Source organism: Nicotiana sylvestris, chromosome 7 (assembly GCF_000393655.2).
Source record: "Nicotiana sylvestris chromosome 7, ASM39365v2, whole genome shotgun sequence".
Lineage (NCBI taxonomy): Eukaryota > Viridiplantae > Streptophyta > Magnoliopsida > Solanales > Solanaceae > Nicotiana > Nicotiana sylvestris.
The window spans coordinates 123,619,747-123,691,835 of NC_091063.1; the positions used below are offsets into that span (position 1 = coordinate 123,619,747).

The 72,089-nt window shown below is 37.9% G+C and overlaps 4 protein-coding genes across 4 annotated transcripts; 1 reads left to right on the top strand and 3 right to left on the bottom strand.

Moving 5' to 3' along the window:
* Positions 1–10,349: 10,349 nt before the first annotated feature.
* Positions 10,350–12,453, top strand: LOC138873720 (uncharacterized). Its single transcript, XM_070152197.1, has 3 exons — positions 10,350–11,302; positions 11,551–12,295; positions 12,379–12,453. The coding sequence occupies exons 1-3, from the start codon at positions 10,350–10,352 to the stop codon at positions 12,451–12,453; spliced, it is 1,773 nt and encodes a 590-aa protein (XP_070008298.1).
* A 1,982-nt stretch (positions 12,454–14,435) lies between these two features.
* Positions 14,436–17,661, bottom strand: LOC138873721 (uncharacterized). Its single transcript, XM_070152198.1, has 10 exons — positions 17,581–17,661; positions 17,390–17,488; positions 16,813–17,089; positions 16,547–16,729; positions 16,362–16,481; positions 16,131–16,277; positions 15,602–16,028; positions 15,214–15,343; positions 14,592–15,103; positions 14,436–14,509 (listed from the first exon to the last, which is right to left on the bottom strand). The coding sequence occupies exons 3-10, from the start codon at positions 17,048–17,050 to the stop codon at positions 14,446–14,448; spliced, it is 1,821 nt and encodes a 606-aa protein (XP_070008299.1). The 5' UTR covers positions 17,051–17,089; positions 17,390–17,488; positions 17,581–17,661; the 3' UTR covers positions 14,436–14,445.
* On the bottom strand, positions 17,432–47,436 carry LOC138873722 (uncharacterized). The gene is made up of 5 exons (XM_070152199.1): positions 47,286–47,436; positions 44,071–44,131; positions 17,814–18,696; positions 17,581–17,730; positions 17,432–17,488 (listed from the first exon to the last, which is right to left on the bottom strand). Exons 1-5 carry the CDS (start codon positions 47,434–47,436, stop codon positions 17,432–17,434), a joined length of 1,302 nt encoding a protein of 433 aa, XP_070008300.1.
* Positions 47,437–69,955: 22,519 nt separating this feature from the next.
* LOC104246707 (non-specific lipid-transfer protein 1-like) lies at positions 69,956–71,835 on the bottom strand. Its single transcript, XM_009802585.2, has 2 exons — positions 70,725–71,835; positions 69,956–70,176 (listed from the first exon to the last, which is right to left on the bottom strand). The coding sequence occupies exons 1-2, from the start codon at positions 71,066–71,068 to the stop codon at positions 70,167–70,169; spliced, it is 354 nt and encodes a 117-aa protein (XP_009800887.1). The 5' UTR covers positions 71,069–71,835; the 3' UTR covers positions 69,956–70,166.
* Between the last annotated feature and the right edge of the window lie 254 nt (positions 71,836–72,089).

Genomic DNA, 72,089 nt, shown 5'->3' on the forward strand with positions numbered 1-72,089 from the left:
CACATGTGATAGATACCGGGAGAATTTCACACAGAGTTGTAATTTACACTATGTTTGAATTTTATGATCCATAAAGTGTGCAAAGTTTAGTCTATTTTTTTCTCTATAAACACAATATTTCCAACAATTTCGAAGTTTTGGGAAAAATCAACAAATTCGCCGGTCGTATTATTACATAGAAGGAGTCCAATATGATAACGTTCAAACTGAAAACCGAACTGAAATAACCGAACCGAAATTAGAATAACCGAACTGAACCGAACTTATTTCAGTTCGGTTTCAGTTACTACTTTTACAAAACCGAAAACCGAATAACCGAACCGAATTTCTTCAAACCGAACCGAACCGACCGAATGCCCACCCCTATGCTCCCCAACTGAAAATGTGATAAAACGAGCTCAAGGTCCGAAATAGAGTACTTAAATGCACTGCCCAATAGTACCCTACGCGATCACGGTAGTACCCTCGCGATTGCGATGCACCAAAATCACACTGCCACAAATTTCTCTACGCGTTCGCGGAACTTCCCTAGCGAACACGATGAATAACTTTGCCAGACCTTCGCGAACGCGAAGGAAACTCATCAAGACTATCCAGCCTATCTCAACACTATACATACACGATGTCACTGGTGCGAACGTGATGCTCAAACCTCCGCAACCTACGCAAACGCGTTCGTCCTGTTGCGAACACGAAGAAGAAAATACCCAGCTCCAAGCCAATCCGAAATGATCCGAAATCACCCCGAAACTCATCCGAGCCCCTTGGGACCCTGTCCGAACATGCCAAAAAGTCCCAAAATATAACACGGACCTACTCGAGGCCTCAAATCACACATAACAATATTAAAATCACAAATCGCACCTCAAATCAAACTTAATGAACTTTTAAACTTCAATTTCCAAAACTCATGCCGAAAAATATCAAGTCAACTCGAAATAATCTCAAATTTTGCACACAAGTTTCAAATAACATAACAAACCTATTCCAACTCTTGATGCCACAATCTGATCCCGATAACACCAAAGTCAACTCCCGGTCAAACCTATGAACTTTTCAAACCTTTAAATTGTCGACTTTCGCCAAATAGTGCCAAAACCTTCTAGAAATATTCATATGCAAATCCAGGTCTACCCATAAGTCCAAAATTAACATCCGAATATACCGGAACCATTAAAACTCCGATCCTATGTCAAATACGGCAAAAGTCAAACTTGGTCAACTCTTTTAACTTCAAGCTTCTCAAGTGAGAATCGTCCTTCTAAATCAATCTTGAACCACTCAAAAATAAAATCCGACGATGCACGCAAGTCATACTATACCATCTGAAGCTACTCATGACCTTAAACTGCCAAACTGATTTCAAATGCTTAAAACAATCGGTTGGGTCATTACAGTTTCAAGGGTCCCGTCACTGAATTAAGTACTCTGTTTTGGTCTTGCTCATCTTGAAGCCTTTAGACTCCATGTTCTGTCTCCAAACCTCCAACCTCACATTAATCGCACCTCGTGTCTCGTCTATCAACACTATATCATCTACAAACAACATGCACCATGTCACTACGCCTTGGATGCGCCGCGTCAGCACGTCTATTGCTAAAGGCAAATATGAACGGGTTAAGAGTCGATCCCTAGTCAAACCCATTATAACTGAAAGTGTTCCGAGTCTCCTCACCCGAGTCTTAGCACTATTATAAACATCCTTAATCATCCTACTGTACGCTATCGGGACGCCTCTAACCTCCAAGCATCTCCACAGAACCTTCTTCGGGACTTTATCGCAAGTTTGTTCAAGGTCAATGAATACCATATCCAAACCTCCAATCTCGTGTTAACCCCACCTCATGTCTTTTCTATCAACACTATATCATCTGCAAACAACATACACTATGGAACCCCTCTGGATGTGTCGCGTTAGCACGTCCATCGCCAAAGGCAAATAAGAACGGGCTAAGAGCCGATCCCTGGTACAGCCTATCATAACTAAAAAGTGTTTTGAGTCTCCTCCCACATTCTTCACCCGAGTCTTAGTACCATCATACATATTCTTAATCATCCTAGTGTATGATACCGGTACGCCGCTAACCTCTAAGCACCTCCATCGGGACTTTATCATATGCTTTTTCAAGGTCAATGAACACCATATGCAAGTCTTTCTCACTCTCCCCATACTGCTCTACTAGTCTCCTCACCAAATGGATAGCTTCCGTCGTAGAATGTCCCGGCATGAATCCGAACTTATTTTCAAAAATAGACATGCTCCTCCTCACCCTGGCTTCCACCACCCTCTCTCAAACCTTCATAGTATGGCTCAACAGCTTTGAACCCCTGTACTTGTTGTAATTTTGGATATCGCCCTTGTTTCTGTACAATAGAACCATCATACTCTATCTCCATTCCTCGAGCATCCTCTTTATCTTAAAAATAACATTAAACAACTCAATAAGCCACTCCAAGCCAGCTTGACCCACATTCTTCCAAAATTCTATCGGGATTTTGTCTAGTCCCATCGCTCTGCCCTTGCTCATCTAATGCATCGCCCTCTCCACCTCTTCTGCCTTAATACGCCTACAATACCCAAAATCATGCCGACTCTCGGAGTGCTCCAACTCACCCAACATGATGCTTTTATTCCCCTCCTCGTTCAAGAATTTATGAAAGTATGTTTGTCATCTTCGTCTAATATGTGCCTCGTCCATCAATATTTCGCCGTCCTCGTCTTTGATGCACTTCACTTGGTCCAAGCCTCAGGCCTTTTTCTTTCTCACTTTGGCCAACCGATATAGCTTCTCGTCCTCGCCTTTGTCAATAAGTTCCCCGTACAGACGTCCAAACGCCGAAGTCTTGGCTGCCGTAACAATTAACTTAGCCTCTTTCTTTGCCTTCTTATAATACTCCCGGTATGTCCTTTTATCCTTCTCGTCTGTACTCTCCACAAGTTTCAAATAAGCCGCTTTCTTAGCGTCCACCTTACCTTGAACCTTCCCATTCCACCACCAGTCCCTTTTATGACTCCAGAATAACCCTTCATGACCCCTAAAATTTCTCTAGCAACTTCCCTAATGAAATCTGCTGTCTTGGTCCACATCTTAGTCGCGTTCCCCCTACTCTTCCATGCCTTCATAGCCAAAAACCACTCCCTCAGCTCCTGATCTTTGTCCTTAGTCAAGTTACCCCTCTTGATCCTTGGTTGTCTACACACCGCCCTCTTCCTCTTTCTCCTCTTGATCTCCCGGTTTATAACCAGAAGCCTATGCTGGAGAATATAATTAAATAATTTTTTATAGTAAAGGGTATATTTCCCTTTTCCCGTAGAGTATTTTATTACTCCATTTAATGCCTTCTCAGTAAAAGAATTTAGCCTCCCACTGAAGAAGGCAAAATGCGAAGGCCCTAGGTTGAAAGTTCGTAAAATTTTATTGGTATGATCGGTCTCCATTTTTCTATGGAATTCAGAAGCTATTGTTCAGCTTCATCGTTTCATTTTTTCTTCTTTGGGCTTCACATTTTTTTTCTTCCTTTAAATTTCTCAGTTTGAGATCTATGTTGTGTCTGTTTGTGTTTTTTATTTTTCTCACTTCTGGTGATGTTTCTGCTTTATTTTCAAAATGAGCCCGGTTATTGCTAATAGGAATTTTGCAGGTGTCTTCAATTTTTTTTTCCACTAGTTTTTACATGTGCACGTGGTTGTTCATATGCCTAGGACAACTGAATTTTTTTTCTTACTTTTCTCTTTTGAAGGCGTTCACTACTTCAAGGTGATTATTTCAGTTAAAAAATTATATTACAATTTTAATTAGTTGAGCGGCAATTGAGGTGCAGCTGATTGATGAACGTATGTGAAGAGATTGATCTTTTTTGGCTTAAATAGGACATCAACTCATTGTGTAGCATTTGGTTTGAGTGCAGGCGGAAGAACTCAAATGAATGTCGGATATGTGCTTATATCTCATTTTTCCTGTGATTACTGTTTATTTCCAATTCGATTCATTTGAGAACAATATTTCCCTCATTTGTTCATAAACATGATTGGTTATGATCTTTTATTTTACAATTTAAATTTACTTTCTTTTTTGTGATGAAGAATATTTTTTACCATGCTGACTTGGGATCAAGCTTATTGAACTATTTTCTCCATTATAGGTGGCAGTTAGGTGAGGAATAGAGAGAACTTAAAATTGTTTGTTGTTGTTGCTGTTGAGACAAAAATATTTTAATATCTCAAAAAGAATATTTACAATTATATTTAGGTTCAATATTTTAATGTAATATTAATTGGTCTTGATAGAATTGTAACTGATAGAATATTTTTAATTAACAATTTGATTTTAACGGTTTGGCAATTGATGGCTTTCAATGGTTTTACGTTTTGGGCGAACGGCACAAATAGCCACTAAAAGCTGTGGCTTTTATTTTAAAGCCACTGTTTTCAATGTATTTAGACTTTAGCCACTCCTTTTAAAAACCTTATATCTGACTGGACGAAAATACCCTTCTGGTATAACTTATACCTACGCTATCAACACAAGCAGCAGTTACACAAAGAGAAAAAGCGAGCAACAACAGCAGCGGCGATCAACTGAGGACGAACCACCATTTCTCTTCCTGATTTCAAAAATTCAGCAATCTAATCCAAAAAAACAACATAGATAAACAGTAAGTTGTAATTTCATGTGTTTCTATCAATTTTTATTTCGCTATAGTTATACTTTTTTAGATCTGTATTGATTTGATTATATATTAGATAAGAATTTGATTTTTTTTGAATTTCTGGATTGATAAATTTATAGACACCGCCTCCTATGATAATTCTGTATTCCGGACATAGTGTCTTCATTTTGGAAATTGAATTCAAAAAAATAAGAACACTATGTCCTTAACTTTGATTCTACTGGCCTCATTTTGCAAATTGAATAAAAAAACTTAAGGACAAAATGTCCTTCACTTTGTTGTTGTTCTTCTGTATACAAAGTCCTGTAGCTTGAGTTTCAAATTGTATGTTTTAATTTCTGGTTCAAATGTTAAGGACTGACAGTCCTTAACTTTTAAATACATGTTTAAATGTTAAGGACTAGCAGTCCTTAACTTTTAATTCCATGTTTAAATGTTAAAGGACAGGCAGTCCTTAGCTTTTAATATCTGGTTCAAAAGTTAAGGACTGGTAGTCCTTAACTTTTAATTCCATGTTTAAAACTTAAGGACTGGCAGTCCTTAACTTTTAATTTTAATTCCATGTTTAAATGTTAAAGGACAGACAGTCCTTAGCTTTTAATTTCTGGTTCAAAAGTTAAGGACTAGCAATCCTTAAGTTTTAATTCCATGTTTAAATGTTAAGGACTGACAGTCCTTAACTTTTAATTCCATGTTTAAATGTTAAAGGACAGACAGTCCTTAGCTTTTAATTTCTAGTTCAAAAGTTAAGGACTGCCAGTCCTTAACTTTTAATTCCATCTTTAAAAGTTAAGGACTGGCAGTCCTTAACTATTAATTCCATGTATAAATATTAAGGACTGGCAGTCCTTAGCTTTTAATTTCTTGTTTAAAAGTTAAGGACTGACAATCCTTAACTTTTAATTCCATGTTTAAAACTTAAGGACTGACAGTCCTTAACATTTAATTCCATGTTTAAATGTTAAGGACTGACAGTTCTTAACTTTAATTACATGTGTCACACCTCCTTTTTGCGCGCCCGCCCCGAAGGGTTGAATGCGCGAGAGAGTTTTTCCAATTTAAGTGACAATATTCGAAATGAGATTATTTAATTCAGAGTCGCCACTTGGGAAAGGTTTTTGGTGTCCCAAGTCACCATTTATCTTGAATCCCAAATCGAGGAAAATATTCGACTTTCCAAATGAAGTCTGCGAACCAGAAATTCTAAGTAAGGAATTCTGTTGACCCGAGGGAAGGTGTTAGGCACCCTCGAATCCCGTGGTTCTAGCACGGTCGCTTAAATTGTTATAATGGCTAGATATCTGATTTAATACATGTTATTACTTTATGTGCTTTCATTAAGTTTAAAACCGCTTTTATTATTATTTATGTTTTATGGAATTGCAACGTCGTGAAAATGCGTTTCGAACCACGTCACAATCAATGCGCCCGTGGTTGTTAATACATTCCGACTCCGTTGAGATTTGGATCTGGGTCACATAAATGTGCACCCGAATTTAAGAAGGTAAGATTATTAAAATACGCGCCTGAAGCAAGTATCGTATTATTATTTCTGGGTAAGGCCGTGGAATTTTGCTAAACGGCTCATCCCGAAGTCTAAGTAATTTTAATTAAACATTTATCGAGGGCTCCACAATTTGTGCGTTTTATTGGGCGAGGCTCATCTCATTTATTTTATCAGGATAATTCTAAAGTGCCTACATTTTCTATTAAAATTGTCTCCAAAAATGAAAGAGAAAAGGTCTTAATTTATTTACATGCTTGAGTTGTTGTAGTTGAGTTTCGAATATGATTCGTAAATTCTGAAAAATGATAAAAGCAAGGCAGTCCGTTGCCAATACGGGCACATGCCCAACGTATATGGCATTAAACTAAACCTGGGCTTCACATATTACTACCTAATTACATTATACTAGGCATGTTCTCAGTTTGTCAAATTAAAAAAAAAACTTGGCAATCTAATTTTAATCCTAAAACATTTACATGCTGGAATTAACCAATATTATTTAACTAAACAATTTTCTTACAAGTTCCGAAATGGTCTATTCGTTTGATTTTTAACTTAGACGGAGTTACTACACCACCATTTATTTATTTTTAAGCAATATATAGATAGTTCATCCGTTAAGCTATCGTTGGATGTTCCACTATATATACATTAAATAGCTACATGATTCCGATTTTTGTAAGCTAAATAATTTATATATACAAATAAAATTAAGAATATAATTCAAAATAAATTTAGAACTTCAATTCTTCATTTTTCGTATTCATGCTTCCTGTTTCAGTTTACAATAATCAGCGTGTCAGTTGTGTACCTGATATTGGAAGCAAAAGAAAAGTGAGAGATCAGCAGAAATTCAGTAGCATACAACAACAGCAATCCCAGCAACTAGTAACAACCAGCGACGAGAAACTTAGTGACAGATTTTAAAATCAAGACAAAATCCGGAAACAACAACAACCAGCGGACATAAGCAAAGGGAAACTTTTCAGATTTTTTGAAAGACTAGTTAGTGTTAAACCCTTAATTTCTCAATCCGTATCTCAGAATATTTGGATTGTATACCAGGTGTATATTCTTCTTCTTTTGAATTTCCAGAATGTTTTTCTTTTTGTTTTTCTAAAGTCTTAGTATTTTATTTTTCGGAATTTCCTCTCTTAAATTTTTCTTCCTCTATTCTTTTTTCTCTCTATCTATGTCTGTCTTCTTAAAATCTGATTCAAGACTTCTATATATATCTCATCCCATAAATCTTTTAATCAATTAAAATCAACCCATTTTCTCTACCAAACCCATTATCTTCCCACTCATCCCCATTACATTAAATAAACATATCACACCACCCCATTATATTTTGTCCCCCATGCCTAACATAAATAAATACAAGATTCCCCCCACTAAATTTTGTCTTGTCCCCCCTTTATATTAAACAACTATATCACAACCCACCCCATTTCATTTTGTCCCCCATGCTTCACATAAAAATTACAAAATGTACAATTCCTAAACTACCCCTCCGACCTTACTGAAATTACCAAACTACCCCTGAACGTACTGCAAATTACCAAACTACCCATCAGCTATAACACATCAATTAATCAAACTTAACCAAAATATAGACAATATGATTAATTTCTAACAATGTTCAAACAACAAATTTCATGAACATGATTTCTTCAATATTTCAACAACAAATCACATGAACATGATTTCTTCAACATTTCAACAATAAATCACATGAACATAAATTGAACAACAAAGAACAACTAAAATTTGATTGAACAATATTTTAGCAACAAACCATCCTATTTTCAGATTCAACAAGAACAACAACAACAACAAACAAGTATATTCAAATTTCTAAATTCAATAATATTGAACTTAAAACCAATTCTAACAACATTACAACCAACAATTCCTATATTAAACTTAAACAAGATTATGAGACCAATTCAAGAAATAATCATAAATGATAAACAAGAAATTAAACTATACAAATTTCGGATTCAAGATCAACCAAACAAAGTATGAACATGAATGAAAATATTCAATAACAATAACAAACATGCTTTGTTCAAACTTCGAATTAAACTTAAACAAAACAAATAAACATATTCAAATCACTAATCTTCAAATAATCAACTAATCTTTCTTAAATTAAATCCAACAAAACTTATAACAAAGATGCATGATCCAAAAATTAAAACCAAAACATAACTTCGCATTAAATTACTAAATTAAAAACGAACTTCAAACAAGATGAACACGAACTAAATCTATATTAACAACCAACAACGGATTTGAACGATTTAAACTAATATCTTTCTATATTAAAACTAAATCCTCTTAAAATTAATAAAACAAGCTGAAAAATAATTAAATTGGATCTTCAACTTAAATCTAACAACAATATAATTAAACTAACAATTTTTATCTAAAATAAATAAGAAAACTAAAGCAAACTTATACTAATTCCAAATCTGAAAATATCAAACAAATTATGGACAGAAACAAAACTTAGAACAACTAACCGTAAATGACCAACGACGAACTCGAACGAACTTTAAACGAATCCAACGAAACTTTGACATAAACGGACTTGAAGACGACGAAGCAACAACGAAACAATAGCAGCGAAGAGGACGATGAAGTGAAGCAGGAAATAGCTGGAAGAAAAACGCAGCAGCAGTGGCGACGGGGCAGCAGTAGCAACGCTACTCAACTAGTGGCAGCGATGGAGACGACGATGCTCGTTTGGACGAAGCTTTTGCTTAAGCAGTAGCAGCTGTGGTGACGCAGTGGCAGCAGCAGCGGCAACACAGTGGCAGCAGCAGCGGCGACGCAGTGGCAGCAGCAGCAGCGACGCAGAAACAGTGGGGGAGCAACCATGGCAGACACAGTAGCAGTAGAAGAAACAACGACGCAACAAAGAAGAAGGAGAAGAAGATTCGCAGCCATGGGAGCTTGGCGAGCTCGTCGATGGCGGATATTATTTGACGATGAAGATGAAGCTTGGGACGAAGAAAGCTGAAGATGGGGCAGCCATGGATGGAGATCATTTGGAGCTTGAAGAAGAAGAAGAAAGAAAATGAGGGGGGGGGGTGGCAGATGGTTAGTGTTAGGGTTTTCTTGGTTTTTTTTTTATTTTTTGTTTTATTTTGTTTTATGAAAAATGAAAGAAAAGAGGGTTTGGATCTTTTTGGGTTATGGATTGGGTCGACCCGGTTCGAAATGGACTGGGTCGTAGGGAAGGTTGGGCCATTTTTTTGGGCCTGTGGCTTGAAATTGAAGAAGAGGCCCAATTCCGATTTTTTGTATTTTTGTCTTTTTTTCTTCTTTTATTTATCTAAAACTAAATTATAAAAATAATTAAATTATTATTAAGAGCTAAATTAAGTTATAAAAGCGCAAATTAACTCCCAATAACAATTAACGCACAATTAAGTAATAATTAAGCATAAAATTGTATATTTGGACATTAAATGCTAAAAATACAAACGATGCCTATTTTTGTAATTTTTATTTTTTGTAAAACAAATTTAATTACTAACAATTGTAGAATTGAATCCTACATGCAAAATGCGACATATTTTTGTATTTTTTTATTAATTTAGCAAATAAACAAACACAGACAAATACAAATAATTATCCAAAATATCACAAAATATCACAAAATTGCACACCAAGAAAAAATTATTTTATTTTTGATTTTTTTGGGAGTAATTCTCATATTGGGCAAAAATCACGTGCTTACAACATGTTTAAATGTTAAAGGACTGACAGTTCTTAACTTTAATTACATGTTTAAATGTTAAGGACTGGCAGTCCTTAACTTTAATTACATGTTTAAATTTTTAGGACAGACAGTCCTTATCTTGGTCTTGCACTTACAGTACACCTGTTCTTAATTCTACAAGGATTGCTTTATAACGTATGTCCTTTGTTTCCCATTCTCTTGACTTGTAGGATGGAAACAATATGCATAATAGTTGTTTTTAATGGTAGATGGACTGAAGACTATAAATATCTTGATCATCAAACAAAGCTTTTCCTAGCACCTGAGTCAATTCAGTTTGAAGATTTTGTTAAACAGATTTTTGAGCTTATTGAATTGGATAGTGAAAAGTTTGAAATAGTGATATGATTTGATATCAACCTTGGAACAAACAAAGGAATGCTTGTATCCAAAGATTTAGATCTTCACACATATATAGAGTTGCTAAAAACTCATTCACTCTTCAAGAGCTGTCGTTTCATAGTTGATATTTCGGAAAGAGTTTTTGCATCAACAAGCAATGAACATGCCAACACAAAAACTCAACATGACAATCAAGAGCGATGCCAACAGATAGTTGAAGTAGATATGGTTGAAGCTCAACCATTAAATGAAGAGGTGCATCAAACATTTGATTCTATTCAAGTAGAAGGACAAAGCATTATAGAGATTGACAACGAACAAGCTTTGGGTATTCAAGTCTTAGAGAGTGCACCGGTAATCGAAGTAGTTGCTGACAAAACCTGCACTCAAATAACTAAACGAAGATCAAATTTGAAACAAAAAGAATCCCCAACTACGATATTAAGAGAAAATGCTTCTTTGGATCAAATAAAAGTCGGATCAGTATTTGACAAGAAGAAGAGCATAATTAATTGTTTTTCTAATGTAGCAATCAAAGGACATTTTGAATTCAAAGTTGTTAGATCAAGCTCAACAAGATATTCGTTGACATGCAATGATGATAGGTGTCGTTGGTGTGTGCGTGCTTTCAGAATTAAAGACTCAACATTATTCAAGATAGTAAAGCTTGAGAAAAAGCATGACTGCTCTGTTAACACTAGGAAAGCAGATCAAAGGCATGCTACTTCAAAGTTGATTAGTGGTTACATTATCGATAATCTTCGGGACCCAAGATTTGAAGTTACACCAGCTTTTGTCATGGCAGAGATGCAAAAATTGCATGGACTAGACATTGGATATCACAAGGCGTGGCGTGCTATTCAACATGCTTCCGCTTTAATAAGAGGAAGTCCCGAAGAAAATTATGAATTATTGTGTTCATACTTGTATATGATGACAAGTAAAAACCCGGGAACTTATACTAACATAAAGATAGACGACAACAACAGGTAAACAATTTAGGACATGCTGTCTTTAGCCTTGTTAACTTTTGAGTTATAACCAGAAGTTGAGGACTGCCTATCCTTAAGTTTTGAACTTGTAGTTAAAAGATAAGGACTTCCAGTCCTTAAGTTTTGAACTTTGAAATAAAAGTTAAGGACAACATGTCCTTAACTTTATAACTTGTAAATGTAAGTTAAGGACTGACTGTCCTAAACTTCGGGTATTTTAACCTTGTTTTATATTGTATTTTCAGGTTTCTTTATATGTTTTACGCATATGGATCATCGATAGCTGGTTGGAATCATTGTAGACCAGTGATTGCTATTGATGCGACTTTTTTGAAGTCAAAATATCGTGGTGTTTTAATGATTTCAGTTTCAAAAGATGCAAATAACCAAATTTTCCCATTAGCCTTTGGAATAGCAGAATCTGAAAACAACAATTCCTATGAGTGGTACTTTAGTCAGCTTCGCAATGCAATTGGGAGCCGTGAGAATTTGATTTTTTTATCAGACAGGCATCAAGCTATTGCAAATGGCATTGTAAAGGTATATCCTGAAAGCCATCATGGGATTTGCATCTATCATTTGGAGCAGAACCTAAAGCGAAGAAAGGTGAAAAGTGAGGTCATAAAACTTTTCCAAAGTGCTGCAAGAGTATACAAGCGTAAAGAATTTGACATATACATGTCAGATATTGCAAATGTAGATAAGAAAACTTATGACTACTTGATGGAAGAACCACCGGAAAGATGGGCACGTTCTTGTAGTCCACAACGAAGATATGACATACTCACAACAAACATAGTTGAGTCGATGAATTCAGTGCTATTAGAAGCAAGAGAGCTGCATATACTAAGAATGATGGATTTCATTCAAGTGAAGCTACAACATTGGTTATATGAAAGAAGAAATAAAGCAGAAGGAACATTTTATGATGTTTCTTGTTGGGTAGAGGAGGAATTGAAGAACATAATAGATTTAGCATTTACTTTGAATGTAAGTATTATGTTTTATGTTTATATTATGATTTTGACATTATTTAACATAATGTACTCACTTATAATTTTTCAACATTGAAGGTTTTCCCTGTTGATTCATGGCGTTCTAGAGTTGAAGAAGAAGGAATAACTTTCTTGGTGGACTTAAACAAATGAACATGTGATTGTTTTCAATTTCAACTTGATGAATTACCATGCATACATGCAATTGCAGCTATCGAGAAGAGAAACATCAAGAAGTCTAACTTTTATTCGCACTGGTACTTAAAGGAATATTGGCTGAAAACATATGAAAGACAAATACATCCTGTAGGACATACTGATTCATGGATTGTACCAGAGAGTGTTAAGTCACAAATTGTTAAACCTCCAGATTTCAAAGTGCCACCAGGTAGAAGGCAAAAGAAAAGGCATATTCCTGCTACCGAGCCATCAAAAATAACATTCAAATGTGGTCGTTGCAGAAGAATTGGTCATAATAGAACAACTTGTATATATTCTCCGGCACTCCATCCATTTTCAAGAAAGCATAGAGAAGAGTAGAAATATACACTTATGTTTATCGACTCTTTTAAGTTTTTGCTATAGATTGTATTCATTATTATTCTAATTTGAGCGGATGCCTAGATTTTCAATATTTATATCTTGTTACGTTCTTTTAATTTCTTTTGAGTTCAACAATTAAAAGTTATTAACAGGAGTCAGTAAGTTCAACTTGCAATTTTGAAAACGTAATGATTGTCTGTCCTTAACTTTGAATTTCAAGTTCAAAAGTTAAGGACATGAGGTCCTTAAGTTATAGTCTCATGTTAAAAACTTAAGGACTGTCTGTCCTTAACTTTGAATTTTAAGTTCAAACGTTAAGGACATGAGGTCCTTAAGTTATAGTCCCATATTAAAAACGTAATGACTGTCTGTCCTTAACTTTGAATTTCAAGTTCAAAAGTTAAGGACATGAGGTCCTTAAGTTATAGTCCCATGTTAAAAACTTAAGGACTGTCTATCCTTAACTTTGAATTTCAAGTTCAAAAGTTAAGGATATGAGGTCCTTATGTTATAGTCCCATGTTAAAAACTTGAGGATTGTTTGTCATTAACTACAAGAGTCCTTAAGTTTGAAATACAAGTTAAAAACTTAAGGACTGTCTGTCCTTAACTTTAAATTTTAAGTTCAAACGTTAAGGACATGAGGTCCTTAAGTTATAGTCCCATGTTAAAAACTTGAGGACTGTCTGTCCTTAACTTTGAATTTTAAGTTCAAACGTTAAGGACATAGGTCCTTAAGTTATAGTCCCATGTTAAAAACTTGAGGACTGTTTGTCATTAACTACAGGAGTCCTTAAGTTTGAAATACAAGTTAAAAACTTAAGGACTGTCTGTCCTTAACTTTAAATTTTAAGTTCAAACGTTAAGGACATGAGGTCCTTAAGTTATAGTCCCATGTTAAAAACTTGAGGACTGTCTGTCCTTAACTTTGAATTTTAAGTTCAAACGTTAAGGACATAGGTCCTTAAGTTATAGTCCCATGTTAAAAACTTGAGGACTGTTTGTCATTAACTATAGGAGTCCTTAAGTTTGAAATACAAGTTCAAAAGTTAAAGACATGAGGTCCTTAAGTTATAGTCCCATGTTCAAAACTTAAAGACTGTCGGTCCTTAACTTTGAATTTCAAGTTCAAAAGTTACGGACATTTGGTCCTTAACTTTGAATTTGAAGTTCACTTACATTTAGTCATGAACAAATACTAACAAACTCAATGGACAAATCAACAGTTGAGAGAAACAACGAAATAAATAACAAAATGCCTTGACATAACTTTTGAAATTGTAATTTTGCATAGCTGTTACAAAAAATTACGCTATGCCAACAAAACAAAATATAAGTGCCTTTTCACAAATTTACAGAATATTTCAGAACTATCCTAAACTGGCATAATTCAGATGTCACCTTTACAACAATTTTATACAAAAATAACACCACAATTTCTTTACAACTCCTTTGGACATAATGTTTCATTTTCACTCTCATAATCATCACCAACATTTTCTAGTGGAGTATCATAACCAGAATTTCTTTTCCATTCACCATGTGCCCAAAGTTTTGAAGCAAGTTCTTTTCGAAAGTCTTTTATGTCTTCGGGTTGGAATTGCTACACTTCCTTTCCAATCATCAGCAACTCGGCAAATTTGATCAGGAATGCACCACAATCAGTCCTAAGAGAAATGTAAGATATGCAGTGAATTAAACAATAAATCTTAAGTACATATAAATAATATAACAAATAATAACACGTACGATCCAGTTTGGTGTGGTGATCTTTGCCACTGTATATCAAATTTGTTGAAGACATTCCCAAAAGACTTGTGATTTTTGTCAAACTGTGAGAACTTTAGCAAATGGGGGATCATGCGTGCATACATTTGCATGTAGTTCATTCCTGCTTCATATGGCTCACTGTATATGGAATCATATACATCAATCTTTTTTTGATTCAAGTCCAATACTCCCAACAAAAAGTGTGTCACAACTTCATCATCTTCTGAAGGAAGCCGACATGAAAAAAAGATTTTGTCAACCTCAGTCCATGCAATTCCACATCTACGGCTGTCCCCCCACACATATGGTGTCAGAAATAACTGATTATCACCAGCACACCAAAACTCATCACTAGCATCTTCACTGAAATCTTTATACACAAGTGCCATATAATTATCAAAAAGAACATCAGTAGTTGTGCATCGAAAAGGATGATCGCGAGGGTGGTAGCATTCCTTCTTTCTCAGATAATAGAGAGCAATGTCAATATGCTTCATAAAAAGGCAAAAAATAAAACAAATCAATAACAAATCAGTCATAAAATAATGAAAAAATGATAAATTAATAATAGAAAAAATAAATGCCTTGTGAATTATCTAACCTTATCATCAAGAACAAATTTGCTATCTGAAAGCTCAAGGAAAAACATTTTGCTACTGATTTTTTGATGATACAATTTGTATGGTTTTTTCCTCAAACTATTATCATCAGCATATAAATCAATTTGTCCCCTGAAAATTTTGAAAATGTCAAGTTAGAATTTTGAAAACTTTAATCTATAACTTAAGGACCAAGTGTCCTTAGCTTTTGAATTTGATACTCAAACTTAAGGACTGCATGTCCTTAGCTTATGAATTTTGAATTCAAACTTAAGGACAAGAAGTCCTTAAGTTTTAAACTTGAATCTATAAGTTAAGGACAGTTAGTCCTAAAATTAGTCTTACAATCACAGAAGTTAAGGATGTAGTGAAACACATTAAGAGACTTACTCTTTTTTGCGACCTCTCCTTTTCTCCTTGCCCAACCACACAATGAATTTCTTCACTAATTTTTCATCTTCTTTGGCATAATGAAAAATACACCTACGAGTATAGGTTGATTTTATCCAACCTGAACTCTTCAGAGTATTTTGATTGTCTGCCTTGGAACTTACTGCTTTTCCTTCCTTATCAAAAGGAGATTTCAACTGCCAGCTTAACTTCTTGTTCCTTTTACCTCGACCAAGTTCTTCTTCAACATTTCCTTCACCCTCCATAGTCAAAGTCGCATCAATGTCCATTTGTATACTTGGAGGAGTAGGAGTAAGAAGAGAAAATGACGGACCATCATAACCAATACTGTCTCTCTTTCTTTTCCTTGTATATTGGTTAAGATTGTCATCATTGGTGTCCTCTTTGTTTTCCTCTGCTGGTGACACTATATATATATATATACATATTCATATTAGTTTTCTGCAACAGGTCAAATGAAGAGACAAAATTTCAATTGTACATATAATAATTAGGGCACAATCAGTACCTGTCTTCTCCGCAGTACCTTCTTGTGTTTTTTCAAGAGACAACTCAGCTAAAATATTGCGTGCAACATTTTCTTTTTCTTGCAATTCCACATTTTCTTTATCTTGCAGTTGTTCACCATGATCTTTAGATGCTTGTTGACAAGATTCTGCAAAAATATTTACAACAGCTAACATGTTAATAATCTTTAATTAAAACAAACATATATAAAATTAAAAAAGCACTGCCTAACCATTTGCAATATCCAAGATCATTCCAGCTACATCATCATCATCACATGTTGCATCTAAAGATTTGGAACCAATCTCACTTCTGCCTATGTCTTGAGATTGTAGTCCAGCTTCTTCGCTTGCTGCTTCAAAAGATACAATATATAATGAAATAAAGATACAATATATAATGAAAATTTTATCTAACCTTGACTGGCACAAGTTTGAACTCCAAATTTTTCTTTGTATGACAGCGGTGTAGAGAGATCATACGTTCCTTCTAAGCATTTGCATACAATCTCGCTGACACTTGTCCCCAATGGACTTGTTAAATCCTCCTGTGATTGCAATCCACAAACTCTACAAATTTTCTCCGGCACTCCACAAACTTCTGCATGCACATGCATAGTTTATATGTATTAATCTATTGAATTTACATTTCAACGAAAATAAAAATCAAAATCTATAACTAACCTTTCCCAATATCAGTAACATTTTCAGTTTCATCATCTAGATGTGCATCTCTAAATTCTCTTTCATACTGACCCTCTGCATGCACATCCATATAATCACGTTCAACACCACCTGCATCTTGGTTGAATATGCCAGTACGCTCAGTAGCACGACAATGATCATCAACTCCATATTTTCTAATTGGAACACTAGATTCTCTATCTGTGTTCATCTGATCAGCTTTCCCAAACATGTTCATCAAAGTATCAAGCTTTGATCCTAGAGTTTTCTTTAAATCCTGAGAAAGCAACTAAGTTACAAAGAGAAGGACATGTTTAAAACTTAAGGACAGGCAGTCCTTAAGTTTGAACTTAAAGTTCAAAACTTAAGGAAATGCAATCCTTAAGTTTGAACTCCAAGTTCAAAAGTTAAGGACAAGAAGTCCTTAACTTTGAATTCCAAGTTCAAAACTTAAGGACATGATGTCCTTAAGTTTCATTTCAAAGTTCAAAAGTTAAGGACAAGAAGTCCTTATCTTTCAATTCCAAGTTCAAAATTTAAGGACACAAAATCCTAAAGTTGGACTAACTGAAATTACCTTGATTTCGTTCTCAATCTTTTTTTCTGATATAGCAATTTTCTAATTAACTCTGGTAACTTCTGCTTGCAAATCCTTCTTAAAACTCTCTGATAATCTCTGAATCAAAAAACATAATATAAAAAAAGGTGTTCGTAAGCAAGAAATAATCAAATAAAAAACTAATACTATTCAAAGGCAGAAACACATACTCTAACAATTTCCTTAAGTACGCCTTCGTCAAATTGTGTGGAAGAAGACCTTGAGCCTTGATCTTGTGAAACTGGCCCCTCCACACAAAGAGGCTTTGTATCTTCTTCTTCCACGGGAATAAAAGGTGACACCTCAATCAACTTAAACACCTATTATATAAGAAAAACTAAACATAAGTATACATAACTAAAACAAATAAACAAAAAAAGAGATAGTAATTACATTAACTTACTTTTTTATTATGGAAATATTTTCTACAAAGAGCATCAAATTGTGGAGACTTCATTTCAGAATAACATAACATTCGAGGATAACCAACTTCTTTGAAGTTCACAAATTGTTTCTCTTGGAAAATAGGAAGTACTTCCATAATCCAGACACAAAACGCAAAAGGAAAGCCAACTAAAGTGTAGCTATCAATATCTTTTTCTTTCTCTTTCTCCTTCTGAACATCATTCTCATTTGATTTCAAGCAACTCTTCAATGATTTTAATAGCGTCTTATAAGCAAGAGAGCCCCAGTTGAAGGAAGCGCAAAGTGCATCATCGTCAACAATTTTCATTATTTGCTCCGACACATTCCTATTTTTCCTCTTGCCCATCAAAACCGACTCAACAAAATAGAGTGTTGCCAACTTCAAAGCATCATCATCACTGCCAGCAAATGATGAAGTTGTACCATGTGGGCGACTAGAAATAAAACTATACAAATCAGCCAACTCAATTTTGTCCTTTCCAGGGAAATAGACTCTTAAAAGCCTATTCTCTTTCTCATTTAAACCTTTCATGTCAAGCGACGAATAAGACTTCAAACCAGTAATAATATGGAATGCATCACGAGTAAACTTAATATCGCGGTCAAATACCTTGAAGGTCATCGAATCAGGTTCATTACTAACAATTTCAGAAAGCAATACACAGTGCATAAGTTTACCCGAGAACTTCACACTTTGTAATTTGAAGAAGTTGCCAAAAATACTTTCCCTCAATTTCTTCCATTGGCTATTCGACAGAAAACTTTTAATTGTTTCCTTATATTGAAAATCTCCTTTCCAATATACCAGAAAATTACGCCAATCGTCAAAATCAAAAAAATGATCGCCTTCCATTATAACACTAGAAAAGAAGGAAAAACAAACAAAGATTAGGACTTAACTTAAAATTTCAAGTTTAAAAGTTAAGCAAATACAATCCTTAACTTTAAATTTTAAGTGCAAACGTTAAAGAAATACAGTCCTTAACTTATACTTTCAACTTCCAAAGTTAAGGACACTTAGTCCTTAACTTCAAGTTTCATGTGCAAAAGTTAAGGACAATAAGTCCTGAACTTTAAATTGTAAATGCAAAGGTTAATGAAATACAGTCCTTAACTTATACTTTCAACATCCAAAGTTAAGGACACTTAGTCCTTAACTTCAAGTTTCATGTGCAAAAGTTAAGGACAATTAGTCCTTAACTTTAAATTGTAAGTGCATAGGTTAAGGAAATACAGTCCTTAACATATACTTTCAACATCCAAAGTTAAGGACACTTAGTCCTTAACTTCAAGTTTCATGTGCAAAAGTTAAGGACAATAAGTCCTTAACTTTAAATTGTAAATGCAAAGGTTAAGGAAATACAGTCCTTAACTTATACTTTCAACATCCAAAGTTAAGGACACTTAGTCCTTAACTTCAAGTTTCATGTGCAAAAGTTAAGGACAATCAGTCCTTAACTTTAAATTGTAAGTGCATAGGTTAAGGAAATACAGTCCTTAACATATACTTTCAACATCCAAAGTTAAGGACACTTTGTCCTTAACTTCAAGTTTCATGTGCAAAAGTTAAGGACAATCAGTCCTTAACTTTGAATTCCAACTACAAAATTTAATGTCGTTTCTTCTTTACATTTAATGAACACAGTTAACTGAAAATTCATAATCAGTAAGCTTATGAATTTCTACGACTATTTTTATGAAATATACCTACATAATCAAATATATTGAATCAACCACAAACACATTTCAAATTTCACACACTAAAAATTTATCAAAAACAAAATCACACAAAATATACTACACTGAATCAACATATAATGCTAATTTTTGAAATTTCACACATACTTCACACGGCATTGAACCAACTTACAAATAAAGAAAAACGAAGATGACGAAGAAGATGAAGGACAGAAGATGATGGAGAAGATGAAGATGAAGATGACGGAAGATGACGGAGAAGATGAAGGAGCAGAAGTTTAACTGAGATTGCAGTTTGCATACGAGGAAGATGAAGAAACTCAGAACTCTGAACGAATGAAATAAGGGTTTTCGTCGATTTTGGGATTATACAAGAAATAGAGAAAGGGTAATTGTGTCTTTTCCCCCTTAGTAGTAGCTATTTTTGATAAGCATTTTAAATAGTGAATAAAAATTAAATACACCCATATTTAGTGGCTACTACACGCCATTTTCACTTACGTTTTGGCATTCTTGGTATTGAATTCTTAATGATCCGTTTTGGCATTCTAGGTATTGCATTCTTAATGATTTGTTTTGGCAGTGAATTCTTGACATTAAATCCTTAATGGATTTTACCGGTTTTTCATTTTCAGATGTCCATTTTCATGGACTATATATAAAGCTATTTGTTTGTGTTCAAGAGTAGTGTGAAAAAAGTTAAAACTTTTCTTCCCTTTTTTTTTGTGCTGGGTTTTCTTCTCATAAATCTTTGTTGTTTCTGCTCCTAGTTATATTAGAAGAGCTTGTTGAATTCTGGGGGATACGCCTAATATTATTCATCTCGGTGTGGGCAAAAAATCCTTAAGGATAGTATCTTTGACACGCCTTGAGCTAAACCTTTTATTCTCCATAATCATCCAATTTTTTCCAACAATTGCAAGAGCCAAAAGCAATATGACAAAGTGCCCATTTAAGGAACCGAGTATATCTCAAAGCAAATTCATAATCACGTGGCATGTTTTGCTTAATTAAATTGTAACATGTGAATACTGAATAAAAGTGCACTCAAAGGTAATATTCTCCCCGTCATCTCCGTCAAGACTACTCAACGAAACCTTATTCATTAGTTGGTTAATGAATTTCTATTCGGAATTATGATTTTTTTCTTTTTGCTTTAAAGGCACTGGATTTATTATTAAGCAGTAAAAGCTAGAGATGATGGTTATTACAGTGCCGGACTGATCTAAACGAAATAGTCCCAAGCCACGAGATCAAAATAGCGAAGCCGATGTTGTGGCTAAATTGAGGTCATCGGTTGATGACAATGAATTCAGCTCAGGAATGGTCGTGCAGCTCATGAAATTCGTAGTAGAAGAAGGCCATGCCGAAACAAACTCGACATGTTTGACTTGGTATTGGAAAAATAAGTATATAGGCTATTTGAAGACTGGGAGGTTTCTCTCAGATCCTAAAGAATCGAGAACTCTGCGCACGTAGGCAGCCAGGTTTAACTTGTCTAAAGGTACTCTATACAGAAGAACTTTCAATGGCCCACTCACCATATGCTTGGGGCCAGGGGACACAGAATACGTCTTGAGAGAAGTTCACGAGGGCACCTGCAGAAACCATTCAGGGGCAGAGTCTTTGGTTTCATAATATAATCAAGGCCGACTATACTGGATTGACATGGAAAAATATGCAAGGGACATTGTACGAAGATGCGACGGCTATGAGAGGCATGCTTCGATGATCCATCAGCCTGGAGAACTACTACACTCGGTCTTGTCACCTTGGCCATTCATGAAGTGGGGAATGGACATTGTCGGTCCCCTGCTAGGGGCACCTGGTAAGGCTCAATTTATATTATTTATGATTCACTATTTTTCTATATGGATCGAAGCTCAAGAGTTCGATAAAGTCTGGACCACATAATTTATCGGTTCGGAATACCAGTCGAGATCGTGTGTGATAACGAGAAGCAGTTCATTGGCGGCAAAGTAAGCAAGTTCTTCGAAGAACACAAGATCAAAAAGATTCTCTCTACACCCTATCACCCTAGTGGGAATGGACAGGCGGAATCTACAAACAAGAGCATACTTCAAAACTTGAAGAAAAGGCTGACTGATGCCAAGGGGAAATGGAAGGAATTCTGCCCGAAGTCTTGTGGGCATACCGTACAACCTCGAAATCTAGAGCATTTTGGCCAAGCTTTTGGGAGGCCAAAAGTACTTTTTTCCACCAAAAACGTACTTTTTAAAAAATTTAAGTTGTTTGGCCAATACAGAGAAGTACTTTTGGCCAGTAGCAGAAGCGGTTTTTCTGCTTTTTGGAAGAAGCAGAAAATTCTAGCTTTTTCCAAGAAGCAGAAGCAGAAGTGGAAAATTAATTTATTCAGGACAAAACTATACTCACCATAAATTTATATTTTTCAAATTATCCCTTGCTAATTAAGTTTTTCTTTTCATTTTTGTTTATAGTTTTTACCATTTTCTTAAAATTAAAGATATCATATACATGAATCATATTGTAACTTTCCAAATTCTTTATTGAATTTTCTTGTTTTTGATTTTTTTTTTGTAATGTCTTGTAACTTTCCAAATTATCTTCTTCTTTTTTCACACTAAAGCAAATTATCGACATCCTTCTTAGGATATTATCAAATCTCTTCCTACAAATAATCATTTATAATTTCTTCTGTTATATGCTATTAAATCCCGAATCTTTAAAATAGCTGTCACACCCTTTTTCTACCCCTCCAAATATATGTGTTATGGATTTTGTGGGTTAAAGAGTTTTTTTAATTAAAGTGACAAATTTGAGTATGGATTATTTTATTTACAAAGTCGCCACTTGGAATTGATTTTTAGGTGTTCCAAGTCACCTTTTATTTGAATCCCTAGTCAAAGGAAGGTTCAAAGTTTGGTCTGCGAAAACAAAGTTTGGGTAAGGAATTCTATTGATCGGAGAGAAGGTGTAAGGCATTCCCCGAGTCCCGTGGTTCTAGCACGGTCGCTTTATTGACTACATTTGGATTAAATTAATTTTGGATAAACTGTAATTTATTTGATTTTTATGCTTTTCCTCTGTCCCTTTTATTTATTAAAATAAAAATTAAATAAAAATATTTGAATAATATTAAATTGTCAAAACGTGCCTACTAGTTGCCTAGCGTTAAAAAAAATTATGAAGAAGCTTAAACTTTTTTTTACTATTACTTATTCAACAAATATATATATAAAACTAATGATGGATATTAAATGTCACGACCCTAACCCCGAACCCGATCGTGGTGACGCCTCTCGTGAAGACAAGGCCAGTCAGTTCAACCCAACTCAACTTTTAAAGCAGTTAATTACCATAAAACAGTTTAAAGCATGATTTAATAGCAATAATTCACGAAAATATAGGTAACAATAGAAGAAACCATCCCGACACAGCCCAAACCGGGGTGTCACAAGTCACGAGCATCTATTAGAGTATAAATACAACTATAAGGTCTGAAATATACAAAAACAGGGCTGATGAGTAAAAAGGGAGAGAAAAAGGTGCTGCGAACGCTGGCAGCCACCTTGCTAAACTTCGATAACTCTACCACCGATTAGCCAAAACCCACTACCGGGTGTATAAATACCTGCATCTGCACACAAGGTGCAGGGAGTAAAGTGAGTACTCCAACTCAGTGAGTAATAAAGGTAAATAATAACTGAGCAGTAAGAAATCACGTAAGGCAACCCAACATGTTGTATAGAAGTAGTGTAAAACCTTTAAGAAAAACAATGAATCTGTGAAATATTTAGAAACATCTTAGCTCAGTTTAAAAACTCTTTCGAAAATGACTTTTTCAATAGTTACGCTAATAAATGTAAAGAAGTTAGTGCCGATAAGCACAAAACATCCACCACTCTGGCACAAATACCACAGTATAACAGGTAAAATGCCAAGTAAATATGAAAGATAAACACATAAAGGTTTGTCCCTTGGGCAATCTCTCAGAGCAGTACCAGCCCCTCGGGCTCACCCTCAGAATAATATTAGCCCATCGAGCTCACTCTCAGAACAATATCAGTTCCTCGGGCTCACTCTCAGATCATGATGGGTACCTGCACTCACTGTGGGTGTGTAGACTCCGGAGGGGCCCCTTACGACCCAAGCGCTATATCAAGCCACCTCGTGGCATCATCTCTTGGCAATCGGCCTCACATCATTCGGCACTCGGCCTCACATCACTCAAGCAACCTCGTGGCGTATAAAAGTATCTCTGGCCCTCGGCCTCATATCACTCAGCATATCCTCACATATGGCCCTCGACCTCACTCAGTCCGAAAATCATCACAAGCCACTTGGGCATTAGTAAAACAGTAGTTCTCAGCCCAAAACATCATTTAGAAATATCATTTAAGTTTCAAATATGAGTAATAGTGGCTGAGTTTGTAAAACAGTAAATATCAACAGGACTGAGTTCAAATAATAAGTCAAAGCAGTGAGAAAATAGTGATAAAAATCCCAGAGGGTTCAAATAGTTGGCACGAAACCCAAATATGGAAATCAGCCCAAATCATGATGCTAACAAACAGGTTTCAGTCAAATACGAAGTAAAATCGTCAATCGGGACGGACCAAGTCACAATCCCCAATAGTAAACAACCCCACGCTCATTATCAGCGCGTGTCTCACCTCAATATAGTACTACGATGTACAATCCGGGGTTTCAAACCCTCAGAGTATCATTTACAATCATTACTCACCTCGAACCAGCTAATTCTCTAGCTCGCGATGCCTTTTCCCCTCGAATTGGCCTCCACGCATGTCGAATCTATCCAAAATCAGAACGAATACATCACAATATGCTAAGGTAACAAAGCCCAAGCAAAAACATTCGAAAATATAAAAAATCCCAAAATTAGCAAAACCCGAGCCCCGGGCCCACATCTCGGAATCGGGTAAAATTTACATTTTCAGAATCCCCATACCCTCACGAGTCTAACCATACCAAAATTATCCAATTCCGATACCATTTGTTCCTTCAAATCATCATTTTTTATTTTTGAAAAGTTTAACAATTTTCTTCCCAAATTCCATCCCAAATCAAGAATTAAATGATTAATTCAATGATAGATTCATGTACTCTAGCCAAATCTGAGTTAGAATCACTTACCCCGATGAATTTCTTGAAAAACCTTCGAAATATCGCCAAAATCCGAGCTCTCTAGGTCAAAATATTAAATAAAATCCAAAACCTCGTATTTATAGAGTACCCCTCAGATTTTAGCCTCTGCGGGCCGCACCAAATTGACCGCGGTCCGCACAAGCCAGTGCGGTCCGCGCAAAAACAACCGCGGCCGCACAGGCCTTCATCTGCAGTGACAAGCTTTAGTATTTTGGTCATAACTTTTTCTACAGATGTCCAAATTGCGATATCTTTACCTTTCTGGAAACTAGACACGAAGGGCTACAACTTTCGTTTTTGAATCATCTCGAAAGTCCTTGTTTCGAACTTCCTTGTAGATCAAAAGATATGAGCTTCCGAAGTAGGATCAATGAATCGTTCCGCACAGCGGCCGCACACCATTTTGTGCAGTCCGCATTACACCTATCGTTCAAACTTGTTCAAAACTTCGGAACGCTCACAACAACATCAAATCACCAATTTAACATAGGATTCAAGCCTAAGAACTCTAAGAACTCTTAAATTATGGTTTCGATCAAAAGGTCTATCAAATCTCGTTCGAATGACCTGAAATTTTGCACACACATCCCAAATGACACAACGAAACTACTGTAATTATCAGAATTCCATTCTGACCCCTATATCAAAATCTCACCTATCAACCGGAAAATGCCAAAATCTCAATTTCGCCAATCCAAGCCTATACCTTCCACGGGCTTTCAAAATGCATTCCGATCATGCTCCTAAGTCCCAAATCACCTAACGGAGCTAACCAAATCATAAAATTCCAATCCGAGATCATATACAAACAAGTCAAATATTGGTCAAACCTTTCAAATTTTAAGCTTTCAACTGAGACTGTTCTTCCAAATTAAATTCTGATTAACCTGAAACCCAACACCAATGATTTACATAAATCATATTGCATTACATGGGGCAAGTCATGCCCGAGAACTGGAGAGCGAAATCCAAAAGCTCAAAACGACCGGTCGGTTCGTTACATCCTCCCCTACTTAAGCATACGTTCGTCCTCGAACGTGCCCAGAGTTGTTCCAAAGGCCAACCAATTGCTGAATAACCTCAACATGCACATATCTAGGGGTGATCCCACGTCACCCTATCTCACATAGGTTCGATAACACAATATAACTGAATTTTCACAATTCATCCTCGTCCATAAACCATGGAACCACATTTCCTCTTCTGAAATCATTCACAAGATCAGAATCTTACATCTATTTTCCGAATAAGCCTGAACAAGATGTAATCACCCATATATGCTATCTCCGGTGCAATCACATGATATACCACATAACACAACACGTGTAGTGATAACTTCTAATCACAGCAGCTCCACACTACATCCACATATCGATAGAAAAACTCTTATCAACTAAAGTCTCATTCCAACACTTTCATATACTGCCAATGATCACTAAGACACGCGGTAAGCCATAACCATTTCCCAGATCAACCATTCAAGAAGCCACTCCTCCTTTGGCAAATATCACAGCAAATTTTCGAGTCGAATCTCGATGTTATCCTTCCAATATGATGAAACCAAATCCGTTCGTATTCATTAATGATCCCAACGATCTACTCTACTCCAACGCACTACTCTGGTGGCATGACACATCAATACAGGCCTAAGCCACAACTTGCATAATACACGCACCAATAAGCAACTGTCCGAACATACTCAAATCATGAAAATGACTCAAATGAAAGAATTGTACCTCAAGCTCACCATACCACCATAACACAAGACTGAGAACCCGTCTCGCATCATAGGAACAGAACACATGAATCTAACCCGCAAGGTCATACCTCCACATAACTTTGCTGCGATGCGCGATCCTATCCAATACTGCTCTACATGAACCACCTCAAATCATTATGCTCGAATCGACAACCACGCACAATTTGATGTCTGGAACAAAATTAAGCATTACACCCACGGTGAAACAAATAACATACACCATACACACCCGATAGGACATAACCGATACGCCGTTCACCGAGCAACACCCAATTACTCTTCTCGCTCGACTTCCACTATAAAACCCTAATTGAACCGCACCATATGTGCCTATAACCAACAAATCATAACATCTCGCAACACAGAAAGGTAACTCATGGATCTCCCCAGATTACTAATAAGCTCAATAACAATCAAATCAACACACCCCTCAACAGTACAATTCAGAGCCAACACAGCCGGCTCAAATTAGAACATGCATCCACATTGGCCTGCCAACGAACTCCTTATCACAAAAATCCTGGAGCTGCTCTTCAACTCCTTTAACTCTGCCAGTGCCATACTATACGGTGCCCAGCATCAAATCAATATCGAATCGACAACCTTGCTCGACGACATGCCCGGCCATAAGAAACACATTCGAAAAGTCCCTCACCACCGGGACTGAATCAATGGTAGAAGCCTCTACACTGACATTCATCACGAAAGCCCAAATAAGAAAGACAATCCTTCCCAGCCGTCTGCTGGGCCTTCGTAATATAAAACCACTCCACTAGGGCATAATCCTATGGACCTCGCCACTCAATCTGTGGCATTTTCGGCATAGCCAATAGTGCCGCCTTAGTGCAATAGTCCAGAATGACACAACACGGAGACAACCAGTCTGAACCTAGTATCCCATCCAAAATCTAACATGCCAAGCACAAAAGATCCGCTCGGGTCTCCAAACCCCGATAGTCACTAAACAGTGCCGATACACACGACTTACAACCACAACATAGCTTGAATGTCAGCAGTCGATCTAACAAGAAAGCGCCGCAATTCTACCGAAGCACCATCAACTTAATCACATTGCCTCTTCTAAAACATATACCCTCGTCAAATCACTCCCATTTAGCAATACCATTTCCTTAATCATCTGGAGATCATCCCCCTAATCAGCTGAAGCTCATTTCTCTAATCATCGAAAACTGCCTGTGCTGCCTAAGAATTTTATGACTTTCCGTTCAGGATTGAACTGTAACCTTACACACTCAAATCTCAATCCTCCACAACACACCGCATATACCATACCATCCTAGGATAACATGAGAACTTTATCTCCCTTCTGAGCCACAAACATCTACGTACTCCACTAGTCAAGAACTTTCCATTGATCTCATCTAGAAGGAAATCACTATACATCCCATGCTCCTCACGCCAATAGGAAAAATATACGTCTCTAACTGTGGTGGAAACCATCTAGAACTCCCTGAATTCCTTTTGCACAACACTAACTCATCAGGACTGAATCTTTCTAACTCAACCGAGCTACGCATGTTACTAAAACCCAAAAGAATTGCCGTGAAACACCTGCAAAGACTCGTTGCCTCGAAAACACCCAAGGAACTAATCATATCCTTACCATACCGATCTGTCCTACTACTACGCTATCCCATCTATTCGAGTTTCCTTCTGATCTACCATTAGCTTGACACTTCTTCTTGCTACAATGCCACAATTCCTTAACCCAGACTCACCACGCGAGACCCAAGCATGAAACCACACTGTCTAAGGCTTATAAGCCGTTGAGTACTCTCTTAAATGTTTTCAAAAGTACCACATTCAAAATACCTACCCCAAAGGGGCTTCTTGCGAATCTGGAACCATTACCTTCCTAATACTGATATATAGAATCCCATAGTTAATGTAGAAAGTACCATATGTCTTGACATCTTCCAAATGAAAACTCGGTTCCTAACCACATATACAACTTTAAAATACCCAATTTACATGTAGAATCTTTAAGACATTAGAACCATTCTCGAGAGTCATTCACTCTATTCAAACTGCAATTAGTCTGATCAAATGAACCGACCAACCTGTGTCTCATTGGCACTCTGACACCGCAGAATGTAACCTCATCCCAATACAACCAAGCAACTTCCTGCTCTATGCACCGAGCATTCTTGCCAATAACAACTCAAGACATCCCGTGATTATCACACACCTATGAAGCATAATATAATCTTCGTCAAAATCTTCCTTTACTCGAGCCATCCTCGGTCTCAGTTTCCGCAAGCCATAACTGATTTACCAGCACACCATAAATTGGAGCCAACATAGCACATAACCGTGCAATCACCTAATCAATAGCAGACTCCCTCACTTGGCTCGAAGCCATAGATCAACACACACTCAATAACTCATAACGATTATACTCTATTGATGCCATGATACCATAGTGAGATTAAACTCAAATCTTTTATAAGTTTGTGAAAACATAGATCATCTAGAATTTTAAATCTTCTACAAATCTCGCATTCCACTCTCGCAACAGTTACATCCACTCTCTAATCGACCCAATTTAAATTGCAACACATATCTTTCACTCGCAAATGAGATCTTCTAACAGACACATAAGGATCGTATAACCTCAGAACATTTTGTAGGAGACAACCCACCTGCTTTGCCTCTAACTAACATTTCTATATAACTTCCACCATCATAAACTGTACGCAGTCACTTAGTCTTCCTGAGTCTGAACTCATACCGCAACATGAAATTTACTTCACTCACAATTGGGAAACATGAAAAGATCCTTCACACGCCCATAACTCGGGGCTATACCTCGAATCAAGATGGAATTCAAGCACCTAATAGTGCTTCTATCCTCTAGCAGACTTTCTCGTCGCTTCTAAATCATGTGTATACATCTCGCAATACCAACATACTCATCACATAGTTATCCAGCCATCACTTCCACTAGTAGGGACAATACTGAACATATACGTTCAAAAATACTTGCTCACACAATCAGCACCTCGGTGCTCAAGCTATAAGCAATGATCCGACCTCAAGTCCTCCAAACTGGCCCAACATCAACTCATAGAGATCACATCTCTCCCCTCAATCAGGTAATCACAAGCCATCGAGAAACATCTGATACTGAGCGCTCATGCGCGCATACGAACGTGTGGAAGGAATTTAAGAGTTACTTTTCAAGCTGAATCAAGGACGCATGATTAGAATTCAAAAATGTGAAGTTTTCCTAAAGGTTCTGCAGCCTCTCAAGGATAAATACAGAAGTCTCCGTACCGATCCGCGAGACTCTACTAAACCTGCTCATAACTCATGAGACCTATGTAACCTAGGCTTTGATACCAACTTGTCACGACCCTAACCTCAAACCCGATTGTGATGGCGCCTCTCGTGAAGGCAAGGCTAGCCAGTTCAACCCAACTTAACTTTTAAAGCAGTTAATTACCATAAAACAGTTTAAAGCATGATGTAATAGCAATAATTCGCGAAAATATAGATAACAATAGAAGAAACCATCCCGACACAGCCCAAATCGGGGTGTCACAAGTCACGAGCATATATTAGAGTATAAATACAACTATAAGGTCTGAAATAAACAAAAACAGGACTGATGAGCAAAAAGGGAGAGAAAATGGTGCTGCGAACGCTGGCAGCCACCTTGCTAAACTCTGATAACTCTGCCCCCGATTAGCCAAAACCCGCTACCGGGTGTATAAATACCTGCATCTGCACACAAGGTGCAGGGAGTAAAGTGAGTACTCCAACTCAGTGAGTAATAAAGGCAAATAACAACTGAGCAATAAGAAATCACGTAAGGCAACCCAACATGTTGTATAGAAGTAGTGTAAAACCTTTAAGAAAAACAATGAATCTGTGAAATATTTAGAAACATCTTAGCTCAGTTTAAAAACTCTTTCGAAAATGACTTTTTCAATAGTTACGCTAATAAATGTAAAGAAGTTAGTGTCGATAAGTACAGAACATCCGCCACTCGGGTACAAATACCACAGTATAACAGGTAAAATACCAAGTAAATATGAAAGATGAACACATAAAGGTTAACCCTCGGGCAATCTCTCAGAACAGTACCAGCCCCTTGGGCTCACTCTCAAAATAATATCAGCCCCTCGGGCTCACTCTCAGAACAATATCAGCCCCTTGGGCTCACTCTCAGATCATGATGGGTACCCGCGCTCACTGTGGGTGTGCAGAGTTCGGAGGGGCCCTTTACGGCCCAAGAGCTATATCAAGCCACCTCGTGGCATCATCTCTCAACACTCGACCTCACATCACTCGGCACTCGGCCTTACATCACTCAAGCCACCTCATGGCATATAAAAGTATCTCAGGCCCTCAGCCTTATATCACCAGCATATCCTTACATATGGCCCTCGGCCTCACTCAGTCCGAAAATCATCACAAACCCCTCGGGCATTAGTAAAATAGTAGTTTGCAGCCCAAAACATCATTTAAGTTTCAAATATGAGTAACAGTGGCTGAGTTTGTAAAATAGTAAATATCAACAGGACTTGGTTTAAATAATAAGTCAAAGCAGTGAGGAAATAGTGATAAAATCCCCAGAGGGTTCAAATAGTTGGCACGAAGCCCAAATATGGCAATCAGCCCAAATCATGATGCTAACAAACAAGTTTCAGTCAAATACACAGTAAAATCGTCAATCGGGACGGACCAAGTCACAATCCCCAATAGTAAACAACCCCACGCTCATTATCAGCGCGTGTCTCACCTCAATATAGCACTACGATGTGCAATCCGGGGTTTCAAATTCTCAGAGTATCATTTACAATTATTACTCACCTAAAACCGGCTAATTCTCTAGCTCGCGACGCCTTTGCACCTCGAATTAGCCTCCACGCGTGTCGAATCTATCCAAAATCAGAACAAATACGTCACAATATGCTAAAGGAACAAAGCCCAAGCGAAAACATTCGAAAAATATCAAAAATCCCGAAATTAGCAAAACCCGAGCCCCACCCACATCTCGGAATCGGGTAAAATTTACAATTTCAGAATCCACATACCCTCACGAGTCTAAACATACCTAAATTATCCAATTCCGATATCATTTGGTCCTTCAAATCATCATTTTATATTTTTGAAAGGTTTCACAATTTTCTTCCCAAATTCCATCCCAAATCATGAATTAAATGATGAATTTAATGATAGATTCATGTACTCTAGCCAAATCTGTGTTAGAATCACTTACCCGATGAATTTCTTGAAAAACCTTCGAAAAATTGCCAAAATCCGAGCTCTCTAGGTCAAAATATTAAATAAAACCCAAAACCTCGTATTTATATAGTACCCCTCAGATTTCAGCCTCCGCGGGCCGCACCAAATTGACTGCGGTCCACACAAGCCAGTGCGGTCCGCGCAAAAACAACCACAGCCGCACAGGCCTTCCTCTACAGTGCCAGGCTTTAGTGTTTTGGCCGTAACCTTTTCTACAGATGTCCAAATTACGAGATCCTTATCTTTCTAGAAACTAGACACGAAGGGATACAACTTTTGTTTTTGAATCATCTCAAAATTCCTTGTAGATCAAAAGATACGAGCTTCCGAAGTAGGATCAGCGAATCGTTCCCCACTGCGGCCGAACACCATTTTGTGCGGTCCGCATGACACCTACCGCGGCCACACTTATTTTTGTGCAGTCTGCACAACACATACCGCGGCCGCACTTCATTTTGTGCGGACCGCGCGGGTGAGTTCTGGGGCCTGCAACCCTTCTGGACCTGCTACAGCTATGATTTTTGGCCTAAAACATCCCGGAACCTACCCAGAATTCATGGAACTTCAAACCAGTTGTACCAAGACATCCCATGACATCGTTCAAACTTGTTCAAAACTTCGGAACGCTCACAACAACATCAAATCACCAATTTAACATAGGATTCAAGCCTAAGAACTCCAAGAACTCTTAAATTATGGTTTCGATAAAAAATTCTATCAAATCTCGTCTGAATGACCTGAAATTTTGCACACACATCCCAAATGACACAACGAAACTACTGCAACTCTCAGAATTCCATTCCGATACCTATATGAAAATTTCACCTATCAACCGGAAAGCGCCGAAATCTCAATTTCGCCAATCCAAGCCTAAACCTTCCACGGACTTTCAAAATGCATTCCGATCACGCTCCTAAGTCCCAAATCACCTAACGGAGCTAACCAAATCATAAAATTACAATCCAAGATCATATACAAACAAGTCAAATATTGGTCAAACATTTCAAATTTTAAGCTTTCATTTGAGACTGTTCTTCCAAATTAAATTCTGATTAACCTGAAATCCAACACCAACGATTTACATAAATCATATTGCATTACACGGGGCAAGTCATGCCCGAGAACTAGAGAGCGAAATGCAAAAGCTCAAAATGACCGGTCGGGTCATTACATTAATCTAGGTAAATTATTGCTAAACTTTCATGTTGGGTCATTTATTTTATCTAACAAAAGACAAATTATTGATTTTAAAGAAAAGCCATCTTACTTTCTAGGGAAATTTTCGTTCCTATACCATATAGGAAACTATATTACCAAATATGTTCATAGTTTGCATATTACTCTTCATGCTAATAGTATTTCTACATAATATATATACAATGCATTAAATAAGGAATCATTATAGCTGTTGGATTTTTGTATTTCATATTTCATATCTCTTATATATTATTGTTATTTTTAATACGCATTTTTATGGTACTAATATATCATCTCCTATTGCTTTTTGAGCCGAGGGTCTCCTGGAAACAGCCTCTCTACCCTTCGGGGTAGGGGTAAGGTCTGCGTACATATTACCCTCCCCAGACCCCACTTGTGGGATTATACTGGGTCGTTATTGTTGTTGTTGTTGATTTCTTATTTAGGCGCGCTAAAAAGGGGAATTAAATATTTTCCAGATCTTCCAACGCAAATCACGCACAGTAATCACTATCGTCGACTTCGTTACAAAATTTTCATGCTCTGTTTTTTGCGCTAAACCCTGTTTCAACATTTTCTCTGATTTCACAAATCAAAATCGACAAAATCTTCTACAATTCTTCTGCAATAAAAGTAATTATGGTGAAAATACAAAGCAAAAGAAAATAGAGCAGTAATTCCACCATTGACAGCCAATAAAAAGCTTTGAAGCTTTGAATTCAAATTTGAGTTTTCAAAAATCATTATTTGTTTAGATTGGGTAATGTTAAAAATAATTGGGAATATGGTTTGGCATTTATATCTCAACTTTGAGGGGTTTTGGTGAAGATTAGACTTGGTTTTGACTAAATTTCAGATTGAAACTCGAAGAAGAAGAAGAAGAAGAAGAAGAAGAAGAAGAAGAAGAAGAAGAAGAAGAAGAAGAAGAAGAAGAAGAAGAAGTTGTCATGACATACATTATATTGCAGAAATTGTAGAAAAATTGTAGACAGTTGTTTATTTATTTTTCTTTTATTCATTTACCTATTGTATGAAAGTTAAACAACATTGTATAAAAAATGTATTTAAGTGGATGATTTAATACTGTTTTGGACAAAAATATGTATAAAAAATGTGAAACATACATTTCAGGGGAAGCATGTCGAGTCCAAATATGTACCCAGTTTGTAGATATTTTGTAGATAAATTATAGATTATTTGTATTCTGATTGTAGATGATTTATTTTCTGTTTTCACAAATAAAAAATGACTAAAACTTCTACAAATCTTCTGCAAAAACGTAATTATATCGAAAATCTCGATTATGCTACAATTATGTGATTCTCCTATATGCTCTTGTTACTCCTTATGAAACTGCTATGCTAAATATGGAATCCAAAAAAACATGATGAAGGGATAGATCTTCCTAAGAAATTTTGTAGATAATTTATAGAAACATTGAAATTCTGTATTTTCATATTAATTTTTCAAATGATATGTAGTTTTGTTGTATATTAAATGTAGAAAACAAGTCATTGTGAGTATTATTTGACTCATTCCTCACATTCAACCTATTCTACAAATTCACGCCTCTTTAAATATAATACAACCATACTTTCTTGAATTTAAAGGTATAACAATATGTATAACTTAAAAAACATCTTCTCCTCTGCACAAGTTAGCTCCAAAACAGACGAAGTGGAATAACAAGTTCCCATCAAAACTTTTAGCACAAAACACAAAGCTCAAAAATAAATAAACAACAGTTTATAATTTTTCTACAATTTTTGTACAATTTATCTACAATTTCTGCAATATAATGTATGTCATGTCTTCTTTTTCTTCTTCTTTGAGTTTCAATCTGAAATTCAGCAAAAACTAAGTCTAATCTTCACCAAAACCCCTCAAAATTGAGATATAGACTCCAAACCATATTCCCAATTATTTACAACAACACCCAATCCAAACAAATAATGATTTTTGAAAACCCAAATTAGAATTCAAGGCTTCAAAGCTTTTTAATGGCTATCAATGGTGGAATTGCTGCTCTCTTTTCCTTTCCTCTTATATTACTGAAATTTAGTATTGCGAGATAGATAGAGACGTAGAGAGAATTCTCAATTCTTTTCAACAACATCCAATCCAAACAAACAATGTCTTTTGAAAACCCAAATTCGAATTCAAAGCCTTGGCTATGGAAGAAATAATGGGATTTTGATACAGAAATCGTGGGTGTGGGAGGGAAACGTGGGTGAAAGTGTGGGAATTAGAGAGAAAAACGTGGGTGAAAGTGTGGGAATTAGAGAGAAAAACGTGGGGGAGTGGTATTAGAAGGAATATACGGTACCATTAAATTAGGATTATAATTAATACCTTTAAAAATTACTAATGGTATATAATTGGTAATTAGGTATACTAAATGTAATTATATCAAACTTTAAATATTGAGGGTAATATAATTTTATATATGACATAGGAATGTAAAAATTCCTACTTTCTATTATCAATGGGCCTGAAGATTTTAGTTTATTTGACTCATGTTGCTTTAAAACCTCAAAGACCAAAACAACACCAAAATGACAAAATATAGAGTATTCTTCTAAGCCTAAATTTCTTCTTCACGTTAATGTCCAAACTAAAATTATTTTTCACAAGCAAGACTTACATGCTAATTATTATATTTGCTCTTTATCTCCTTAATCAATTATTTCTTAAGGACTAATATAATATTTCTAACAAATTATACATGAACCTTAAAAGTAATTCACATAAAAGATCTCAAACTAAACAAGCATGGTTAAAAATGAGTATTTATCTTATCCTTAAACTAAGTAAACTTAAAAGAATGCAAGTTCAATCATATACATAAAGGAGAAAAGTTAATTTAACTAATTTTTAAAAGATTCAAATGATAATAAGACTAATATAACATTTTTCTTGAAGCAATAAATAATCGGATCTAACATGTTCCGTCAATTCAGACCGGGATCAAATCTTTCTTATTATCACAAAGAATCTGCAATATAAGAATTTGAAAGTTATCTGGTTTGTAGAACAATAAAATACAACAGCGCAACAACAGAAATTTAGCAGTAACATACAACAACAACAACAACAACAACAACTCAAAATGTTAAGAGCAACCCAAAAACTCAACAGAGATGCTTGAAACTCGTAGCTATCAACTTCATAAAATGCCTAAGGGATCTTTCTTTTTTTTTTTTCAAAAATTTTTGCACTCAAATAATAATCACAAAGCTCTTAAATTTCAGCTGCTAAAGGATCCTATAGCTACTAATTTCTCTCTCTTTTTGTGTTTATATCTCTCTTTAATGTGAGATAGAGTGTCCTCCTTTTTGAAGGGGTTTTTTGCCGATTGATATAAAGAATCAAAATAGAAAGAAGAAAAACGTGGTGAAGCTACGGTCCGAAAATAATCAAATTTAGGTGCTCCATGTTTCTCCTTCTCAGATTGCTTTTCCAATTTTTTAAAATTCTTTCCAATTTTTTCAACGTTTTTTTCTTCCTTTTCAAAAGATGCCCCCTTTTTTCTCATGTTGTCCCCCTCTTTCCTCCTCCCTTTTTGACTTTTGTTATTTTCCATCTTTTCAAAAGCAAATCTCCCATTCTTCCGTGTTGTTTTTCCTCTTCCTTTTTGACTTTGTGTTGTGATTAGTTTATTTAGTAAGGGAGAGTAGGAAAAGTTCAAGCATGGTAAAAAATTTGGCGCTCACAATAGTTTTCAAATCTAATTTGTGAAAATTACCTACATTAGGTAATAAATTTACAATTGCATCACATAATCTATCTTCTATCTATATATTATTAAAAGAAGCAGAAAATGCATCACACATTAAGCCAAGTGACAACCTGACAATAGGCCACTTGGCAATTTAGTACAAAGTTAGAAAGGTTAGGTAATACTAATTAGTTTTTTTTTTAATTTAAATTTTAAAAAACTAAATTATACATTATGTGTTGTTAATAATTAGTTATTCTTTTTGAATTTGAATTTAAACATACTTAACTATTCTTTTACAAAAAAAATTATTTTTACATATTTAAAATTATTTCTATTTTACGCTCAATACCATCTTTCAAGTTTGACACTCATAATCATCTAGTTACAATTACCATGGCTATACATAATTCATCCGACGATATTCTTCTACCGATAAGGAATTCAATTATTATGCTAATGAAGACATTACTGCAGAGATTGAGGAAGGAGATGTGCCTTCTAATATTCCTTTAGAAATGCAAGGCAAGTATTCTACTAATATGGAGGCGTTGTGTGATAGACGTAGAGATGGAATTGTTGAGAAATATTATCATGTGTGAGTGACTTTACTTATTATTTCATGGTATATTATCAATATATAGTACTTTGTGGAATAGACTTCTAGTTCATACTGAATGGTGTATTTTGATGATTCAAATCATTATGTAACAATAAGTAATTCTACTAGATAATCATATATGCTTTGGTATAACTATATATCTAAAATTGATTTAAATCTTTAATATGTTTATTTACTTTATGTTTTATATTTTAATTAGATAAAATAAAAATTAATAAGACCTTGGTACTATCCTTTTTGGTAATTTGACACTCAAAAGTACTTTTTAGAAAGATTAGCCAAATACAATTTGTTTACCAAATGTTGCAAAAGTACTTCTTAAATGAATTGGCCAAACACAAACTGTCTTTTTCCAAAAGTACTTTTGAAAAAAGTACTGAAAATAAGTAATTTTCAAAATAAGAAGATTTGGCAGCTTGGCCAAACGGGCTCCTAGTACCGGGGACACCCCGTTTTCTTTGGTCTACGATGCCGAAGCACTAATACCGGTTAAAGTGAGAGAACCGAGCCTCAGGTTCTGATATGCGGCTGATGAATCAAATGGTGAAGCCATGAACATGAGCCTAGAGATATTGGAGAGAGGCGCGAGGCCGCCGTAGTCCGGTTAGCTGCCCAAAAGCAGCGGATAGAAAGGTGCTACAACTGAAGAGATAACCTCCAACACTTCAATATTGGAGACCTGGTGTTATGAAAAGTAACACTGCACACCAGGAACCCAAACGAAAGAAAGCTGGGACCGAATTGGGAAGGACCATATCTAGTCATGGGGATTACCGATAAAGGTTCATACAGACGCGAAGCAGGAAATGGTGCACAACTATCGAATAATTAGAACGTGACACACTTAAAGTGGTACTACTGCTAAAGTACGACCTCATTCACCTTTTTATAACATTATAAACCAGACTAACACTTGGAGGCAACAACCAAAGGGGTGTGTGACTATTAGGTCTAAAAGCACACGTTGTACTCTTTTTCCCTTGAACCAATTTTGTCCCAAATGGGTTTTCCGGCAAGATTTTTAATGAGGCAACAATAAATCATGCTAACTTAGAATTGAAGAGCGGTTTTAAATTAGAGTTAATGGACGCATCAACAATATCCGAGCCTTCTCAAGATTGACCTCGAATACTGGGGGCCATTACCCTCGGTTTGGACTTATTAGTAAGATAAGAAGGGAACTTTGTAATTAAACAGCTTAGGCCCGATGGTTAAGATTTATTGTAAAGGCCAAACTATCAAATTAACTGTGCCCGCTCACCCACCATAGTCGTAATCCAAGATTTTATGCGCTTTCAATGATGTACTTTACACATAGAAATAAAAGAAAGTTCCTTCCTTGTTGTCACACCTCCTTTTTCCTACCCCCGGAAGGGCGTAAAAGAGTTTTTCTAATTAAAAGACAATCGAAACGGGATTATTATTAAAAGATTCAGTGTCCCAAGTCACCGGTTGAATCCCGAATCGAGGAAAGGATTGACTCTGTTCAATAGTTCGCGAACCAGAAATCCGAGTAAGGAATTCTGTTAACCCGGGAGAAGGTGTTAGGCATTCCCGAGTTCCGTGGTTCTAGTACGGTCGCTCAACTGTTATATTCGGCTTAATTATCTGATTTTAAGACATTTTTGAACCTATGTGCATTTTTACTCTAAAACTGCTTTTAATTATTTTAAAGAAGATTTCAACGTCATCTAAAACACGTCTTTGGACCATGCCACATGAAATGCATCCGCAGTCCAAGACACATTTTATTTAATGTTGTTAAGATTTGGAGTTGGATCATATGAAATGCAGACCCGAGTTTAGGAAGGTAATATTATTAAAATACACGCCTAAAGCAACTAAGCATTTGCAGCTTTTACGAGGGCCATGATAAATTCGCTAAATGGCACGCCTCAATTTATTTGAACTTGATTAAAGAAATGAAAGACCTAACAGTAATCTAAAACACCTTATTGAAATTCTAATATATATTTTTAGAAAAGTCTAAAGCCTACTATATTTAATCATTAGTGAACCAGTTACTATTTCAATTCATAAGCCCAAAGGAGCCTAGTCCATATAAGGTGCGTACAAGATAGAGACCCCCCAATAGCTGAAGACGGTCAAGCCTTAGCATGCCAGGTCGGAATTGATATTGGGCTTGAGACAGGCCCAATTCGAACAAAAGTATGCCCAAGTCAAATGAGGAAGAGATCAGAAGATCGAGTCCAAACAGCCGAAGGAGGAAAGTTTTCAAACTAAAGAAAATCGCATGAACGACTGAACTTTAAAAATTTGCAGATTTCCAAACTCGAATCGAATGACCACAAAAACTGAAGCTATGGCAACTGACTACTGAAGCATCCATTCACCATATGGTTAATGCTTGTACCAAACACACATTAATCACTTTCATGCTCACATAATATTTCAAACTTTTAAACATAAACTAACATTTAAATATGAAGCAACCTTGAAGACACTTGACCTGAAACAGTACCCTTATAAATCAAACCACTGATGATTTCCATAATTTGTGAACGACATAGCTCAATTATTAAAGTTCGACCAAATTGCTATATGAATGTCAAGCTTACACATGCTGACAGTAATGGAACCTAGCAATTTTCCAATAACTTCTACATATAGATAATAAGGATTGCAAAATTGACCTATAACACTAAAGCTAAATAAACAGCAAGATCCAAATATATCATAGTCTCCACAGTTCACAACTAATTATAACATGAAAATTCAATTACTTAAATGGAATTTAACTAGGACTATGCTATGAATAAATGAGGGAATATAAACATCACGCAAAGAAACAAAGAACTAAAGCACGATGGTGCTTCCATTGCATCCTTGAATCAAGCCTTACATCATGAAGGGTTTGGAACTTGTACCTGGAATTCGAAAAGAAAAGCAGAAAAATGGAGAATCAACAACAGAACAGTAGTAGGCTAATACCAGCAACACCAGCTCAACCAAGATGAACTTGAAAATAAATAGAAGACAATCCCACTCGAACAATACCCAAAACAACTTCAAAATTAAACCTTAAACACCCAATCTCTGTCAATTTTAAGACTATATCAATCAGAAACTCTTTTTAGGATTTAAAACTGAAGGAATTACAGAGCGAATTTCGATGAAACAGTAAGTTTACTCTAATTTTCAGCCGTTTTTCCTTTTTCTGAATTTCATCTCTCTAATCTCTTGGGTCTTCCTTGAAAGGCAAGAAATGATGCCTTTATATGCAAGAAAGTAGGGCAGCCTCAGCTTGCACTTTGCCCCCTTTCGAATTTTGTTTTTTGCTTAAGTGTCCCTAGCTTAATTTTCCAGAAATCAAATAGGTCCCAAGGTCAGCTTCTAAGAAGCTTCCTATTTCTGTTACAGAAAGATTCCCTATGCTGATTGCCCAGAATACCCCTCAAATCCTGGTTAATTACCTTTCAAAAACTAGAATGGGTCCAAATGTGGGTCAAATTGGCCCAACCAAATTGGTATGGATCTGCAGACCCAAATAAGATCCTACTTAGGCTTTCGATTTTTCAGAAATTAATTAGAAATAGACAAGGATCCCCAAATTAAGAACTGTCCCAGAATTTCCAAGAGAAGAAACCCAGAACTTACCAAAGAAGAAGGAGAGAAAGAAAAAAAGGAAAACAAAACATAGGACGGAACATAACTTGAACTAAGAAATTCTAAAAGAATTTTAACCAAATTAAAGAAAGGGGGGGGGGGTAAGAGGATAATGAAACTGTGAGAGAAAGAAAAATGCAAGGAGAGTGTAGGAACTAACCAAATCGAACCATCGAAACCGGACGGGGACAACAGACTCAACCGAACTTATGCCGATCCTTTATTCTTTGTTAAGAACAACTGAACGACATCAGTTTCGTTGAGTCCAAACCTCAAAGTTTGAAAGAATTGCACTCCATGATTTTGCATGTTACCAGACTTGACTAAAATATGACTTTGAATCTTCTAAGGGTCAGACTCGGCCTCTAGATTCGAAGAGTTGGGGTTGATTCGAGGGTAAAGGGTTGGATATTTGGGATGGGAGGTTGTGGATGTGTTGTGGTGTTATTTTGGTGAGGATTAGAGTGGTATATGGCGTCGCCGCCGGTCTGAGGCGGTGGAATACTGGGCGGCGGGCTAGGGTTCTAAGGAGATGAGAGACAGGGGTGATGGACACAAAGGAAAGGGGGGGGGGGTTGTTCTGAGTTAATCTCGGAACTTTTGGACATATTTAATTAGTGTACAAGAAGCCATCTCCATCGTTGGATGAGCCAAGATTAAAGGCTCATATCATTTTAAACCTACTAACTCGAAACGACGTTGTATGGTACTGGGGGGATTTGGACCGAGTTGGACCCGGATCTGGGCCGGGTGTGGGGGCAATTTGACCGGGTATTAGGTTTAATTGTTTGGGCCAGGAAGAAATTTGTTGGGAAAGCCAAAAAAATCCAATTTCTTTTTATTTCCCTTCTTTTCTTTTCCAATTTCAAATCCTTTTCTGTTTTTTCAAATTAAAAATAAAACCTAAATTAAATTTTTTACTAAATTATCCTACCCAATTAGATTAATCAATCACCCTAGTATTTACAATAATTAATTAAATCCTAAGTTCAAAGAAAATATAAAATTCAAAACTAAAGAGTTAAAAATGCAAAATGAGCTATTTTTGTGATTTTTATATCTTATAAAACACTAAATTACTAATTAATTCAAAAAATGCAAAAATTAAATCCACTTGTAAATGCAGCATATTTTGTATTTTTCATTAACTAAAATGCACAAACAAAATGCAAACAATTAACAGAAAATACCACAAAAATCCACAAAATTGCAAACACTGAAAGAAATTATTTTGTTTTGAATTTATGGGAGTAATTCATATAGGGCAAAAATCACGTGCTCACAGCTGCCCCTCTTTCCTCGGAAACATGAGAGTTTTCGTGCAAAGATGAAGTGAGCGGATATGAGCGATTTTTGCCCGTCTGAATACTCTGTGGGAAGCATATTTGAAAGATTTGACCGCACTCTACTTCCGAGGTTGCCTACATATCCTTGGCTAAAAAGGAATCAGGTCAGTGCAGTTCAGGAATGTTTGGTAGCTGGGATTACCATGAATCTATGATTTCACTGTTGTTGTTGCTGCTGCTACTGCTTACTGAACCCCCTTATTACACCATGCCAAAAATAAAAGAAGCTAGACTAGACTATGATCTATGCTTTAAAAAATCCTATCAAGATCTTCAAACTTGCTTTTGTATTTCTTGTTGCCTTGTTGTCCTCTATTCTCTCGATGACATCCATTTGTGCCCTCTTGAATTGTAAGCTAAGATGTTTTCCCCTTTTTCAGGTGGGTGCCTGACTGTTGAACTCGATATGTATTCCCATGCTCTCCAGACGGGCTCCTGACTCCAAAACGTGAATGTATTCCCATGTTATCCAGGCGGGCTCCTGACTTCAGTAAAATAGACACAAACAAAGAAAATTTCCTGCCCTAATTTGGGTATGTGGGCCCATGTGTAAGTGTAAAACGAATCAAATTGCCGAATATCAAAGAATTTTGAAAACCAAAACTTGAATTGTACTCCCTTGTTCTCCAGGCGGGCTCATGACAGCTAAATTTGAAAGTATTCCCTGCTTTCTAGGCGGGCTCCTGACTTCAACTTGAAAGTATTCCCTGCTCCCCAGCGGGCTCTTGACTTCAACTTGAAAGTATTCCCTGCTCTCCAGGCGGGCTCCTGACTTCAAAATAGACAGAACAAAGAATTTGAAAGCTAAAACTTAAATTGTACTCCCTTGTTTTCCAGGCGGGCTCCTTACTGCTGCGCTTGAATGTATTCCCTGCTTTCCAAGCGGGCTCCTGACTTCTAACTTGACATGTATTCCCTGCTTTTCAGGCGGGCTCCTGACTTCAACGAAATGACAAAAACAAAGGAAATTTTCTGCCCCAGTTTGGGTATCTGAGGACATATGTAAGTGTAAAACGGATCACATTACCAACTATCAATAAGAACTTGAAAGCTAAAATTTGAATTGTACTCCCTTGTTCTCCAGGCGGGATCCTGACTGCTGACTTGAAATGTATTCCTTGCTCTCCAGGCGGGCTCCTGACTGCTATCTTGAAATGTATTCCCTGCTCTCCAGGCGGGCTCCTGATTTCAAAATAGACAAAATAGAGAATTTGAAGGTTAAACTTAAATTGTAGTCCCTTGTTCTCCAGGCGGGATCTTGATTGCTGCGCTTGAAAGTATTCCCTGCTCTCCAAGCGGGCTCCTGATTTCAAAATAGACAAAACAAATAAAACAAGGAAAATATTTTGCCCTAGTTTGGTAGCTAGGCACATGGGTGAATGTTAAACTGAATCATTCTACCAATTATTACTAAGAATTTGAAAGCTAAGTCCTATTATCCAGGGAGGTCCTGCCAACTGCCAATTATAGATCTAAGTTATATCTTCTAAAGGTATTGCTTCCGCTAAGTCCTGTTATCTAAGGGTTTTAAACTACATCCTATTATCCAGGAAGGCCCTGAAAATCAAAATCAAGTCTTGTCCTAAAATGACACTTTTATGACTGAATTATACTACCTTATGACAGGATTTTATGCTACATCTTGTGATCCAATGGAAATTTTTAAAGCTAGGTCCCATTATTTAGGAGGGTCCTGAAAACTCCTAATTGAATCCTATTTTAAACATGCAGACCAACTTATATTCCTCTGGGGATACATTTGTGCTAAATTATATGACTCATGATTGTTTTGAACTTTAAACTAGGTCCCATTTTTCAGGAGGGTCTTGAAACTTACTGTCAAACCTGTTTGATGCCTGCCTTTCCTTGCGGAGAGTTCCTCCGAAACAAACAAACTTTTCTACCCCTGTTTCAATCAAAGGACATTTTGTCAGTTTAAAATGGTGGTTAGTTGATGGCATTCGTGCAGAAGATCCTTCCACTGCATTGTTTTGTTTTGACTGTCTTCTCTGCGCTGGCCCTGAACCGTCTGACTTTCTGACTGACTTTCAAACCCCTGACCTTTGGATGACCCGAGTGTTCTATACCCGAACCGTTGTTTCACACCTCTGACCCCTTTAACTAAACCTTTGCATTTCCATGACATCACCAAATCATTCCCCCGATGAAATTTCCGGTGATTCCATGTACCCCCCTTTACATCATGTTATCCTTAGTATGCTCTGACCACACTGTGCTTTGCAATTTTGGAAGTTGGTAGTGAACTTTGAAATTCCTTCTTATTTGCTTAAATATAACTGACATTGGGGAACGTCTTAAAGAAATAAACCCAAAAGAAATGAAATGCAATGACTTTCAGAGTTAAAGATAAAAAAATCCAAAACTGGAAGACTATGAAGAGAAAAAGAAGCGAGACTTATCTAAGTGGAACAGCTGATACCAATGATCATGACATGCATTTTGGATTAATCGGCCCAATATGTTCAACCAATCAACTTTCAATTGCCATACTTTGTTGCCCCGGAATTTCCATAACCTGATTTCTTTACCCAAATCCTGACATTGTTCATCCTGCGGTGCCTTGGAGAGTTTACACCAGTAGACCTCTCTCATCCATTCGTCTCTTAACTCACTTTTGCCTTACGGTGCCCGTGAGGGTTTTCACCCATAAGACTCTCTCATTTTGATTTCTCTCAGCTCCCGTCACCTTACGGTGCCCGTGAGGGTTTTCACCAATAAGACTCTCTCATTTTTGATTTCTTTTCCCTCTTTGGACCAGAGTGTTTCCCCTGATGTGAATCACCGCTACTTGCTTGACTTGGCATTTCCCGAAGACTGATCGGAAGGTCTTTCTTTGGACCGTAATGTGGCTTTCGAATGGGTTTAGAAAGGAAGGGTATAAAAAGCTCAAAACAATTTGATTGGGTTCAAATTTACAACCTTCGGAATCAGATTTCTGATAACAACCACAACTTCTGCCCCAGTTTCTTGTTTGGGGACTTTTGGATTTTTACTTTTGTGACCGAACCGTGAGGCTGTCTACGTATCCTTAAAAGGAATCAGGTCGAACGTAGTTCATGACATAGGAATTACTTTGTTTGTTGTGATTTTTCTTCTCTTTTTCTTTCTTTTCTTTTCCTTTTTTGTTTTTCCTTTTGTTGTGTTTTCTTTTTTTTTTCCTTTTTTTCTTTTTTCTTTTCATTCTTTTCTTTCTCCTTCCATTATTTTCTCTCTCTTTTCATTCTTTCTTTCTCTTTTCTTTTTCCTTTCTCTTTTTCTATCCTTCCTTTACTTATCTTTACGCTTGTGTTTCCGATATTTGCTATTGATTTCGAAGGAGGGGTATGAAAGAAAATAAATGAGGCTCAAAGGGGTAACGAGGGATAAAGTGTTTATATAGCAGAACAAAATGTCTTCGTCATTTCAATATTCGAGACATGCCAAATACAAACAAGTCCAATCAAAGAAAGAAATCATATATAATATCTCTTGACTGCATCAGAATTGATAGCCATTTCTATACATTTTCCTTCTACATCTGTCAAATACACTGCACCATTGGACAACACTCTAGTCACAACGAACGGCCCCTGCCAATTTGGGGAAATTTTCCTTTTGCTTCAACTTGATGAGGAAACATGCGTTTCAATACTAACTACCCCACTTCAAACTTTCGTGGACGCACCTTCTTGTTGTATGCTCTTGCCATTCTCTGTTAATACAACTGGCCATGACACACTGCTGCCAGTGTCTTCTCATTGATCAAACTAAATTGTTCTAAGCGGGTTTTGACCCACTCCTCATCATCGATCTCAGCCTCCACGACAATTCGAAGTGATGGAATTTCCACTTCTGCGGGTATCACTGCTTCAGTGCCATACACCAACGAATAAGGAGTCGCCCCTACTAAAGTACGGACAGGAGTCGCCCCTGCTTCACTGCTTCACTGCTTCCACCATTTTTCGAAGTATCTTCTTTATATTCTTGTTGGCCGCCTCAACTGCTCTGTTTGCCTTAGGGCGGTATGAGGTAGAATTGCGATGTGTAATCTTGAACTTCTGACATACCTCTTTCATCAGATGACTATTGAGATTAGCCCCATTGTCTGCAGTGATCACCTTCGGTATCCCAAACCGGTAAATGATATTTGAATGCACAAAATCAACCACCGCCTTCTTGGTTACAGACTTGAATGTTTTAGCCTCTACCCACTTGGTGAAATAATCAATGGCCACCAGAATAAACCTCTGTCCGTTGGACGTTGCTGGCTCGATTGGTCCAATGACATTCATTCCCCAAGCAACAAAGGCCATGGTGCAGACATTGTATGTAATTCAGATGGTGGAGAATGAATCTAATCTCCATGCACTTGGCACTAATGACATTTACGTACGAAACTGATACAATCTCGCTCCATAGTAATCCAATAATAACTTGCCCGAAGAATCTTCTTTGCCAGCACATACCCACTCATGTGTGGTCCACAGACTCCAGAATGTACTTCGGTCATGATAGTTGCGGCCTATCTGGCATCTACACATCTTAATAACCCAAGATCTGGAGTTCTTTTGTACAAAACTCCTCCACTAAAGAAAAATCCACTTGTCAAGCGACGAATTGTTCTCTTTTGATCACATGTGGCTTGTACCAGATTACTCCCCTTCGGATGTATTCCTTGATATCATGAAACAAAGGTTCACCATCGAGTTCTTATTCCACTATATTACAATAAGCATGCTGATCGCGAACCTGAATATGCAACGGGTCTACATAAGCCTTATCTGGATGATGTAACATTGACGCCAGAGTAGCCAAAGCATCGGCGACCTCATTGTGGATCCTCGGAATATGCCTGAACTCTATTAATTGAAACCGTTGGCAAAGATCATGCAAGCATTTCCGGTACGGTATGAGTTTTAAATCCCGTGTTTCCTATTCTCCCTGAATCTAGTGTACTAGAAGGTCTGAGTCACCCAAGACCAAGACTTCCTGGACACCCATGTCCACAGCCATCCTCAAACCCAAAATGCATGCCTCTTATTATGCCATGTTGTTAGTACAGTAGAACCGAAGCTGTGCTGTAACAGGGTAATGATGCCCTATTTCAGAAACAAGTACCGCTCCTCTTCCAACGCCTTTCATATTAGCAGCACCATCAAAGAAAATCTTCCATCCTGGCCTTTCAATCTGTTCCGACTCATCAATGTGCATTACCTCTTCATCAGGGAAATAAGTCTTCAAAGGTTCGTATTCTTCATCCATAGGATTCTCAGCCAAATGGTCGGCCAATGCTTGTGCTTTCATTGCAGTCCTAGTCACATAGATAATGGCAAATTCTGTGAGCAAGATTTGCCACTTTGCGAGCCTTCCTGTGGGCATGGGCTTCTAGAAAATATACTTCAACGGATCCAAGCGAGAGATGAGGTAAGTAGTATAAGATGACAAATAATGTTTCAGCTTCTAGGCTAACCAAGTTAGGACACAACACGTACTCTCAAGCTGAGTGTACTTAACCTTGTAAGATGTATACTTCTTGCTGAGATAATATATGGCCTGCTCCTTCCCGCCAGTGATGTCATGCTGTCCCAACACGCATCCAAATGAATTGTCCAAGACTGTCAAATACAGAATCAAAGGTCTCCCTAGTTCTGGCGGGACCAACACCGGTGGGTTTGACAAGTACCCCTTTATCTTATCAAATGCTTCCTGACATTCATCTGTCCACTTGACTGCAGCATCTTTCTTTAACAATTTGAAGATAGGCTCACAAGTTGTCGTGAGCTGAGCAATAAACCAGCTGATGTAATTCAATCTTCCCAATAGGCTCATCACCTCAGTCTTGTTCTTTAGAGGCGGCAATTCCTGGATGGCTTTGATTTTTGACGAGTATAATTCAATACCTCGTCGGCTGACTATGAATCCCAGCAACTTTCCAGACGGAACACCAAACGCGCATTTTGCAGGATTGAGCTTGAGATTGTACCTGCGAAGCTTTTGGAAGAACTTTCTTAGATCTCTGACATGGTCAGACTGCTTTCTAGACTTTACAATCACATCATCCACATAAACCTCGATCTCCCGGTGTATCATGTCATGGAATATAGTCGTCATTGCCCTCATGTAGGTTGCCCAAACATTTTTCAAACCAAATGGCATGACCCGATAACAGTACGTTCCCCAGGGCGTGATGAATGTCGTATTTTCTACGTCTTCTTCATCCATTAAAATCTGGTGGTAGCCCGTATAACAATCCACAAAAGAACCAATCTCATGTTTGGCATAATTATCAATCAATATATGGATGTTCGGCAGTGGAAAGTTATCCTTGGGACTTTCCTTGTTGAGATCTTGATAATAAACACACACCCTGGTCTTGCCATCATTTTTCGGCACAGACACTACATTGGCTAACCAAGTGGGATACCGAGTGACCTGAATGGCCTTTGCATCGAACTACTTGGTGACCTCTTCCTTGATCTTCACACTCATATTAGTTTTAAATTTCCTCAACTTTTGCTTGATAGGAGGGCATGCCGGGTCAGTGGGCAATTTGTGAACCACCAAGTTAGTGCTTAGACCCGGCATGTCGTCATAGGACCATGCAAAAACATCTTTATACTCGAACAATGATGTACTTATCTCCTCTCTGAGTTGTGGTTCAAGATGGACACTTATTTTAGTTTCTCGGACATTATCTTGGTACCCTAAATTGATTACTTCTGTATCACTCAGGTTAGGCTTGGGTTTTTCTTCAAAATGGCTTAATTCTTTACTAATCTCTTCAAAAGCTTCATCCTCTTCATATTCCGATTCAACATCACATTCTATTTCTTGAATTACTATTTCAGAATTAGATTGGCTTTTAAGACTGGGCCAGAGATTCCGCATGCATGTCATATCATTGAGGCCAGCATAAAAAGAACTGTACAGGAAAGAAAGGAAAACAAAAATAAAACTATCAGGAAGAGAGGAAAAGAGAAATTGCATTTCATTGAAATTAAAGATAACGGGGTTTATACATCCAAACGGACAGAACATAACATCTGAATTACAACCCTGGAAAAATCCAGATAAATTGAAAGAAAGTCAAAGAAAACTACCAAAACTCCCTCCTGGTGGGGAGAGGAGTAGCTTCCCAATTGCCAATCTTCGCACTGGGCCCAACAAATTGCACATTCGCCTTACTAAAACCCTCTCCAGCTTCCAGCACATTCATATCGGTGAATATCCTCTCGAACCTTTCCATCAAATCTCCATCCACATCAACCACTGAACTGGGAACCGTCGTCACTGAGCGCTTTCTGTTACCAGGCCTGACAAATGATCGGGAAAGACGCAGGATTGACTTTGGAAGGGCCCATGCTCTCTGTTTCATTTTTCTGGCTCTTCTCACGTCTGCGACTATGGGATTGAACCCCAAACCAAATGTGTCCAAGTTTTTAGGAAGAGACACCGGGTATATGATACCTTGCAGAGATGCACCCAAACCTTTGCCCGGTACGAAACCATTTTTCAACATTTCAACAGCTACCATGACTGATGCAACAGCTACCCTTGGAGTCGGCACGCACTTCCCTTCAGAAATGTTCTCTACTGATACCGTGTCAAAAAACTGATAAACCCATGGTCCCTTGTCTTCAACCTCTATGAGCGGAACAATGGCATCATTGAAAACACACAAATTGTCTTCGCCGTGCACAACAATTTCCTATCGATCCCATTCAAACTTGACCATTTGATGCAGAGTAGACGGGAAAGCTCTGGCAACATGAATCCAGGATCGTCCTAACAGCAGATTGTAAGAAACAACCATATCGAGTACCTGGAATTCCATAGTAAATTCAACTAGCCCTATTGTAAGCTCGAGCACTATGTCCCCGACTGAATCTTTCCCTCCACCATCGAATCCCCGAACGCAGATACTGTTCTTGTGAATTCTTTTATCATCCACCTTCAACTTGTTTAGAGTGGAAAGAGGGCAAATATTTGCACTGGAACCATTGTCAACTAGTACCCGAGTAACCATGAAATCTTCACATTTCACCATCAGATAGAGGGCTCTATTGTGCTCAGTACCCTCCACGGGCAACTTATCATCAGAAAAAATGACTCTATTTACCTCAAATATCTTGTTAGATATCTTTTCCAAGTGGTTTACTGAGATTTTGTTAGGAACGTGGGCTTCGTTCAGGATCTTCATTAAAGCTCGACGGTGCTTGCCTGAATGGATCAATAATGACAAGAGCGAGATCTGAGGCGGTGCCTTCCTTAACTGCTCCACAATGGAATAGTCCTGTACTTTCATCTTTCTCAGAAATTCTTATGCTTCTTCCTCGGTCACCGCTTTCTTCATGAACACTGGATTATCTTTTGAGGTCTTAGCTTTTCTCAACTCTTCGGGGGCAAAGCATCTCCCTGATCGAGTCAAACCATGAGTCTCACACACTTCTTCTTTAACCTCTTTCCCCTTGTAAGTCACTGTCACTCGTTCATAATTCCATGGGATTGCCTTGTTGTTGACTATAGGTAATTGAGTTACCGGTTTGATAATGACAGGATCTGTGCGGGCGCCCTTCACAATTACTACAGGCTTGTTCATCATTCCTGGCACAACCACTTTCGCTCTTTTGTGTTTTCCTACAACGTCACTTGAGGAACCCTTCTTGACCTCCACAGATGGTTCATTATTTGCCCCGTTCAACTTGATCACAAACTTCTCACTTGTTGACTTTTCAAATGGCTTGGCTTCACTAGCCCAAATCATCATGACGGTTTGCGAAGGCTTCTTAGGCTCCCCTCCCTTATGCACTATCTCAATCATATTAGTCTCATGATGGGCCGACAACGGGTTATGGTTGATGTTGGGTGCCTCCGGGGCTTGGACCTCAATCCGATTAGTATCAATGAGTTCTTGAATAGTTGTTTTCAATTTCCAGCATTTCTCTGTGTCGTGACCCGGGGTCCCTGAACAATACTCACAACTCATCGAGCGATCAAGATTTCTGGGAGGGGGATTCGGCAGTTTAGCCTCGATCGGATTCAACATACCCAACTATCTCAGTCAGTGGAATATACTAGCATATGATTCTCCCAATGGAGTGAAAGTCTTCTACTTCTGCGACCTCTCATTCTTAAAGGCTTGATTTGGCCGAAAACCTGTTCGAGGGGGATTTATGTAGGCTCTTGAGGGTGGATGGGCATTTTGTGGAGCTAGGTATGGACTTGATGGAGCCGGCGCACGCCATTGTGCGTGAGCGGGAGGTTGGGTATAGGTTTGTGCGTGATGGACAGAAAAATAGGGATCGGGCGGTGGGTAGTGGTGTTGTGGTGGACTATATGGAGTGTGGGGGTAAGTTTTGTGGTAGGGTCGAGGTGGGTTGTAGTAACGTGGAAGGTTCCTGGATCCAACCCAAGCTCCCGACTCAATTGTAGCAACATCCTCTTTCTTCTTCTTCCCGAGTACACCTCCAGTACCGTTTTAAATGGCCTGGGTGGTTGCTTTGATTGCTGAATAACTCATGGTCTTGTTAGAATTGAGTCACTCCTCAACCATGCCTCCCATTTTTACAACTTCATTAAAGGACTTGCCCACTGCTGACACCAAGTGGCAAAATAAGTGGGTTCCAAAGCGTGCAAGAAATAATCAACCATCTCACTTTCTTTCATCGGAGGGTCAACCCTCGCTGCTTGATCTCTCCAAAGAAATCCATATTCCCTGAAGCTCTCACCGGGATTCTTCTCAATCTTTGTCAATGACAGACGGTCTGGGATAATTTCGAGGTTGTACTAAAAATGGCAGGCAAAGGCTTGGGCCAAATCGTCCCATGTGTACCACCTACTGTGATCTTGTTTGGTATACCATTCTAATGCCGATACACTCAAACTTTGGATGAAATATGCCATCAGCAATTCATCTCTTCCACCTGCTCCTCTCATGTTGCTACAAAATCCTCTTAAGTGTGCTACTGGGTCACCATGCCCGTCGTACAGATCAAACTTGGGCAATTGAACCCTGATGGTAACTGAACATCTGGGAACAAACATAAATCTTTATAAGACACACTTACTTGACCTCCCAACCCCCTCATATCTCTGAACAATTGTTCTAAGATTTTGACCTTTCTGATCATCTCTTCATGCTCGGGATTTTTGGGTGGCTTCTCGATCTCTACCGGGAGATCAAGATGAGGGGTGTAAGAATATGGTTCTGGAACTTTGAAGGTGGGTTCAAGGGGATAGTACTGGTTGTCGTGAGTTTGGAACAGAGGTTCACTAGAAGATCGGTGTAATGTAGCAGGTGGAGGTGCCACAAAAACAGGTGTAATTGGTGGGGGAGGGTATGGGACTTGTTTAGGTGGTGGAGATTGAGAAGTATGGGAAGTGGCGCCACAACATTGTTGGTAGCGGGGAAAGACTGGAGATGAGTTTACAGTGGGAGGCTCCGGAGGTTGGGCTGATGGTGGGATACAAGCAGGGTTGGCGGGATAAACCGGTGGTGGATGCCCCTTTGCCCAGGCTTGGTACATTTCAGCCATCTGCTGCTTTAGCTTATACATCTCTTCCTTCATTGCATTAACATCCAGTTCTTCCACCTCTTTTGACGGGTCAACAATACTTGTCTCCGGTTCTTGGTTGGCCATATTCAGCCTGTCTTTTGATCGGGTATTGTATGAGTGAGTTGCCAGAATGCCAATCAACTAACCACCTGCCTGGACTCAATACATCAACAACAACCTTGTTAGTAATTAGGATTTACATAGATTGGTAACCACATTTTGGGGAATGAATGCACCTAAGCAGTTAGTCGCTTCTATTATGCATTTGATTGGTTGCTTGCGTCATCCCGGCTTTTCCATTTGCAACTTCCTTCTCTTTCTTCTCTTTTTTCATTCTGGCCTTTGCTTTTCTTTGTTTTTATCCTCTCATTTCCCTCTTGTTTTGCCATTTTTTTTCTCTTACTTTCTTTCTTTTTTTTCTCTTGTTTTTTCCTCTCTTCTCTTTTTTTTCCTCATTTGGTTATGGTTGAATCCTATGGAGATTGCCTACGTATCATGACCCCACATGAATCAGATCGAGCGTAGTTCTAGGAGATAAGTACGAAAGTAAAAAACAATTTTTGGGATTTTCAACTTCATAAAAAGCAAACGCTTTGATTACAAAGACTCAACACTAACAGCTACCAAAAGAAACTAACAGACGCTGATGAAAAGATGAAATACAGACTCCAAAACAAACTATCATACTCCGACAAAAGAAAATACAGACTCGAGCACAATTGACAGACTCCAGCAAAAAGAAAATACAATCTCAACACAACTGACAGACTCTAACAGAAAAGGAAATACAGACTGAAATGAAAAATCATGAATACATCAATGCTCCTGGTGCCCATGGGACATCATTCGGTCTCGCCGCGGGCCTATATGCAAGATCCCTTTGAAGTCGGTCCAAGTCATTCATTATCTGCTTAACAAATGTCATCACTGCCACGAAGAAGGTAGTGCGAGTCATATCCTCACAGATTTGGCACTTCATAACAATGTAATCGGCGATGTTTCTGATTCTCTCTATTATGATACCTTTTTCTTGTAACAAACGCCCAATCTGCTGGGCCATGGCCCCCAAAGTTTGCTCGGCCACTTGATTTTGCTCCTGAAGTTGTTGCAGATCTATTTCTAATTGTGCCAATGCCGTATAACAATGTTCTCTTTCAACCTTGAAGTCTTTTGCCTGTTTGATCATTTTGTTTTCTGTGGCGATGATCCTTTTCTTTAATCCCGCGACCTCATCATCGTACTTTTCTTTCAGCTGCTTAACCAGGCGTGCTCGTTCATCTGCATTTTTAGCCAACTGTTTTCGAGCCTTGGATAGTTCACCTTCTGCTTTGTTCAAATCAAAACCATAGTCACTCACTTTCTGCCTCAAGTTAGCTATGAGTTTCTCATCTTTGGCACTTCGGACTGGGTTCTCTGCCGCTATTTTCATTTTCCAAATCTGGGCTCGAAGGTTCTCATTTTCTATGGCTAGCTTTTTCTTTTCTCCTTCATCCGTCGCGGCCTACAAGCTATTTTCAAACTGAAGGTCCCTGACTTGTTTTTCCAATTTGCTTATGGTAGACCTATACTCATTTTCTTTGGCCAACCAGTCCCATTGCACTTGTGCTCCGTCGGTGAACTGTTGGACATGGGGTCTTTTTGCGGGCCTTTCGGGCTCATGTTGAACCCGAGACCTTTTACCATACCAAGCAGTATAACTAGGCTCTACCTCTCCTCTGGATAGATCTCGTACTTGAGTATTGGGCCCTAAGAATCTGCACTGATGCCAGATCCGGCGCACTTTCTCTTCTGAGAAGGCAGCTTTTGGCTCTAGCTCAATGACCTGCCGACTCAAATCTTCATCGTGTGAGATGTTCTGGTATCGGCCTAACTGACGTATTACTCTATGCGGAGCATAAGGCTGGATACTCCGAAGACCCATTAACAACAGAAAGCATTCCTTAGCCGACATGTAGATTACCTCACCGACCGAGAGCCACTCGAATGTCCATTCGATCTTATTTGCAGTCAAATATCTCAAATGAGCATGCCATGCTTCCGTACCGTCCGGGAACCCATAAGCCTCTACCCGCTTTTCTTGCTTTTCAATGCACTCGAGGCCAGTCATATCACAAGTCAAGTATCCAGGACGGTGGCAAAGGTGTTCCTCCATCCATAATTGTAACACCCTTCAAAGAACTTTCCCCCTTCTCGATAGATGGTTAGAGCTCGGTAAATTTCCGCCAAGATCAACGACACTATAATCCCATTTGCCTTTTTCATCATAAAGTCGGCTATCCCTACAAGTCCCAACTCTATGTTCCCGTCTTTTTTAGGGCAAACCAAAATACCCAGGAACGCCGCTATAAAAGCTAATCCTCTATGAGTTTACCACTTAATTTAATTTCCCGCGTGAGTAAGACCGGTATCTGGCGTTTCGAAGCCACGGGGATTCCCGTAACGTCGATACAGAAAATAGAAGGTACAGAATCCTTTGGCCAAATTTCCGTCTCGAATGTCACGACTAATGTTTAACAAGTCCAAAAATTTATGAGGGGTTACTGTTCTTGGTGCCACCGAGTATTGACTTCTAATATTCCCTTCAAAACCGACATTACCTGCTATCTCTTCCAGTGTAGGATTTAACTCGAAATCAGCAAAATGAAATACATTATGTGCTGGGTCCCAGAATGGTATCAAGGCCTCGATCACGTCTTTTCTTGGCTTAACCTTCAAGAGCCCGATAAGACCGCCCAATGCTTTTGTCACAGCCTTTCTGCTATTTTCCCCCAAATCATTCCACCACATATGTAACTCCAAAGGGATCTCTTCACGGACTGAAAAAGGTTCATTTTGAATTGTGCTCATCCTGCACATTTATTAAGGTGATTTTAATTAAAAGGAAACTACGACTCGTTTTGACTCAAGAAAAATGACCATCCTTTTTTTTCCAAAATTTTCACACAAATATCCGGCTTTGCCAATATGGCCTTTCAGCACTTCGAAAACGAAGATTTTAGGGCTATGTCGGCTAGCCAGCCAAAACCTTTAAAAGTGATTAAAAGTGGTTGTTCTTGCCAAAACAGCCTTCCGGCGCCCTTTTAGGGACATTTGGTTATTTTTGACAAGAATGACATCACCCTAATTATTTTCAAATTAAAGTAAAATTTTTGCTCTTTTGTGTTATTTTTGCAAAAAGGAAGTTGGACCCGATGGGGGTTGCCTACGTATCTCACACCCTGTGAGAATCAAATTGGCGTACTTCGGGATTTTTTTTTAAGAAAATAAACCCAACTTCTTTTTTTTTTCTTTTCCCAAAACACAAAGATTTTTTTTTCCTATTTTTCTTTAAAATTCACAAAATTTCCCTCTTTTTTCAAAATTTCGGTAGAGTTTCAGTATACTTTTATGGACATTGGTTTTCACCGCGGGTAATTAGCTCACACTGCTGTTTTCTTTTCCCAAATTCTCTCCCTTTTATTCAAAAGCTGGTCAACATGTAGGTCCGAAGCAAATAAATGCACAAGTAGCAAGTAAGATGCATCAGGATGGTCTTTTTTATTTCGGGTGCACCTGTCTTAGACAGACCCAACCCTTGTGTTGAGTCTCCAAAGTCAAAATGCACATGATGCAAACAAACGTTCCTACTAGGGATCCGACATGAGGTATTGGTATACTAGGTTTAAAAACCTAGGTTTACTTGTTCTAGACCTGGCTTACCCGAGCGGACAGCTCGAGCTGGGGAGGGGAGGGGGGCAGTGTACCGGGAATACAAAAGCTTCACCGGCTTTGCAACTTGTCCGAACTTCATTCTAATTTTGGAATATGACTCTAACAGAAAAGAAGTCACACGAAGTGCACACTGCTTCATGATTTAGAAGACTCAGAGAGAAGAGGGATTTCGTAGCAGTTTATATACAGTTCACGGAATATTAAAGCAGTAAAAGCAATCAATTAGCACATTAGGCCCAAATCATGTAACAAATTCAGATAATGGATAAAGCCAACTATAACAATTATTCTAAGCTCGAATTCTTGAACCCTGAACCAGAGATTCTGGGTTCAATCCCCAACAGAGTCGCCAGAGCTGTCAAACCTCCTTTTTCCTATCCCCGGAAGGGCGTAAAAGAGTTTTTCTAATTAAAGGACAATCGAAACGGGATTATTATTAAAAGATTCAGAGTCGCCACTTGGGAGATTTATGGTGTCCCAAGTCACCAGTTGAATCCCGAATCGAGGAAAGGGTTGACTCTATTCAACAGTCCGCGAACCAGAAATCCGAGTAAGGAATTCTGTTAACCCGGGAGAAGGTGTTAGGCATTCCCGAGTTCCGTGGTTCTAGCACGGTCGCTCAACTGTTATATTCGGCTTAATTATCTGATTTTAAGACATTTTTAAACCTATGTGCATTTTTACTTTAAAACCGCTTTTAATTATTTTAAAGAAGATTTCAACGTCATCTAAAATACGTCTTTGGACCACGCCACATGAAATGCACCCGTAGTCCGAGACACATTTTATTTAACGTTGTTAAGATTTGGAGTTGGGTCACATGAAATGCACACCCGAGTTTAGAAAGGTAATATTATTAAAATACGCGCCTAAAACAACTACGCATTTGCAGCTTTGCGAGGGCCATGGTAAATTCGCTAAATGGCACGCCTCAATTTATTTGAACATGATTAAAGAAATGAAAGACCTAACAGTAATCTAAAACACCTTATTGAAATCCTAATATCTATTTTTAGAAAAGTTCAAAGCCTACTATATTTAATCATTAGTGGACCAGTTACTATTTCAATTCATAATCCCAAAGGAGCCCAGTCCATATAAGGTGCGTACAAGATAGAGACCCCCCAATAGCTGAAGACGGTCAAGCCTTAGCATGCCGGGGCGGAATTGATATTGGGCTTGAGACAGGCCCAATTCGAACAAAAGCATTCCCAAGTCGAATGAGGAAGAGATCAGAGGATCGAGTCTAAACAATCGCAGGAGGAAAGTTTTCAAACTAAAGAAAACCGCGTGAACGACTGAACTTTAAAAATTTGCAGATTTCCAAACTCGAATCGAATGACCACAAAAACTGAAGCTATGGCAACTGACTACTGAAACATCCATTCACCACATGGTTAATACTTGTACCAAACACACATTAATCACTTTCATGCTCACATAATATTTCAAACTTTTAAACCTAAACTAACATTTAAACATGAAGCAACCTTGAAGACACGTGACCAGAAACAGTACCCTTATAAATCAAACCACTGATGATTTCCATACTTTGTGAACAATATAGCTCAATTATTAAAGTTCGACCAAATTGCGATATGAATGTCAAGCTTACACATGCTGACAGTAATGGAACCTAACAATTTCCCAATAACTTCAACATACAGATAACAAGGATTGCAAAATTGACCTATAACACTAAAGCTAAATAAACAGCAAGATCCAAATATGTCATAGTATCCACAGTTCACAACTAATTACAGCATGAGAATTCAATTACTTAAATGGAATTTAACTAGGACTATACTATGAATAAATGAGGGAATATAAACATCACGCAAAGAAACAAAGAACTAAAGCACGATGGTTCTTCCATTGCATCCTTGAATCAAGCCTTACATCATGAAGGGTTTAGAACTTGTACCTGGAATTCGAAAAGAAAAGCAGAAAAATGGAGAATCAGCAACAGAACAGTAGTAGGCCAATACCAGCAACACCAGCTCAACCAAGATGAACTTGAAAATAAATAGAAGACAATCCCACTCGAACAATACCCAAAACAACTTCAAAATTAAACCTCAAACACCCAATCTCAGTCCATTTTAAGACTATATCAATCAGACACTCTTTTCAGGATTTAAAACTGAAGGAATTACAGAGCGAATTTCGATGAAACAGTAAGTTTACTCTAATTTTCAATCATTTTCATTTTTTTGAATTTCAGATCTCTAATATCTTGGGTCTACCTTGAAAGTCAAGAAATGATGCCTTTATAGGCAAGAAAGTGGGGCAATCTCAACTTGCACTTTGCCCCCTTTCGAATTTTGTTTTTTGCTTAAGTGTCCCTAGCTTAATTTTCCAGAAATCAAATAGGTCCCAAGGTCAACTTCTATGAGGCTTCCTATTTCTGCTACAACAAAATTCCCTATGCTGATTGCCCGGAATACCCCTCAAACCCTGGTTAATTACCTTTCAAAAACTAGAACGGGTCCAAATGTGGGCCAAATTGGCCCAACCAAATTGGTATGGGTCTGCAGACCCAAATAAGATCCTACATAGGCTTTCGATTTTTCATAAACCAATTAGAAACAGACAGGGATCCCCAAATTAAGAACTGACACAGAATTCCCAAGAGAAGAAACCCAGAACTTACCAAAGAAGAGGGAGAGAAAGAAAAAACGGAAAGCAAAACATAGGACGGAACACAACTTGAACTCGGAAATTCTAAAGAAATTTTAACCAAATTAGAGAAAGGGGAGGGGGGGGGGTAAGAGGATAATGAAACTGTGAGAGAAAAAAAATGCAAGGAGAGCGTAGGAACTTACCAAATCGAACCATCGAAATCGGACGGGGACAACGGACTCAACCGAACTTATGCCGATCCTTTGTTCTTTGTCAAGAACAACTAAACGACATCATTTTCGTTGAGTCCAAACCTCAAAGTTTGAAATAATTGCACTCCATGATTTTGCATGTTACCAGACTTGACTAAAATATGACTTTGAATCTTCTAAGGGTCAGACTCGGCCTCCAGATTCGAAGAGTTTGGGGTTGATTCGAGGGTAAAGGGTTGGATATTTGGGATGGGGAGGTTGTGGATGTGTTAAGGTGTTAGTTTGGTGAGGATTGGAGTGGTCTATGGCGTCGCCTCCGGACTGAGGCGGTGGAATACTGGGCGGCGGGCTAGGGTTCTAAGGAGATGAGTGATAGGGGTGATGAACACAAAGGAAAGGGGGGGGTTGTTCTGAGTTAATCTCGGAACTTTTGGGCATATTTAATCAGTGTACAAGAAGCCATCTCCACCGTTGGATGAGCCAAGATTAAAGGCTCAAATCATTTTAAACCTACTAACTCGAAACGACATCCTATGGTATTGGGGGGGTTTGGACCGGGTTGGACCCGGATCTGGGCCGGGTGTGGGGGAAATTTCACCGGGTATTAGGTGTAATTGTTTGGGCCTGGAAGAAATTTGATGGGAAAGCCCAAAAAATCCAATTTCTTCTTATTTCCCTTCTTTTTTTTCCAATTTCAAATCCTTTTCTTTTTTTCAAATTAAAAATAAAACCTAAATTAAATTTTTTACTAAATTATCCTACCCAATTAGATTAATCAATCACCCTAGTATTTACAATAATTAATTAAATCCTATGTTCAAAGAAAATATATAATTCAAAACTAAAGAGTTAAAAATGCAAAATGAACTATTTTTGTGATTTTTATATCTTATAAAACACTAAATTACTAATTAATTAAAAAATGCAAAAATTAAATCCAAATGCAAATGCAACATATTTTGTATTTTTTATTAACTAAAATGCACAAACAAAATGCAAACAATTAACCGAAAATGCCACGAAAATCCACAAAATTGCAAACACTGAAAAAAATTATTTTGTTTTGAATTTATGGGAGTAATTCATATAGGGCAAAAATCACGTGCTCACACTTGCTATTACATATTTTTCCTTTTAAAGCATCAAGCCTAAGGGATATCGCTATTCGGGGACTATCAAACCCAAGGGCTACCTCCACACGAGCCTAAGGGCTATTCCTATTCGGGGACTATCGAGCCCAAAGGCTACTCCCGTTTGGGGACTATTCTCCAAAACAAACTCAGGCATCTCGGACTATCAAATCCTGGAGGAACAAATCCTATTAGGTAGTTCCTAAACCCAAGAGCGCTACGGCCACGGTGAAAAATGGCTCAGAGACGTCCAAAGCCCGGTACCAAAACATAAGGCCTTTAATAAAAATTGAAAACCTGCCAAAAGGTTATCCTCATCAAAAGCATCATCTAAGAATACTTAAGAATTTTTTAAAAATCCCGGTCACTCTGATTTTTCAAAGCTTCGAGTAGATAAAAAGTTACATGGAGGTCGGGTTCTGATTAAACCTTTGAAAAACAAATAACTTGTTATTACATTAGATCTTATGTTAAGGCATTAGAAATATTTGCGAAAATGAAAATTATGAAAATATACTGAAATATTTGAAATTGCCAAAGGGGGAAATTTTATATATTCCAGAATATCTTTACATAGGCCCAACAAAAATGACCTCAAAATAAACAAAAAGTATGTACGTAAAACTAAAATATCCTAAAGCATTCACGCCTGATCTTCATCGGAGCCCAATTCATTACCAGAACCATCTCGGCTTTTGGAGTCTTCAGAACCCTCAGAGCCCTCCTCACCTTCAGGTTCAGCTAATCTCTTAGCCTCGACCTCAAGTCTTTGTGCCTCCTCGATCTCGACAGATAGATTGAAGCCTCAAGCATGAATCTTTTCGAGGGTCTCCCTTCGAGATAGGTGCCTCAAGTATTCGACAGTGGTCTTCAGGCAGGCCTTGGATGCCTCAACATTGGCCTTGTATTGAGCCACCATCTCCTCGAGATTGGAAGAAGTCATCTCCAGCTAGGACTTTATTATTTCGAGCTCTTCTCCAAGGGCATACCATTCTACGACAGCCAAGCTCAGCTGTACTTGGAGATCTTCACTCAGCTTAGTCTATTTATTAACATTCTCCTATGCCACCCGGAGTTAAACTTCTACTGAAGAAAGCTTTGCCAGAGCAGTTTATTTTTTCGAGCCCATCATATCCATCTTGTTCCTCCACCCATTAGCCATGACTTGGATCTTGTCCATCTCCTTTAGAAGCTGGTCGATCTGATCAATTTTTCGTGGGACCTGCGAAGTTTGGTCGTTAGCCACTACGACTAGTACCTTGTTCCTATCTTTGAAGATCATTACCTTTTTGACCAATTCAGTATGCTCCCACTACAATACCTATGCTTCTTTTTGAGTCCGATCTAGCTCTTCCTGAAAGTTCTTAATGACCCCTTCTTGTTGCTCACTAAGGAGATTCTACGAATCCCTCTTCTAGGCTAGCTCCTTAACCTCAAGCGCGAGCTGGTTGACGTCGACCCGGTACCATAGGAAGCTTTCATGATGAAGTACTGATGCCTGCAAAAAGGTGAAAGACGAGACAAATATCAAAACCCAAGTAAAAGTTCAAACGAACATAACAAAGGCCAAAAGGGACATAACAAAGTCTTACCCGATTCAGTGCCTGCTGCACCTCATTGAAAAGTCACAACAAGTTTGCCTCATTCATATTTGCCTGATTCTCATCGGTCACAAGACATCGAAGATAGCTAGCTATACCCACAAGAGCTGACAAAACCCAGGCATCCTCTGGGACGGTCAAAATAATCGACCTCTTGTGACCGGGGCCGACACTCAGCGCAGGGAATTTCTTGATTAATTTCGGGCTCGAACTCGGCCCACCGGCTTCCAAAGATGTGTCTCTTCGTAACCTCCAGGTCACTGAGCTAGGAGAAATCTTCCAAAGTAGATGAGTCAACGTCGTCGAAAAAGGAGTGACGGGGATCGTCCATGCCATGAACCCCTTCATTGGAGTTCTCCTTTTCCTGCCTGGGCCTCCTCGAGCATGGACTCAGTGTAGGAGGGTGGCATCCCCATAATTTTTATTATACCAGGCACTTCCTTTATAGCAAAACCGGCATCACGACGGTCTCTGCCCCCACCTTCATATCAACCTCCTGAGCCTGAGGGAGATCGATTTTAGGAATCTCTCCATTGGTTGCCTCCTGCCTCCAAAAAACAGCATTCCGTGGACAATGAAAAAATCATCTTCCTCGGATTCTTCCCTAAGTCGAAGAAGCGAATCAGAGTCCAACATTCGAGAACTGGAGGTTTTCTTGGGCTTACGAGCCACTCTTTTCTTTGGCTTCTGCACCTCGGAGCTCGGGGAGACCGAAGGTTTTCTCTTCCTTTTCTTCTTTTCCTCCGCGGCAGCTCCAGGCGTCCCCGCAACGGTGCGATCACTGGGCGGGGGCACATAGTCGTCCCCTTCTGAAGGCCTAAGTTCGGCGGTCTTAGGCAAACCTACAATAATGAAGGGGAAGAGAAGTTAGTGTAATGGAAGGTGGAAACATGACATTTACCATTCAGAAAGAGGCCTTACCATGAGAACGGGCCTCCCATCGGCCCTTCAAGAGTCCACACCATGTACGCTCGAAGTACGACATCTAAGTACAGAAGCCCTCGATCCACTTCTTTAGTCGGGGAACCACATTCAGAACCCACGTGACAGCTACACAACCACAATCATGAATGAGAAAATAGAAATTGAAGAAAAAGAATTTTTATGTTGAAAGAAGGATTGCACTTACGAGACACATTCCACTTTTCTGGAAATGCCATGTATTCGGGGGGGGGATAAAATCCTCAATTTTCACCCGGACGAAGCATCCCTGCCAGGCCCGATCCCAGTCTTCATCGATACTCAAAAAAGGGCATTGTTGCCCTGTGAGTAAGCTTGATTAGACCCTTTGGAACAATCGGGGACTATATAATCGGAGCAGGTGGTTGATCGAGAACCGACGAGACTCGGTTTTGTTCATGAAGTAGCGGAGGAGGATCACAATCCTCCACAATGATGGATGGATTTTCCTGAGGCACACCTCGTACCTCTTGCAAAACTCCATAACAATAGGATCCACCGATCCTAGTGTAAAGGGATAAGTGTAAATACTTAAGTACCCCTCCACGTGGGTAGTAACAGCGTCCTTGGGCCCGGGGACTACTATGCTCTTGCCTTCCCAATTGTAGTCCTTATGAATTATGGGAAGAACATCTTCCGTCACGCAACATATGTACCTCAAAACCCCTTCGCCCCGATCCTATTTGCTAGAAGGTTTCTCGACTTTAAAGTCATCTACAATTGAGCAGCCCCCGAGAACGAACGTTTTAACGAAGACTTGGCATCCGGTTCGTTAGCAACCATAGGGGGGAAGCAATTTCAAGGATGACCACTTCAAGGGCAACCGTTTCAGCATCAGCGGCCGGTTGAGAAGATGAAGAGGCAACTTGTTGAGGAACTGTTTTCGATGTTTTGGCCATTGTCATCTGGGAATATTTGAAAATTTGGGGAAAGAATGCAAAGTTTTTGAAAAATGAGTTTTGAAGATGAAGAACAAAGTACGCATATTTAAAAAAAATCTGGGCAAAATCTGGAAATTACTATGGAAATTGAAGAACAAGGATGATGATATGAAGGTTAGAAGAAGGTTTGATGATGGATGGAAAGCTCGAAGGTAGTAATTTAGTCGAAAAGTAGAAAAACAACAAAGAGAGGAAGCTTTTATAGGGAAATAGCTGACGCTTCGCATTCGGGGGCAACCTGCTGATGGGTAACACATGCCCAAAGTCAGAACGACATGATTGATGGGACGTTTCGGCTCCCTCATCGTAACGTGTGGAGGAAGGAATCAGAGTCATTTTCTTATCGTTTCGGCAAACCTACTCTCTAAGAAACGAGGGGACTATCTGTTGTCGCACCCCTTTTTTCCCTCTTTGCATTGAAAAATCTGGTTTATGACATTTTGGGTGTAGGACAACTCATTCCTTTTGGGAACTGGATTTTGCATTTGAAGAGTCGTCACCTAATGAGTTAAGGTGCATTAAGACACCTATAAAGTTCATTTCTAAGTTTGTTTGATAACCAGAGATGGGGTAAGGGCTTGAAATTATCCTAAGGGGAAGGTGTTAGGTACCCCTCATGATCCACTAGTGTAGTTCCCAGCCACACAGTTTTGTGAATTTGTACAATTAGCAAATAGTCAAGTATAGGCTCAAGTAGTAGGGGATTAACGTTTAAACACATAAGGGTTTGAAAGAACACTCATTAAAGGCGAATTCTGAAATGGAGTTACATTTTTTTACAAATACTTAAAAATATAAAAGGAGAGACGGGTCCTAGGTTTATTTATAATATGGATCACATCAATGCGATACCCGGTATGACACTCCTCAGAAGAGGGGATACACGTGGTATTAGCGCACCGATCATCATATCCATATCTACCCTTCCTACCCCGTTGAGGTATTAAAGCGCGGATTGGTCTCGACCTCTATTGCATACTATTACCCGTCCCATTCTTATCAGTCCCCGAGGAACTGAGGACTATTATTCCTATAAGAGGGAGGATTTTAGGCTGACTCTAGGTTTTAAAGGTAAAAGACTAAGGCGACATTCAAAACACATAGGACTGCATATTAGGGAAAAACATGTAAGCAACCAAAAGGCTCATATATACCTCCTCAAGTAAAGCACATAAGTAGCATGACTCAAACACATTAATTTTAGTTGTTTGAAGCAGACCAGTTTATTACATAACTCAGATAAGAAGTCCAAATCAGGCCTGCCTGCTGGTTGTAGTAGTCACTAATTAACAAAGGCGGATTCAGTTTCGTTGTTATCACCTAAGGCTTGACTAAGCGTGTTGGTGATATCCTATAAGCATGATGTCTATTAGGAGTGTAGCAAAGTAGTAACAGTTTTAAACGAGTGATTTGGGATCCTATAGGCATGATTTCTAAACCGTATTAATAAAAGGAGTAGGTTGTTTAAAACTAGTTCAGAATAGTATGAGTCAAACTAATTTTAAACTAGACTGGTTTTAGATCCAATAGGCATGATCTCTATTATTGCTGATTTTTAATTCCTGTAGACATGATATCTGGTTAAACGTGAAACGAAGCAGGTAGGATTTACTTGAAATTCCTATAGGCATGATTTATATGAAAAAACACTAATTTTAACCTTATGAACATGATGTCTAATTATAGTCGTTTAGATCTTATAGGCATGGTGTCTAAGTGTGGTAATAAAACATGCAGAATTTAAAACAGGTCCTATAAGCATGTTATCTACGTAGAATTGAAACATGCAGAATTTAAAGGAACAGGTCCTATAGGCATGTTATCTAGATGTAGAATTAAAACATGCATAATTTAAAGAAACAGATCCTATAGGCATGTTCTCTACCCTTCTAATAGCTAAACATGCATAATTACCCATCCTCTTTTCACTAGCCAACCCCAGTATTTGTTACAAATTATTACAGACCAAATACTGAATTACATTAGAACAATGTAAAACAAGAAGTTATAATAAGAGGAAGCCTGATTCTTGACTTCCTCTCTAAGTTATGGAATAAACCACCTCAAGCACCACTTGTTTCAAAACCTTTCTCAGACCTGGGTGTGTCAAAGTTTCCTAAAGGTCTCAAGGGATCCCGGGCAGTGCTTACACCCAGGTTTGTATAACCAGACAGAGATGAGTGCAGTGTGGAAGGGCCAACCCTTATGTGTCCAAGTTCAGGGGGAGCTCATGGGTCCCAAGGCAAGGTTCACACAAAAGGGGCAGAACCTAAGTTCTAAGAGTGTAGTGGAAGTGCAAAAATAGAGATTTATTTAAAACTGGGCTGAGAATAGTAAGGGGGTAAGGGTGATCTGAAAACAGTAGTAGTAAAATTTAAATTACACAGAATCGGTAATTGCACAAAAGGGGTTAGGTTTGGGACATGCACAGCAATAGATGATGTTGGCATGCCCACAAACCAGCCAGAGAACACAAGTACATAGGGGATATGGGGGTTTGGGATTCATAAGTCAGCAAATCATATAACAAGTGACTGATAGAGTACATGCATAAGGGAAAACATTAATATAGAAGGGGAGGGAGCAGATTATAGCATTCTTAGTAATATAACTTGATTGCACAAGCAAAAGCAGGCAAGAGTGAAGGAAACTGAAACAACTAAGGAAACATGTTGTTGTTGATGCTTGAAGATTAACTAGGACATAGCAGTAAGAAGCAAAATGCAGAAAGAAAAAGTAAGCAAATTTCCACAGCCTAGCCTTGGCTTTCAGCCGGCTAGGCAAAGCAGTAGCATAAATAGTTGTAGAGAAAAAAGAGAGAGTTTTGAGTGAAGTGTGTGTTCTGAACTCAGATGGTTCGTTCGTGTTTGAAAGAAAAGAAAGTGGGTATTTATAAATCTGAAAACAGGTGAAGAATAAGGTAATAAGTAAAACCTTAACACAAATATAGAAATAATCACAAGTCAGAATCAATTACACAAGTGATTCGCTTTAATTAAAGAATCACTGTTTAACAGGTAGTAACATGTTCAAATAAGGAAAAAATCAGTTTGATTATTGCCATATAAGGGATAGTAAAAGCATGCAGTGAACAATCAAGTCTGAGTACAAAAATATGCTTATTTTTGGAAAGGATTCAGCAAGGTAAAACATCGCAGTAAAGGGAAAGGAATCAATTAATTTTAAACAGACGAGTGAAATCAGGGCTCATATAAGAAAAGCTTTTGAAATCAGTCACAAAATCAAGGTCAATCAAGGAAGAAATATGCTTCTGTACTTCAGTATATAAATAGAGTGAACAGAAATATCAGACATGCGAGGCCAAGCATATTGGCAAAAGAAACAGCATACAATATTAACAGAAATAAGCATAGGATTCGGTATTGAACAAGATTAGATAGTTAGGGATCACACGTATAGCCAAAGTGAATAAGATAGTCAAAACAAGTATAGGTCTCACAGTAACAAGTGAGGAAACATTTTGAGAAATCCGGGTTTCAACAATGGTCGAGTTTAAAAGATGGTAAAACTCAGAATCAGATGAATCACATAAAGAAAAAGAGAGTCTAAAACAAGGAACCTTAAATCGAGTCAAGTATTCAAACAAACAATCTCAGACCCAAAGACCTAGGGTTTTCAACAATAATCGAGTTTAAAAGATGGTAAAACAAATACGTCAAACAAGAACGAGGAACTTAATCAAACAAGTACACATCTCACAAACAGTCTCAGAACTCGAATGAGACCAAAAAGAAATTAGAGTTTTCAACATGCTAACTCAGATAGAAGAACGACATGAGCAAAACATGGCAGAATCACAAACAACATTAAAAATCGGAGAAGATATCTTTTGAAAAACTTAAAGGAAAACCTTAACGAAAAGTCATTTTGAAAGGAAAGTTGAAGAACTTTCGAGAAAACACTTAAAACATTCATAGCAAGTACAAATCTAAAGTAGGTCTGAAAGAAAATCAAAAGATCTTAAAGATTAGGGTTTCGAAAAACCCAGAAGAGGTGAGAAAGGCCTTGAAAGTTTCCGATCTAACCAGGAAACACAAGGATCTACCTTGAAAGGCCATGTATGGCCAGAGAACGGTCGTGGATGGCCGGAGAAAAGCCATGAACAGCAGTCGAGCAAGGACTAGACCAGATTCCTTCGAGGACTGGCCATGAAACCACAGAAACAAACACCCAGGAGCCATAGGAGGTCATTACACATCTCCAATGGCCATGAGAGGCCATGGATTAGGCAGGGTTTAGGGTGGATTAGGGTGGGGATAGATGGCGGCAGTTAGGGTTCATGAGGTTTCAGAGAGGGTTGAGAGAGAAGAGGGATTCAGAGGCGGCGATTTGTGAGAAATGAAGTAGGGTAAGGGGTCGTTTGGGGTTTAAAAAGGAAAGGGCATATAGTGGCGGTTGATTTAAATGATCAACGACTAGGATTAAAGGGTTAGGTGGGGATCCAGGGTTGAGTAGGTTTAGTTGGGTTAGGGGTCGGGTTTAAACGAAATTGGGCCGGAAAATTGGGTTTGATTTAGGGTTCAAATTAGGCTACAATTGGAATAAAATTGGGCTACTATTTAAATAGTCAATTTCCCCCTTTTAAAATTATAAAAAAAATAGTAAATTAATTTCTGAAAATAAATTAAAAGCACTAAATGATTTATAACATATAATTAAAAATTTAAAAATACTAGACTTAATTGTATGAATATAAAATATAATTGAATCTTAAAAGGGCTAATGTTGCAATTATATGCAATTTAGCTTAAAAATACTAAATAATTTTGTACAAATAGCAAACAATTACCTTAGCTATATTTTAACATAAATGTAAAATTCCAATAAAGTAATTATCAAAATAATAATTTTGGAAATAATTATTGAGTTTTAATGATAAAAGAGGGAAATAAATTGATTTTAAAACCCTTTAAAAATTAATGAAAAATAATAAAACATTTGGACATACTTATATATGCATACATATGCTATTTTGAAGGTATTTTGCATATTGAAAAATATATAGGGAAAAATTAGGTATCAACATCTGTATACTGGTAAAATCAAACCCACTGAGCATCCCGATTTTCCGGTGAGGTAAACGGAGTAGGGACTTGATCGTGAGTATTCGGAGTAAGAGGGAGGAGCCTCCTGTATCGTAGTTCAAGCAAAAACACTGCCCTCGGTAGCATTAGGATCACCTCCCCCGAGTCCGGTTCGAACCTCGAGACCTTGGAGAGCAATACCAGACAACTACACGCAACTAACAAAGGGCTGAGATGTCCGTGCCCAATCGAATATCGCGGCGTGAATCTCGGCCCATATCGGCGGAAAATCAGTGAATAGCGAAATGGAAGTTGTTTTTACCTTCTTTAGGATTGTACTTATGGTAAAATTCTCCACTATATAAAGGGGAGACTTATTATTGATGAGACACATTGTAACATGCTTACCAAGGCAATCTATTTGCATTCTCTCTGTTATTCAACGTACTTATTTTTGTTCATTTGTTCTTCATAAGTACAAGCCCGGAATCGGAGGCAGGTTTCTCATGAGCCAGTAATCTAGCTCGGGATCACTCTTATCATTGGTTTGGCTATGTATCACGTCTTTCATTTGCTTAATCTACGTCATTAGTCACTTGTATTGAAATAATCCACATATCCTTAAAACCGTGTATAAATTTAACTGTTATCCGTTTTTAAGGGTAAACACCGATATTCAATAAGTTTTTCAATGTTATGTGGTCGGACAACATAATGGATGCATAGTGGAAAGATACAGAGTAGTTTAAACTTGGATTTGTCTAGATTGATTTGCAGAGATTATAGTGAGCCACAGGTGCGAAAGATCCTCAAGAAGAACACAAAATAAGTTTATGCGTTAGAAATCAGTTGCTATTACTCAGCCCATTTTAAGATGAGTAGTCAGGAGAAGTGCTTTAAAAAAAACCGTCTGAAATTTTAAAGAAGATAAAACTGGAAAAAGGAGAAGAAATTACTAGAAGTAGCAGGATATCATAGTAGTCAACAAATTGAAAGGGTACAATCTTTTGAAGAGCAAGATAGTGAACATACATGAGTACTACTAAACTAGAAATGATCGAAACATTAGAAGATGCAACAAAAGCTTCATCCATCTTCTCCAAGAACGCATCTTATTTATTACCATATCCTTCATTCTGCTACCATAAGTTAACTCACACATCTTACTGCACCCTGCAACATTTTTAAACCGACAACCAAAGAAGAATTAGAGAAAAATGAAGAACAAACGCAATGGTGTAATTTCTGCTAAGTTGAAGCTCAAAGCAGTTTCAATCTTATTTCATTTTTTTTTAATCATAGACTCAGTCTTTAAACTAGTATACATTTAAAATTAAATTTGGGTTTTGATTTGCCCTTTAAGTTAATCTTACCTTTTTATTACTTGAGAGTCATATTAATTTGTACATGTGAACCAAATAGTTATTATGTGAGGTACACTTGTTTATTTGACATGTGAATTATGAGACTCAATTGTAGGAGAAAACCGACAAATAAAAGGTCCTACGGAGGAAATGGAGGAAAAAAATGGTGGCAATTTTTTTTTTTTTTTTGGAGAGTTGAAGGCATCTTAGTGAAAAATGAGAAGAATGAAATGACAAAAATATTCATATTTTTTATGTGCTGCCAGGATTATTTTTGAAAGCGTAAAAATGAAGAGGGTGTTAACCTACATCACTCATGTACTATTACAAAATTAAAGGTGCGTATTAGATACGTACGTGGAGCAGTCAATGGAAGGGCTAATCTTGTAGGGAAGATTGACACCACATTTGCTAGGAAGACTACCAGCAAGACTGAAGTTGATGCCACTGATGCCTGCAGCAGCAGATTTAATACAGTTACAAGCCGTCTGTCGATCAGGAGTGCTGGTAGCTTGGTTGTTGAGGGAATTAATTCCACTGCAGCATGGTGCTGGAATAGCACCACCTTGCCTCACATAGCTAATGCATGGTGACAAGCTCGCAACAACCTGCCCACAAGAGATGTCAGCGTCTGCATGGGGCGTTAGCATCACAGCTACTGCTGCCATGCACACCACCACCAACAATGCTACTTTAGCCATTTTTGAATGAGCTAGTTTAATTGGAAGATAACGTGTTGCAATGAAAGTGTTTAATTTTTGCAAGTTCTAATTGGTGTGTCATAAAGGTTGTGAAAGAGCTCCTTATATAGAGGAGTTTTCTAACTAAGGAGTAAGGATTCGAATCCAAGCTAGGCTAGAAATAGTTCATTAGGTGTATTCTTAGGTACGGCTGGTAGTTGGGTACAATTCAATTCTTTTTTTCTTGATGTTTCCTGACCTGATTGAATTTAAGTTGATGTCCAAAATACTTAGCTTTTGTAGATGTTCCTATTTCTAAGTGATGTGTTAATAACAATTTTGAGTTTTTTCCGTGACTTTAACTTTCATGTAGCTAGCGACAGGCTGACAGCGGTTAACAATATCAAGATTGTGTTACCCAAAATTTAGATCAAAGTTTAAACAATCAGATTTTCTAATAAAATAGAATTAATTTTGGCCAATATTAATATCCAAAATATAGATTAGCCAATTTTGTAGCGAGATATCACAGATACTTTTTGAGTAGCAACAAATGGCAATAATAATGTTATAGTCAATGATCCAAAAATAAAGAAGGTAACACTAAATAAGAGTAAATAATAATAAATGGTATTTGTGTAAATAAATACATGTGAGTCAGCCAAAAAGGGTGAGATTCTTTGATATTCCTTCTAAGAAAGATAGATGATGATAAGACTTTGAATACTCGGATCCTCAGAAAAGATAAATAAAGATAAGAAGAAAAGTGTATTTTGTATGTGTATGATAAAGAAAAAATCTTCAGAGAATGTCAATGTGTTCTGTTTTACAATGAGTGTACAATCCCCCCTCCCCCCTATAACTACATATCCTTCTATTTATAAGGGCACATGGGCCAAAAAAATCTTAATAGTACACATGAGAGGAATATTCACTAGAATATTCTCTGTAATGTCTTATTTCTAAAATTAGACGTTACTACTCTGCTAAAGGGAGTACTCAACCTCGTATGCGACCTTTGTTGAGTCCTCGACCTTGCCTT

What these genes read in the sequence shown, in the direction of transcription:
- LOC138873720 (XM_070152197.1), top strand. Translation starts at nt 10,350, where the DNA reads ATGCTTGTATCCAAAGATTTAGATCTTCACACATATATAGAGTTGCTA. An exon ending in AAGATAGACGACAACAACAG is followed by an intron (nt 11,303 to 11,550) that starts GTAAACAATTTA and finishes TTGTATTTTCAG; the next exon opens with GTTTCTTTATATGTTTTACG. An exon ending in ATTTAGCATTTACTTTGAAT is followed by an intron (nt 12,296 to 12,378) that starts GTAAGTATTATG and finishes TCAACATTGAAG; the next exon opens with GTTTTCCCTGTTGATTCATG.
- LOC138873721 (XM_070152198.1), bottom strand. Translation starts at nt 17,050, where the DNA reads ATGAACATGTTTGGGAAAGCTGATCAGATGAACACAGATAGAGAATCT. An exon ending in TGTTACTGATATTGGGAAAG is followed by an intron (nt 16,730 to 16,812) that starts GTTAGTTATAGA and finishes ATGTGCATGCAG; the next exon opens with AAGTTTGTGGAGTGCCGGAG. An exon ending in GATCTTGGATATTGCAAATG is followed by an intron (nt 16,278 to 16,361) that starts GTTAGGCAGTGC and finishes ATATTTTTGCAG; the next exon opens with AATCTTGTCAACAAGCATCT.
- LOC138873722 (XM_070152199.1), bottom strand. Translation starts at nt 47,436, where the DNA reads ATGCACATTGATGAGTCGGAACAGATTGAAAGGCCAGGATGGAAGATT. An exon ending in AATATTTCCATAATAAAAAA is followed by an intron (nt 17,731 to 17,813) that starts GTAAGTTAATGT and finishes CTTATATAATAG; the next exon opens with GTGTTTAAGTTGATTGAGGT. An exon ending in TACTTAAGGAAATTGTTAGA is followed by an intron (nt 17,489 to 17,580) that starts GTATGTGTTTCT and finishes TTTTTGATTCAG; the next exon opens with AGATTATCAGAGAGTTTTAA.
- LOC104246707 (XM_009802585.2), bottom strand. Translation starts at nt 71,068, where the DNA reads ATGGCTAAAGTAGCATTGTTGGTGGTGGTGTGCATGGCAGCAGTAGCT.